At 40.8% G+C, this 72,089-nt stretch overlaps 1 pseudogene; it reads left to right on the plus strand.

Moving 5' to 3' along the window:
• The first annotated feature begins 17,351 nt into the window (after positions 1-17,351).
• LOC149251785 (protein LATERAL BRANCHING OXIDOREDUCTASE 1 pseudogene) lies at positions 17,352-47,482 on the plus strand (annotated as a pseudogene).
• The last annotated feature ends 24,607 nt before the right edge of the window (positions 47,483-72,089 follow it).

The raw sequence follows: 72,089 nt of genomic DNA on the forward strand, positions 1-72,089 counted from the left end.
ATCCTTCGGGTGTTTGCCTCTTTCTATTGATTTCACATTTTAGCCCTAGGGCATCTAGTGGCTTTGTGCATCAAGCCTTCCGTAGGAGTCTTGGGTTCTTTGATCGTCCAGTCGAATTTGTGATTACTTTTCGCACTTGCTCAGTAGTTGTCAAAGCCTTTTGTTGGTATTCAAGTGATTTGCTTCTTTTCCGCTTGGATTTCGCTTGGCTTCTTTTGGGCTTAGATTACATAGCTCATAGAGGTCTTTGTGTTTTCGTCTTGGTTTGAAGGACTATCTTGGTGTTTTGGGGATTCGATTGTGTTCTCATTAAGTGAAATTTGTCTTTTTACTCGGTGATATTATCTCTCAAAATTTGTTTAGTGCACTTTGCCATTGAAAGTAAACGAACAATCTCTTTTGCGTTGAATTAGCTAATTGAAATTAGAAGCTTTTCATTGATTAGTGATTTAAAACAAAAAAAAAAGTTTCATTTATTGCCATTAGCTGCATTAGAGTGGTTCTTGATTGTTTGTGGTAATTTTGTTTGTTTGAAAAATTCTTAAGTCTCTCGTAGTTAGTATTCATCGAACGAAATGATATTCTTTGGCATATAGCTTGCATGTAGGGAATTGTGAGAGATTACATATGGTAGGACCTGGAAATTGAAACTTAATCAAAGATCAACCATAAAATGAACCGAATGAAATTAAAAATGCATTGGAACATAACGCTCACTGATTAGAGGTCTAGGCTAGAGACGTGCTCCGACATCGTTAAACCTAGTCACTGTTGTTTCACATTACGGTTTTGTGATTCCTCCTTTTGTGACTCGATAGTGGTCTAGCACGGACTTGAGCTCCCACGTACCGTCGCGTATATAGGGGAGACCCCACTAGGTTATCATCCTTTATCCACAGGAAGCTGTATCTTCCGCCTTACAAGCCGTAACGCACCGAACACAACATTCGGGAAGATTGACTGCCGTATGGGAAGTCCTTGGTTTTCTTACGATTGCCAAGGTGTATATGTAGTTTTATGGATTTGTTTGGTAAACCCTTTTGCCTAGTTCTCCAGAGTAGTCACTTTTGATCCTTTTCAGACTCCTTAAAAGAAAAGGCTCACTTGAGCAGTTTGTCACTTCGGGCTCACAAAACATTCGAAGGCGACCAGAGTCACCTTTTTGTCCTTTTCTCGACTCTTAAAACATGAAAAGGTCAAGTTGTGTCCTTGCATCATAAAATTTATTTGGCCGCGATTAACATTACCTGGTTAGATATTGTGTGTGTTAGTTTGAGTAGGGTCCTTCATCGTTAGATTCCCTTAGGTCTTGTTTGAAGTTTGTCATCCTGGCTGAACCGTCGACTCCCGTTCCAAGTGATCAAGGGTCTCCGTCTTCCGTTGCTCCTAAGGTACCGGTTGTAAGTGATACTCTTCCTATCATCCCAAGCATCCAACCGATCAACTCTCGCGCCCCGGACGACAAAGGTTACGAAATTCATTGGAACCCCATCTGGGATCCTGAAGAGGACGATATTCCTTTTACCCCCCTGGTGTTTCGTCTCCAATGTCTACCTCTCACATGGATGAGACATCTCCTAGAGTGAGTGAGACACCTATTTTGTCAAATATCGACACTCCTATCCCAGCTACTTCTCCACTCCCCCCACGCTACAAGTCGTTGAGGGATAAAGTAAGTGCCAGGATCCCTGCTTCGAGTATGTGGGATCCCCACATCACTCCCACCTCGGGATCTTTTGTTTCACAAGTCCACACTACACCTGTCACTTCAGTTCCAATGAATCCAACTATTTGCATAGCACATTCAACTCCGGTTGTTAGTGCCGTTACAACGTCTTCAGCTTGAACACTAGTGCTCGTCCTCCTCACGGTCAAGTGAGTAGTGGCCAGTCGGCACACACACCTAAAGTTATCCATCCTGCACAAAGTGCACCACCCTCTTCTGGTCCCGTCCCAGGAGGGGGGCCATATGATGCCTATGGACAAGCTGTTCAGGATCCGAATGCGCAAGGTCCATTTTATTATTACGATTCTACTGGTCAATACCTTTAGCTTTCTCAACCCTTGCCTACTCAACCTATTGTTGAGGTTTCGGTACCATTATCTGTTGCTTGGAACGCCACCACTTTCCATGGGGGCCAAGTAAGGCTTGCACAGCTTCAAGGACCGCCTAACCAAGGCCAACCATCTTATGTGCAAACCCCCCAAGGGCAGCAATATTATGGCCAGTCTTACCTGGGGCAACCTGGGGGCCTACAAGGACAACCCTATCAGGGACAACCTTCGGCCGTTGGTGGTCCATCTTTTACTTATCTGACTCAACCTTCTGGTTATCCAAGGCAACCTGGTACCCAGCAAGGTTACCCGTCTGGACAACCAGGACAACCTTACATCCAACAATGTCAACCTGGTATCTAGCAGGGTTATCCCTCTGGACAAGCAGGACAAACTTATATTCCACAAGGTCAACCGGCAGTCCAACAGGGGTATCCTTCTGGGCAAGGGGGGCAGCCTTACGTACAGCAGGGCCAACCCACTGCCCAGCCTAGTCATCCTTCTAGGCAAGGGGGTCAGCCTTCTGCACAGCAGGGCCAACCCACTGCCCAGCCTAGTCATCCCTCTGGACAGGTTGGCCAACCTCAAGGTCAACCGGCTGTCCAGCTCGCTCAACCATCTATCCCGTAAGGACAACCCTCGGTTGCACAAGGACAACCTGTTACCCAACAAGCTCATCCTTCTGGACAAATGGGTCCATCCCAAACCCAACCAGGACAACCTTCCGGCCAGATGGTCCAAGCTCAACCTGCTTAAGGACATCCTTCTGGGCTCCAAACTCAAATTGGTTATCCAATGCAAGGTGGGTCACAATCCCAACCTTCTTACCAAGCGCGGCCTTCTTATCAGGCTCAGTATGGAGCCCAGCAATCGTATGGTTACCAGCAACCCCAGGGGCAAACTCAATTTACCCCTTATCAAAATTATCAACAAGTGCAGGTCACCCCCTATCAAAATTATCAGCAACAGTATGTTGCACCTGCAGGTCAAGTTGCTAATCCATGGGGTGCTGGGGGGCAGACCCAGGGTCAACTATCTGCTTATGGACAGAATCCTTATGGACAGAATCCTTATGGACAGAATCCATATGGACAAAATCCTTATGGACAGAACCCCTATGGGCAAAATCCCTATGGGCAGAACCCTTATGGGCCAGGCCCATCTGGACAAAGTCCATGGGGGCAACCACCACCTGGTTGGAACCCTGGTACTACCTCTCTTCCACAGCCATAAATGTCCTTTAATCCTCAGTTGCCTCTCTTAGTGACGTTGGAACTTCCAGATGTGTCCAAGTTGACAAATGATCCCATTCTCCATAACCCATATTGGCCACCAGTTCCGACTAAGATACCCGGTGATTGCCCAAAGTTCGATGGCAAAGCTGGTGAGGACCCTCAAGCCCATGTCATGACCTATCACCTTTGGTGCTCATCCAACTCATGGCTTGATGATTCCATCCGGCTCTGCCTCTTCCAAAGGACTCTCACTGGCTCGGCCGCTAAGTGGTATATTGAGTTGAATCGCGGAACATTTCAAGATTTCAACTCATTGGCTATGGCATTCCTAACTCATTTTCAGTTACCCATTCGGTATGAGACAGGGACACATCTCCTTACGTCTCTCAAATAGGACACGGCCACGCATATATCCGATCATATACATGAATGGAGACGGCGTCATCGCTTGATCAAGTTTTGGATTCCTGATCAACTCCTTACTGACTGGTTCACAACCTCCTTTGTCCCCGCAATTGTGCGAGACATCGCCATGGGAGCTTGTGTAACTTAAGAGCAAGCTATCGCGCATGCTCAGTACCTCAACTTATTCTCAATCAGGTACTTTATATGATTATTTGCCAGATGCCCCGAGACCCGGAACATCCAAAGCTCTGCCAAAACCATCTGTTGACAGTGTTATTGGCTCTGTAAACGCATCTTCAAAGAAATCATCTGCGAACCCTGGGAAGCAAAAATGGAATGCTTCTAATGGAAATACTTCTCAAGTTCAATCTAATTCTAGAAACACTTCTGAGGTTAATTCCGTTCAGTCCACCACGGCGGATAAATCGTCAAAAGGGAAAAAGAAAGGGAAAGCCAAAAATAAATCCAAACAGGACTCCCCTAAACCTCCACCCGAGGAAGGAACCAAACGTAAACCTAAGTATCCTTGTCTTATCTGTGATGAGGATCACTACACTAAAGACTGCCCCAGGCGATTCGAAGTTAGTCGATTGTTGAAAGGTGCTCCTGGGACTCCTGTTGTGCTTAAAGAACCTTTCCCTTCACAGCAAACTCAAATGGTGGCAGATCCATCGCAACCCTCTTCTTCATTCAGCTCTCAAGTATTTATGGCTGGGACAATTCCCATCCATGTCACTACTCGAGCAAAAGAATATCCATCTCATGCCGGGAAAGAGCCGGAGGTCCCCTCCAGCGCTCCTCCGTCCAGTTCTGGTCCACTCCACATCGAAAGACCTAGCGCTGAGACGACTATCCGACCCCCTCCAAAATGTGTACTCCGGAAGTCTTCTTACAACCCTAATTCTCATGCTTCCTAGCACTACAGCATTATTGAGGACTTAGCTTAGGCTCCGTCTGCTATGTCCGCTCTAGAAGTGCTCCAGAGCTACCCCTCCCAGAGGAAGTCCTTGCTATCAACCATCGGTGGCATAGACCCGGCTGACTCGGATCTGATTTCTTTTGATCTCGAGGGTCATACCCCGAGACTGCCTCACCAAATCGCTTTCCTTATACAGGTCATCATCAATGGTAAAATGATTCATCGTACGGTCATTGATGAGGGTGCCTCAACTTGCATCATGTTTGTCGCCTGCTGGAAAGCTATTGGTTCTCCAACACTGAGCCAGTCTCCTATGACATTAGAAGCCTTCAATGGAAGAGAGTCCCATCCTTATGGTATCCTCCAACAGTTGCCCATCTCCTTGGAAGGGAAGATGGTAGAAGTGGAGGTCGAAGTTGTCGACGCTATCTTACCTACAACCTCCTCCTCAGACGTAGCTGGACATACACCATGCAAGCCATGGCTTCCTCCCTTTTCTGTTTCATTCGTTTCCCTCATCAGGGGAAGATTGTCACGGTGGACCAGCTCTCCTTCTTCGCCTCCTCTTCCGAAGGCAATGTACCTTTCGTGGAGCATACCTCCAAATCATTCGAGAGTGTGGGAGCCGGACTCTTTAAGGATCCCGCCCTAATGGGTGTCTTTCCCCTTCCACCTCCAAATCTCGCCCCTATTAACATGATTTCCGTACGCTCTGATCCGTGGGTCCTTCCTCCGCCAATCAGATAGAATCTTAGGGCGATATGATGTCGTTGAGTCCCACCGAGCTCAACTACGTCGAAATCGTTGCTGCATCGGCTCCCCCCCCAAACCTGCTCCTCTGAGCGGTGTTCCCAACTCGTATGATCATTTCCCCTAGCTTGGAGATGATGCTACTTTGGATCCATTAAAGGAAATATTTCCTTCCAATGAAGCCATCATAGAGACCATGTTTCTTGAGGAACCTCCTTGGTCCGATCACCACCACCGTTCCTCGTTTCTCCCTGCCCATCAGGAAATGATCGCATGTCTCGAACGGTTTGCTTCGTGTATCCCATTTCAGCCCCTTCAAACACCTATTCAAATTTATCAAGTGTCTTCTGAAGGCAATATGGGAAACATTACGCAGACCCAACCCATCGACATCTCTGTAGTATCAGGGATTGTCGAGCACATTCATATTGGAGTCACTTGTACTCCAGAGGAAGTTCAACTCTACACCGATCTATTTCGCGAATTTCGTGATGTCTTCGCTTGGTCCTACGAAGAGATGCCCGACATTGACCCTAGCATAGTGGTGCACGACATACCTACGTATCCAGGTGCTAAGCCTGTTCGTCAACGCCTACGCCCTGTGCACCCCCAAAAGGCCGCAGCTATTAAAGCAGAAGTCGAAAAGCTTCTCACGGCTAGTTTCATTTACCCCATTCCACTCACAGATTGGGTTTCTAATATAGTCCCTGTGAACAAAAAGCAAGGTACTATTCGAGTCTGTGTTGATTATCGTGACATTAACTGCGCCTGTCCCAAGGATAACTTCCCCACACCTTTCATCGACCAGCTTATTGATGAGTGTGCAGGAAGTGAAATCTACTCGTTTATGGACGGCTTTTCTGGGTATAACCAGATCAATATCGCGCCCGCTAATCAGCATAAGACGGCCTTTATCTGTCCTTGGGGCACTTTTTCTTATAAGAAGCTCCCTTTCGGTTTAAAGAATGTCGGTGCTACCTTCCAACGTGCAATGTCCTATGCTTTTCATGACATCCGTCACATTGTACAGCCGTATCTGGATGATCTCCCAGCTCATTTAGTCAAACGTGAGGACCATCCTTCCCATCTTCATGAAATCTTTCTCCGCTGTCGACACTACCGTATCAGGCTTAATCCTCACAAATGTGTCTTCTGTGTTGAATCAGGCCGACTACTCGGGTTTATCATCTCCCGAGAGGGCATCCGTCTGGACCCCCTCAAAGTCGAGGCTATCCTGAATCTTCCTCCACCTGCTTCCTTGCAGCAATTGCAGATCTTGCAGGGCAAAGCAAATTTCTTAAGACGATTCGTTCTGAACTATGCCGAGGTGGCTAAGGGTTTTACACGGTTATTGAAGCGAGATACACCCTTTCATTGGGATGCTATCGCTCAGGAGTCTTTCGAGCGTCTCAAGGGTCTCCTTGTCTCTGCTCCATTATTGCGACCTCCGAACTACCACCGTGATTATACTCTGTATCTAGCCGCCGCCGATACCACTATCGGCATGGTTCTCGTGCAAGATGATGATGATGGCAATGAGCACGTCATATATTATCTCAGCCGCAACCTCTTGGATACGGAAACTCGATACGCTTACGTCAAGAAGTTGGCATTGGCCGCTGTTTGTGCCGTCCAACGCTTCCGGCATTATATCTTGTTGCGTACCATGATCGTGATTTCTGACTGCAACCCGATGACGTACATTTTGTCACGTCAGTTGCTGGGGGGCAAATACTCAAAATGGATCGTAATCCTCCAAGAGTTTGACTTGGAATTTACTGCTGCCAAGTCTAAGAAGTCATTGGTCTTTGCTGAGTTACTTTGTTCCTTACCATCTCCTTCTGCACCCTCTCTTTCAGAGGATCATATCCTAGACGAAACTCTTTTTCTGATCAGCACCCTCGATCCCTGGTACGGGGATATTATTGTTTATTTGCAAACGTCCTCTTTCCACCCCACTGTATCCAAAGATGCTCGGCGGCGGATCCGCCATCAGTCTCAACCCTATCGCATCATAGGGGACACCCTGTACCGTATCGGCGTTGACTCCGTTCTCCGCCGATGTCTTACCCTCAAGGAAGCTGAGAGAGTCCTGAATGACTGCCACTCTGGCGCCTGTGGTGGTCACATGTCCGGATATGCCACAGCTCAAAAAATCCTTCGCGCTGGTTATTTCTGGCCCTCCATTTTTAAGGATTGCATTCTTGTTGTCCGCTCGTGTCATGCATGCCAGATATACCAGCGGAAGATGCGTGCGCCACCGGCCCCGCTGCACCCTGTAGTGACCATAGGCCCTTTTGCAAAATGGGGCATTGATTATACCACCTGTAAGCCTCGCTCGGCCGGGGGGCATGGGTTTATCATCGTTGCCGTCGATTACTTTACAAAATGGGCCGAGGTGATGCCCACATTAACTAAAGACGGTCATACAGCGGCGCAGTTTTTGTTCAATCATGTTATTACGCGGTTCGGAGTTCCGCAGGCCATCGTCACGGATCACGGAAAGCATTTTCATAATCACATGATGACCGAACTGACAACCCAACTAGGCTTACGGCATGATAGTTCAACCCCGTACTATCCTCAATCTAATGGCCAGGTTGAAGCCGTTAACAAGATTTTGGTTATGATGCTTCAACGTACTGTGGACATGCATAAGTCTAACTGGCATCTGATGTTGTTTCCTGCCTTGTGGGCCTACCAAACCTCAGTGAAGGATGCCACCGGTTTCACTCCATTTCAACTAGTTTACGGACTGGAGGCTACCCTTCCTATAGAATGTGAAATTCCTTCGTTTAAAATAGCCGTCGAGTTGCTTCCCAACACTACTCCGGTAGAGGAACGGCTTCTTTATCTAGAACGGTTAGACGAGACCCATCGCTTAGCCTCTCTAGCCATCGAAGCTCAAAAGAAGAGAGTCAAAACCCATTTTGACAATACCATTCATCCTCTTTCCTTTGTAGAGGGAGATCTAGTCCTGCTATATGACCAAGCAAATGACAAGCTGGGGGCAGGCAAACTCGAGCCCATGTGGCTAGGCCCTTACATTGTAAAGAGAGTGTTGCAAAAAGGGGCGTATGAGCTAGTTGACTACGAAGGTAATCCTCTTGATAAGCCCCGTAATGGGCTGTACTTGAAAAAGTACTATGCATGATTCATGCGCTTCGATTTATACATGCGTGTGTGTGTGTGTGTGTGTGTTTTCATGTTTTTGGCTTGGTTTGAAAGCGTGATTGCCCCTTATTGTGTCTTTTTGCTTCTTGTGCAGATGTCGGGTGCACCTTACATTGGTTTCGCTGATGGTGCCTGCCGCAGCACTCGTAATTTGTCCTCTACGGCGTGGGTGATCTACGATCCTCACGGTGAGTTGATAGATCTTCAAGGTGTGTGTTTAGGCTGTACTACAAACAATGTTGCTGAATATAGCGATGTTATTGAATTATTAGCCGAGGCAATTAATCTCGGTATTCGTACATTGCTTGTTAACCTAGACTCTCAACTTGTCGTCCATCAGCTCAATGGGAAATATTCCGTCAGAGATTGTCACATTTTAAGGTTGTACTTACATGTTAAATTGTTAGAAAGGAATTTTGACTTTACCACATATCAGCATATTCCACGACGATTAAACACATTATCTGATGCATTAGCTAATCATGTATTAGATAGACATTCGCGTAATTTATAATCAAAACATCATACAAGCAAGCACATAAAATCACAATAATAAACCATAGGCATATGTATATATATGTGTGTCGCAAAGTTTTGCACCGCGTGCATTACATAGTCCAAAAAATAATACATGTTCATCCTGATACATCCTAGGACGACATATCCCTCAAAAAATATGCATGAAAGAAGCCTAGAAGTCTATTCGCGGTGGTGCTCATGATAGCACGTCACCGCGCGCACCAAGCGTCTCAACAGACGATGGATGCGAGTCGGCACCCCCACTGTGTGCCTCTGGTATGCAAAAGGCACGTCCGCCAATCTAGCATAACCCGGAATCCCTTGGGTGAGTCCCTCGAGATTCTGCACCAGCTCTTCCCCCACGGCACCCCTTGCCTGAGGGTCAGCTGCGGGTTGGCCCCTCCGCGCTATAGGAGACAAGCCGGCTGGTCGCTCTGGGCCTACATCTGCATATACATACGACTGTCATCAGAACATGCATGTATTAATAAAAAAATTGAAAATACATAAAACATCAAAAAACGAAGAGATCATACCTAGCTCCTCTTCCCATTCCTCTCCCTCTGGCAGTGGGAGGTCTGGATCCCCCATGAAATTGGTCCCCGCGTACGGCCAATCCTCTACCACGATCAGCTGATGGTGAAGCCATATGAAGAACTCAGGCCGCCAAGACATCTGCTGGCCCCCTCCTCCTCTGGGCATCAATGCTGCCCAGCGAGCCATCCTAGGCTCTCGTGGCAATGGATCCGCCACTACAGCTCCCTGGATCTGGAAGAGGGGTAATCGTTCCAAGAAGAACGACACCACAATCGAGCCATACCCGAACTGTTTCACTCCCCCGCACTTACATTTTGTAAGCTGCCTTTTGATATTTGTAGTCACCGCTGTAGCCCAGTCAAAAATGGTGGGGCTGAGGCATTCTGTCACTAGTAACAGATGATTCTTGCTCGCCTCATGGGGTGCCTGTACCCCAGTTGCACGCGTGATGGTGAATAATATCACCTTAAGAACCAAGTCATGGATGGTGGCGATATCCACCTTGGCACTGTTTTTCCCAAATTGTGCCTCTGGACACAATCGAGCCTTCACTTCACCTATTTTCTCTCCAGAAGGTCTGCTTCTGGTCAAAATAGGGCTTGCCCCTCTCCGTGATAGCCCAGTAATGAAGTACACATCAGATACATCCAGCTCTAAGGTTTGATCCTGTAAGCAAAATACTTGGTCATCAACATCCCAAGCATCCACTATGAACTGTAATAACTCAGGTTGAGCTCGCAGATAAGATGTGAGGAAGAACTTCTTGAGACCACAGTCTCTCAAAGCATTCATACATCCCTCATCCTCTATGGCCAAGGCATCTACGGCATCATGCTCTCGTTCTTTCCATTCCACCACCATTTTTGCTTGTTTCCTGCACCCACAAGGATGAATAAATCATTATTGGAACACTGGTAAGCTTACAAACCGGACGAATTTCAAAAATAATGAGAAAATTCAAGGTAAAAGTTAGGTCGCGCGGTTGGCGCGACTGTTTCTAAAACAGTCGCGCCAATGGCGCGGCACCTTTGGGCAAATCACCCCATTGGCACGGACCCGTGCCGGATACCCGCGCCAATGGGGCGCAACCCTAAATTTTAAAATCCTCCTTGCAGAGGCTCAATCAGGGAACAAAATGCATAAAAAGAGTATGAAAATGGAGCTAAGGGAAGCGCCTCTTACCTGGAACTGGCAGAATCTCAAATGGTTGCACGGATTGGCGGTAATCACTGCTCGAAGTTCGCTCCCCAAATGGACCACTACTACTATGCAAGAGGTAAAAAGTAAAAGTAATTCTATTTTTTACATTTTCACCATATTTATAGACTTTTCGACTTGTATTTAGGTTTAAAAAGTTGTTTTTTGAATATTTTAATATATTTTTGGTCGAAAATGGATTTTACGCTTGCTTCTGGTGCCATGACAGGTATTTTTTGCAACTTTGATGGTGAAACGAGTTGTATTTTATACTTTTTCGGACTCGGTAAATACACGAAAAAGTCACTGTGGAGTCATCTTTCAGCTCTTTTCTGACTCGCTAAAAATGAAAAGATCGCCGAGTTATCCCTCTTGACTCGTTAAACATAAATAAGAGGCAGTCTTCTTTAAACCCTTTTCCAACCGTGTAAAAATGAAAAGATCGTCGGACCCTTATCATTTCAAGTTCGTTAATGGTTACGAAACGACGTGATGTTGATCGCTTTTTTACTTTTTCAGGTCGATGTCACTATAAATGAAAAGTACTACTCGATCGTAATGGTCGGGCGGTTCTTTCGAGCATTGTTTTATACTTTTTCGGGCTCGGGAGACACAACTTTACGAAAAAGGAGCCCCCTGGAGTTTTCTTTTCTGTTGTCTTTTCAGACTCTCTAAATAGGAAAAGACGTCGAGTTTTTCCTTTGTCAGGCTCGTTAAAACTTAATGACATCGGATTCTGTCGTAACGACACCTTGCAAGCATATGCTATCCCCATCAAGCTTGTCATCAAAAATTACTGGGGTACTCGCCATAAATGGTGGGGAAATAGACCCATAATTATTGTCGTGTCGGCAGTATGTCACTCTTGAACATGGCACTAGTCTGCATTCGTGTCTGGGTGGGGACATCTCATCTTGTTTTACACTAGCCTCCGTGGGTTTGGGTTATCCTATTTGACCTCTCATCTGCTCGCTGCCTTGTCACCATGACCTCTGCTCAGTTGATGTAAAATACTACCAAGTCCACTGTTGTGCCGCCGATATGTTCCAGAGAAGTTGACCTCTGCAGGATTACAACCTCCCTCTGATACCTCACATACTTCTAATTCACCACAACATTCTTCCTCTGTCTCGTGTCGATGATGTGGGAAACACTATGGCCCACCTTCGATCAAGGTCACTTCCTGTCGAATTCAGCTCATTATCCAAGAAGCTGATCTAGAGACTCCCTTCCGGTGCCTTGGAGCCTGCATGCCTCAATGGCAGGTTCTTCGTGTTCGACGAGAGGTTTTCATCATTGGCCTCCGATCGAATGATTCTACGGGTGTTCGACGCCAGCTCATTGATTCGCACGCCGTAGATTGTACCTATAGTACCTTGAGGACCATTGTCATTATTGGTGGTACCTCTCGCGTCTGTTAATAGTTTTCATCATTGACTGGTAATCAGACGATGTTCAAGCATGTTCGACTTCAACCCATGTATTCACATGCTTGGACTTGTACTCCGTTCGGGTCGAGATGGAGCGCAAGACCCTGGATTTTGTCTATTGGAATCCAGGCTGCGATCTGTGGTTTATTATGATCACTACATGACTCATTCACTGGATGGCTGCGACCATGCCTGAGTCTATTTATCGATCCTCTCTAGATGGCTGCGCCCATACCTTGGATCTAGATTATTATGTACTCTGTTATGGATGGCTGCGCCCATACCACATATATCATGTATTTGAGCTATCAGTTGTACTTCTTTACGCAGGTTCTCTGGCGGCTGTGTTTTTAGTTACGCATGTTCTTGTAAAGCAATTCACCCCTCTCTCTCCCTCGGGCCTCATGCTTTAGGGGGCATCTGTTACACAACAATTTGTCACCGTCCTTGTTACCCCTCTCCCCACACACTGGAGGACTCATTCCAGGACCTGTGAGAAGTGACATGACCTGAAACCACTTGCATCATATTCCTCTAAGTATGAGCTTCATATGCCCTGAAGACATCTCCTGCAAAATACCCATGAAAACAGCTCTTTTTGCATTAGCGCGGGTCCATGATTCACTGCCCGCGCCAATGAGGGAAATCCTCTAAAGAGAGCGCGCTATTGGCGCTCTGTCTTAGAGTCGCACTCGCGCCAACCGAATTGAGTAAAGTTTTCAACGAACAAGCTTCTGAAGGTTCTCCTTAACCCATTCACCAACTGAATCTATGTTGAGCTAGGATGGTTTGGCTTCGAATCTCCCTAGAAGGGAAGTGGTTTGCCACCTTTCATGGAAGTTTCCAAATGATAAAGCCAATCCCATGAATAATTTGGTTGATCCTATCTCTTCCCTCTCTATCTATAAAAGCTTGCCTCTATGCCTTGAGCAAGCTAGTCAGTAGTTCCAGCATAGTGATAGAGAATACTAGGAGTTCAAGAGTTTGAAGCTGCAAGAGCCTTCTTTGCACCCATAAGGCCAAATCTAAGTGAGGAGATTCTTGTCACCCAAAGAGAGAGAGGCTTGTTTCCCATCCCAACAAGCTTTGCAAGACGTGTGTAGCTGACTACCTAGCCAAAGGAGGATTTGACGTCAGAACAATGGTTGTATTCTTCTTTGTTATTTATCAATAATAGATGACTATCATTATGGTTCCACTCTCATTGTCCTATGTTTGGTGTTGAGTTATATCTTTTCTGACTGATATATAATTGCATCTACTAGATTTTATGCGTGTATTCGTGTTGTTCTTTGCATGTGCAGGTGTCCAATCACGGAGATCGTGGGGATCGTGACCGGCCAAAGCAAAGGAACAAGAGTGACGTCTCTTCTACGAACATTAGCATTGGAATCCAAGTAGGTTCTCACCATCCACTTTTAATTTGCAATTAGGAACTTGCGTGGTAGCATTGTTTGATTGTTGCTAGACCTGGTCTGGGCTAGTAGGGATCATCTCTGTCCGCAGAGAGGATTTACCTCCACAACACTGCTCCTCTTGTATGACCTTGATTTGCACGAATATTTGAAGTTGCCAGTGAAGTTGCGCTATTAACCATTGAAATCCCCACTGTCGGTGCTCTAGGTACAACCCTGTTTCCATATGGAGGTGGCCTCAAACTTCCCCCCTGGGGAAGGTACGAGGGGCCTTCCCCATAAACCTTGGTTGTTGTGGAAAAATGGTTTTATTTCCACCCTTCAAGTCTAGGTGCTCTTCAACATAATGAGCATGTTCCACAGCCTCTGCAACTGAGGATGGCTTCCACATCCACACCGTTTCCCTAATTTTAGGGTTCAATCCATAAACGAAATGATCTAGTTCACGCTGATCAGTATCCATGTAGGAGACATACTTGACCAATTCCATGAATCTAATCTCATATTCTTCTACCGTACAATTTCCCAGTACCAAAGCATGGAAGGATCCTACCTGTGTTCTTCATAGTTTGTTGGTAGGTACTTTTTCCTGAATCTCTCCTCAAATAACTCCCAAGTAACTGTGTCTGGAGTGAGGTGTAGTTGACACTCTAAGCTTCCCCACCAATTCAAAGCACTATCTCTGAGTTGGAATATCACTATTTTAGCTTTTCAATTGGAATTACAATATCTTAGTGTGAAGCACCTTCTCATTCTTTCTAACCAGGCTTCTACACGTTCACTCGCACGACCTCCAGCAAACTCTGGGAGCTTAATCTTTTGGAGCTCCCTAGTAATGTCCTCGATTGGAGGTCCTCTATCAGAGTCTCTTAATCCCTTGAGATTTTCCAACCTTGATGGAGGGTGATCTACTTCCACTTCAATTGTTTGGTGCCCTCTTAAAGTCTCATTAATTTCTTCTAGGGAATGCAAAATGAGAGCCAAACCTAGTAAAGGTAATGGGTTATTTGTAGGAGGCCCTTGTGATGACCCTCCTTGACCTTGATTTCTTCGCGTCCTCACCATTTTGAATTTCTCAATATCTGTTCCATACACAAGACTTATTAGCACAACTTAGGGCCTTGTCAATTCTTACTCGGCTCACACATGCCTTGCATATTGATAGGTGTAAGTTTTCCTTTTGTTATGCTTGTAGACGAGTTTTCTAATATTGAGAAGTTAACCATGGATCTACTAAATTCTCTCCCATTATTATCTAAGAAAGTGCTACGATGCACTGTTACACACTGTCAAATATATTTAGATATCCCTAAACAATCATCCTAAATCCCTCTTATATATTTTGAGTATTCACATAAACATTAACTTACCATTTTAAATCACATTATTATAACTAAGTGTCCTCTTGAAATTCCATCAATAATGCTAGATTGTCATTTTTATTTCATATATATATATATATATATATATATATATATATCCTTGTGTTTTGAAAGTAGGTGTCTAATGGCTTCAATGAACTCAATCCTACCATTATTGTTAGGTATTTACTATCCCAAATGATATATATATATATATAATGGCTAGTGCTACATGTTTTAATATTTCAATATTATATATTGTCTTAAAGGAGGTTCTAATGTGCTAATCAATTGGTTTTCACCTTTGACACTTTAATCTGAATATGTTGGATTTCCGTTTTGTAAACATATGGATATTAATACTATGACTTCTAAAAACAAAAGTAAGAAGTGTCACATGATTGGTTAACATTTTATCCGTTTACTGATTGACCATTTTGTAACCAAATCTCAATTCTCCACTAACTCTTCACATCTTCTAGGGGTAGGTTCTCACCACTGGCCCATCCTACTACAATAATATACTCATTCCTTTTGGTCTCTGGCCTTTAAAATTGACATGAACAAATTTCAGACTTAACTTGGTTTTGTTATCATAATGATGGAGTTTAAAGTTGAATGATTATAAATTTCAACTTGAACCATTATCATAGTAATAGACTTCAAGGGTACATGCTTTTATGTATCTATGGCCATTAATTTTTATTTTTATTTTTTCACTGCATTTTGATGAGAATTGTTTAGACTACTTTTAATCAACTTCCAGAATTAAAGCAAATTATATAGACAAAGTCTAAAATATCCTACTGTAGATCATTTCATTCAGATTAATGGACATGTGATTGGAAGTCACATACAAATGTGGCATATGTTTTCCTAAGGTCTCTAACCTGTATAAAATAAACTTACTCTGACTAAACTGTATAGTTTAAGTATATTCCCAGAGGATTGAAGAATCTTAATTTAACTTATTATGTCCCAGACATTGCTAATGGAGATAATTTTCTACACTCTTGTTGCTTCCAATGGGATTCTGTCAAACTGGTTCACTTAAAATAAGCCAGAATTTTAATAAATTCAACCAAGTTCACAGTATGAATTTACTTAATTTAGGGTCATTTTGCACCACAAATTAAAGAAATTCTTCTTGCATAAGTTTCCATATGTCTCTAGCTGGGGAACTAATTTAAAAATGAACATAATCAAATTCATTGTACCAAAAGACATAATCATGAAATTCAACAAACCGATTAGCAAGGATGCATATACCAAGCTACCTGAATCTACAAATTGACGCTTACTCTATCTAAAAAAATTCAAAAATTTAAATGCAAAGGTCATGAGATCGATTCCTATAGATCCATGCAACATAATTAAATCCTACAGCTAGTCTCATTCTTAGAAAAACGTGGCACTTACCAAGGATGAGGTGGAGCTCCATGCAGTAACATCAGATTTTGTTGGGAACAATACCACCTCTTGAGCATCCACAATTGATATGTGATCATTGCAATCCCAACCAAGGTAAAATATGGAACCTGTGATCTTCAGGCCCACTTTTATGCAAGTCCTGCACTTATTCCTTCCCATTTCTCCAAGATACTTGATTCCCACAATGCCTGATATTGCCTCTATTGGTCCATGTGGTATGGGTTTACCTCGGATGTGAGCATACATAAATCCTTTGTATTCGTGGCACCTTTGGTTATCCTAAATGATGTCCAGTAATCTCAAAGCATAAGATAGATCCACGTAAGATAATCTTTGCCAAATGTGCTAATAATGCACTTGATGAAGAATGAGTTTAGTTTGGATAAGAAAAACAGAAGCAGAGGCTGTCCAGGATGAAGAAAGAATAGTGAAATGAAAATACTTCAAATAGGAAACCTGGTGTGGGAGGAACATTTGAGAGAGATTTGTCTCAATAGGAATCCATTCATATTTAATAATAGGAAGATGAATAGAAGGCCGACATTATTGAAGGGGAAAGACAATCAATGTCCAACATCTCAAGAGAAACTTGTGGATAAATTGGCTGAGGTGGTCCCTATTACCTATATCACAATTAGTAGTACACACAAAATAAATAGAATGTGTACCAATGTCAGTCTGTGGGTGGGTTTACATATTTGGTCCATCGTGAAATGTGTTCTTGAAAAGGGAGAATGTTGGGAAGTGCGAGAAGTGGGCCATGGAAATAGCTAGTTGGGCATAACTGCACATTCACAAAGAGTCAGACCCATGCAACTTGAGAGGCACTTCGAGTGGAGTCTATCTCATTTTAATCAGTTACTACACGCTACCATCAAATCAAATCAAGTTCCAATCACATCGGTTTGAATTTGAATACAGAGATGCTAAAGGAAAATCCTCTGAACTTCATGGATATTCGCAATGCATTGACAAAGCAAATGATATGTCCGCTTCTGAGTAATGTTCTCGACGCGGTTTCAATACTACTCCACAGTGGGCACTGACGCAGTAAAATGATTCCCTTGTATCGAGGCCAGTATAGCTTGGATATTTTTTTTTGCAAGTGCTCTTATAGTTGAAAAAATTTCACCGTGGCGATGTTTTGATATAAGTTTGGTATATAGGTGGTGAATCATGGGATTCTCGATTCGCTGATAGAGCGAACCAGGGAAATTGCGAGAGAATTCTTTCAACTTCCATTGGAGGAAAAGCTGAAGTACGCGGTGCAAGAACGCGAAGGCTATGGGCAGGCCTTTGTAGTCTCTGACGATCAGTAGCTGGACTGGACAGATCTTCTGTATCTAACTCTCATGCCTCCAGAAAAGCGAAACATGAAATTCTGGCCTACAACACTTGCAAATTTTATGAAAATGGTAGAGGAGTATGCCGTGGAGCTTCAAAAGCTTGGCAATAAAATTTTGCATATGTTGGCGAAAAATCTTGGTTTACAATCTCCAGACTGCTTTGTCAATAAGTTTGCAGAAATCTCAGAGGCAATGCATTACTACCCGCCCTGTCCACAACCCGATCTCGTTTTAGGGTTGAGCGCTCACTCAGACGGAGGAGGTATTGCCATATTGCTGCAGGATGATGACATTATCGGGCTGCATGTTCGTAAAGATGGTGAATGGATTCCAGCTGAACCTATCCCTGGTGGCCTCGTTGTGAATATCGGGGACATGATACAGGTAAGTAGGTATCTAGTGAGGCGCACTAACATATTTTAGTCTCCCAACTTGTGAGAAACCCTATGTATTAGATGAGCAAGGTTCGAGATTTATTGGCATTCCTTATGTTTCCAAGAGGTTGAGAGGTTGCTCCTAATAACTTTGCTTATTTCATTCAAGGCCTATTGGTACTATTTTATTGCCATTCTTTTCTTCTAAAAATCCATCATTTATCTATCATTTTCTCCCATAAACCCCTCATAGTCCATTGAAATTGATTAATGAAGAATTATAATTGTTATTTTACATTAAATTTAATTTGTGGAATTTTATGTAAAAAATTGGAAATTTTCAACAAAATTACGGGATGTCATGACTTCCTGTAATTGGTTTATGTTGTGACACATGGCATTGTAGGAAAATCGAAATAGAGGATAAGGACGTGATCTAGGATGTACATACATGGTGAAAGATCTATTCAGCATCGAATCTGGAGCTCTTGAATACATGGTCAATGCTGGTCAAACCTAGCCTTTTTGGTTGTAAAAGCAGAAAAAATCTGAAGTGACCTAAACTGATTTTGTTTTGTTTTAGAAATTAGTTAGGATTAGAAAAAAACGAACCTAGCCTTTTTGATTGTAAAAGCAGAAACATCTGAAACGATAATGCATGTACGTTGGGATGTAAATGGTAATAACTAGGAGGAGAGAAGAGCAGGCTTAAGACTACGTATTCTAGAACTTTGTTCTAGTATGTAATTGATTTTCCAGAACTTAATCACAGGCAGCATTTCATCAATTGTAGTGTTTATGTGTTAACATTTTCATCACCTGAAGTTTTCTAAGTGTGCCATTGAAGCGTGGAAGGGCCTACGAGAAGATTGGTACACTGTCGTTTCATTTTCATAGGATTTAGCCTTCAGATCTGAATAGCGTTTGATGTTATTTCCTTGCTTGTGAGTTTATTAATTTAATTAGAAGTTCTGGCAATAGCTTGAAAAATCAATTGCTAAATTATTGAACAAGATCTTGTAAAAGGTTTAATTGAACATTAAATTTCAAACTATCTCTATGGACTCTGTTTTCATGAATTTGAGTTTTAGTATGCTTAAAAGAGTTTTTGGTTTTCATGAATGCTTAGTGTGTTAGCTGGAAAAAGTTTTTGTGAACTATATCCTTGTAAGATGATTGAAGACTCAGACTAGTAACACTCTATTTTAGAATAGCTAATTAAATTAGAGGATATAGGTGTTTAAATTGTGAAAGGAAACATATTCCAATCTCTTGTAAAAGAGTCTTGTAGCCTGTCACAGTAGACACTTATCTAGGTAGATGAGATCCTTTTAGGTCTATAAATTTTAGACACGTGCCTCTAAGTTTACTTACCTTGGTTGACATTAAATTTAGTCTAATCTAGACCCCTGGATTGGTCACTACATTTTGGCGCCATTGCTGGGGAGGCGCACCTAGAGGATTTCTAAAAAAAATAAACAAAAACATAGATTGAATTTTGATTCATCATTTTAGAAGTCATGTTTACTTATGTCTAGATCTAGAGATGATAAAGGTAGATTCATAAAAACCCCCCATCCAAAAACTAATTCACCACTAGGAGCAGACCCTTTAGGAAAAGTTGAACACACAACACTAGCTGGGAAAGTCACCATACAAAAATTAGAGGATAAACAGAAATCAGGGCAAAAACTCACACTCATTGAGAGACAAATTCTATTGGCACACGAATCACAAAAGAAACATCTCCCTAAATCCTCTATAAAAAGAGAAAGTAGTAAAATAACTCAACAATCTCTCCTTGAACCTACTGATTTTGAAAAATCTCAAGAAGGAGAAAAATCACTAGAACAACTTCTCTTTGAAACAAGTGACACTGAACAAGAAATTAAATCAACAGAGGAACCTATCAAAATGGTTGAGGAAGGAGGAGGATCAGTAAGAGGACCACCAAATCAAGATATAAGAGAGGAGGAAGAGTCAACCTTTAAATTTCCTATTCAAGAACCAGGAGAAAATTATGATGAGGAAATAAAAATGAAAAACATACCTCCATCTGTGTCACCAAACTTTTATGGCATGGCTTCAGAAGATCCAGATTCATTCTTGTTTGAATTTGACATAGTATGCCAAACATATGGTTACACAGGTGATACCCATAGGCATAGACTCTTCCCAGCAACATTAAAAGCATTAGAATTAAGATGGTTCATGGGACTTGGTGAGCATGCAATAACTAATTGGGATGGCATGAGAAGAATATTCCTAAAGAAATACCAACCTTATTTTAGATCGAAAGATTCTAAAGATGATATCTTTAGAATGAACCAACAAGAGGATGAAGGTTTAGAGGAGTATTTGGAATGATTTGTTTACATTTTACAAAAATCAAAACATAGAACCATGTCTCTTGATCTGATTCGAACAATATTTTTGAAGGGCATTTGAGAGGAATACTTAGATGATCTTAATTTGATGGGCAAAGGTGATATTTCCACTTTACCTTTCGAAGAAATTGTTGATTTATGTGAAAAGTATTCTAGGAGCAAAGCCAGAAATGGAAAAAGAGCTATATCATCTGAAGTCACAAAATCTGCTTCAGCAAGTGTCACAAGGGCTGAAATAGGAAACCTGTTAGAAGAATTCAAAACAAATCTATTAAGTACCTTAGGAACTCAAATTGACACTCTGAAAGACAAGGAAAGACAAGAAGAGGAAGATCAATTAATGGATGTCTTTTGTCCAAAATGCCAGAAGAGACATGCTCTGAAAGACTGCCCATTAGAAAAAATTCAAGTTTGTGCCTTTTGTACTGAAAATCATGATATATTTCATTGCTCTAAAGTCAAGATTTTGCAGAATTGTAATGTGGAAGCTAACACAGATATGGAGAATGTGTATTTCATGGGTGCTAAGAGACCGTGGCAACCAAGACCTCCACCTCCAGGTATGTTTCCAAACCAAAATTTGCAATTTCCTGCACAAGATCAGATGTATGCTCAGAATTCTTGGAATGTACCCATGCCATGGCAACACCAAAATTACCCACAGCAACAATGGAGACCATTTCAGCAATACTCTCAACAATATCAACCATATCCTCAACCATACCAACAGTATTCTCAGCCATATCAACAATATCATCAGCCACATTCGCCATATCCTCAAACATATCAACAATATCCTCAGCAACAAGTTGTTTATCAACCCCAACACACTCAAAAAGCATTGCCTGCTCCTCCACCAATAAATCCACCTCACTTACAACTCCCATCTAACCAACAACCTCCTAGACCCACTCAGGTTCCTGCTCAACCTGTACCAAATCCAAATAATAGAGCAGAGAGACCAGCTTACAATGTAGATGAGGGACCATCATATCCCACATTACCTTTACAAAATATCACGCTGAGGTCTGGTAAGGTACTTCAAAAAGAACCTCCAATAGCTGAAAAACAAGAAGAAAATGAGGAAAATGAAAATGAAACTCCAACTCAAAGGAAACAAAATGATGACATAAAAAATAAACAAATGCAATCGTTGCATCCACCACCTTTTCTAGAACGATTGGTCCAAGCAAAATTCCCATGTCTATACCACAGTTTGATGTTTTAGATGAGATAAAAAATGTCAATATAAAAATTCCACTATTACAAGCCATAAAAGACATTCCAATATATACTAAAGCAATCAAAGAACTATGCCTCAAGAAGCCTAATAGGAAACGAGTTGATCCACAAACTATTCATGTTATTGGACATTTAGCTGGCCTTATGACAAACACCATTTCAATGGAAAAGTATGTTGATCCTGGTATTCCCAGAGTCACTACAATCATTAACAACATACATATTCCAAACACCTTAATTGACCTTGGGGCCGCAATAAATGTGATGACTCTTGAAACAATGAAAACATTGCAGCTCACAAACTTGCAACACACAACAATTGTTTTAGAACTAGCTGATAGGTCTAAAGTGATTCTTGAAGGGATTTTGGAGGACATAATTGTTTCACTGGACCCTTGGGAGTATCCAGTAGACTTTTTAGTTCTTCAGCCAAAATCTAATTTAGGAGGACACCCTATCATCCTTGGTAGACCATGGTAAGCAACTGTTGATGCATTCATAGGATTTAAATCAGGTAATATGATTATTTCACGAGGAACTGAAAGAAAACAACTCACTCTTTACCCATCAGCACAATCACCAGTAGTAGCACACAATTTATGGCTTGACGATAAATACAATGACAAGGAAGAAGTTCAATCTATTTTCAGCATCAATCAAATCTATGATTTTCAAGAACATAATAATGATGATTTGGTAGAATTGTTCCTTTCTCAACCTGATATTTCTGAAGAATTAAGAAATGACCAATACCATGCTGCAGATGAACTTTTGGCACAGAATTTTCAGGAAACATGTACCATTCATTCTTTGCAAACAACATTTCAGAACATTTTCCCCATTCAATCTATCACAAACACATAGAGCAAGACCATAGAGATTAGTCCAGGAAAAACTTTGAATATTAGCACTCACCTAGACTCATCTCAGGAGGAAAAATTGATTCAATTATTGAGAAAATATCAGAAAGAATTTGCTTGGGATTACACCGATATGCATGGAATTCACCTTGAAACATGCACTCACCATATTTATACGGATAGTAATATCAAACCAGTGAGGCAACCATAGAGAAGAATGAATCCCATGCTTCAGGATATTGTTAGAGATGAATTACAAAAACTATTGAAATTCAAATTTATTTATCCTATCTCTGACAGTTAGTGGGTATCGCCATTGGTAGTAGTGCCGAAGAAAAATGGCAAGTGGAGAATTTGTGTTGATTACAGACAATTGAACAAGGCAACACTCAAAGATTATTTCCCACTACCATTTACTGACCAAGTGCTAGACACGTTAGCTGGGAAATCATCGTTCTCTTTTCTTGATGGTTTCAGTGGCTATAACCAAATCAGGATAGCCTTAGAGGACCAGGACAAAACCACTTTTACTTGTCCCTGGGGCACTTATGCCTATAATGTTTTACCATTTGGACTTTGCAATGCTCCAGCTACATTTTAGAGAGCCGTATTAGCTATTTTTGGTGATTTAGTTCATGAATGTGTTGAAGTTTATATGGACGATTTTTCATTGTATGGTAATTCATTTGAGCATTCATTAGAAAATATTGAAAAAGTTTTGAAGAGATGTATTGAAGCTAATCTATCCCTGAGCAATGAAAAGTGTTTTATGATGTTAAATGAAGGGATAGTATTAGGTCACTATAATTCTTCTCAAGGCATTAAAGTTGATCCATCAAAAATCCAAATCATTATCAATTTGCCAATTCCGAAGACTCAAAAAGAGGTAAGAAGTTTTCTTGGGTATGCAAGCTATTACAGAAGGTTTATTGAACATTTTAGTAAAATAGCTTCACCTTTGTTTAAGCTTCTAGCAAAAGATACACCTTTTAACTGGAATGAGAATTGTCAGAAAGCTTTTGAAACACTCAAAGAAAAATTATCAACCACACGAGTCTTAAAAGGAACTAACTGGACCCTATCATTTCACATCTTTACGGATGCATCTGATACTGCAGTAGGTGCCTCATTAGGCCTAAAAGAAGAGTCTTTCAATTATGCCATCTATTTCATTAGCAAAAATCTAACACCTGCAGAATTAAACTACACAGTCACTGAAAAAGAAATGCTTGCAATCATACATGTTGTGAATAAATTCCGACATTATATAACTGGTTATGAGGTTTTCGTACATACTGACCATTATGCCATTACGTATTTAATGAATAAACCAATCACTAATGGCAGAGTTACCAGATGGCTGTTATTATTACAGGAATTTAATATTACAGTGTTAGATAGACCAGGTAAGGAGAATCAGGTGGCAGATTTTCTTTCTAGACTGCAAAATTCAGGTGAGGTTGTTCCAGTTGAAGATTCTTTTCCAGATGAAAATTTATTTGCAATTTCAATAGTCAATTCTTGGTATGCTGACTTAGACAACTATTTTTTCACAGGAAAAAAACCTCCATATTTTACTCCAAAGGAAAAGAAGAGGCTGATCAAACAAAGTGCTAGATATTCATGGGTTAATGGAGATTTATTTTACACCGGTTATGATATGATTATTAGACGATGTGTAAGAAATGATGAAATAATTGATATTTTAAAATCTTGCCATGATGAACTGTGTGGTGGGAATTTTGCAGCCAAAAGAACATCATTCAAGATTCTCAGTCTTGGATACTATTGGCCATCTATTTTTAAGGATTCCCAAGAAGTATGTGAAAGGTTGTGATAGCTGTCAAAGAATGGGCAAACCAACAGCTACAAATGAAATTCCACTTCAGCCTCAAGTACATTTAGAGCCATTTGAAAAATGGGCTCTAGATTTTATAGGACCCATCAATCCAACTTCCAAAGGCAAAAAGTACATCCTAGTATGTATTGATTACGTGACAAAATGGGCTGAAGCAAAAGCACTAGTCCAGGCAACTGAACAAACAGTGGTAAACTTCCTTTTTGAAGAAATTTTTGTAAGGTATGGAGTACCAAGGGAGATAGTGACAGATCAAGGTACTCAATTTACTTCAAAGATGGTCAAAGACATCACAGAAAAATATAAAATCAAGCACAGGAAAAGTACACCTTACCATCCACAGGCCAATGGCCAGGTGGAATCTACAAATAAAACATTGGAAGGAATTCTCACTAAGACAGTAGCAATGAACAGAAAGAATTGGGAAGAGAAGCTCAAAGATGCACTCTGGGCTTACAGAATCACGTGGAAAAATACTACAGGATTTACACCATATCAGTTGGTGTATGGAAAAGAGGTAATTCTTTCTATTGAATTTCAAATACATACTTATAAGATGGTTGCTGATTTAGGAATTGATCTCAATGAAGCACCAAAAGAGAGAATTATGCAATTGAACCAGATAGATTAAATGAGGCAGCAAGCAGAGGAGACAACAATCCTAATGCAGAATCAAAGGAAGCAGTGGCATGATGCACACATTAAAAGGAAACAGTTCAAAGAAGGAGACTGGGCTTTACGCTTTGACTCTAAATTCAAAGATCATAAAGCCAAATTTACCACACATTGGATGGGCCCATATCAAATAGTTCAAGTATATGAAAATGGATCAATCAAGCTTACTACCATTGATGGATAAGGCAACACCTTTCTTGTCAATGGCCATCGGTTGAAACTCTATCATAAGCCCATCATCAAGGAGGATTTTATTTACACTCTATATCAGCAGAGGGAGGTTGAGATATTGCAGCCTTCAGCTATGATATCTCTACCTTAGTTCATTCAATTTCATTTAAAAAAATAAATAAATAAATATAAAAATAAAAAATAAAAACCACAAAAACAAAAACAATAATAATGGTTTAGATGTGAAAACCAGACTTTGGCACACTCTAACCCCGAATTCTTACTAGAAAACCAATCATTTGGCTGGTAAGAATTCCTTGTTCTACTTGTTTCCTGTTTTTCATCCATTAAATAATGACTTGAGGAAAAGTCAAAGCTTTAGTGGGGGAGAAGAATCAACAAGAATTAGCATTTTGTTTTCCCTATCTCATCTCCTCATTTTTATATCTTCAAGGAATTTGTTTCAGTAATTTAGTATTTCAATAAAAGAGTTGTTTTTGTTCTAATCAGAGGGACCTGTTCAGGCCATATGCAATGGGACCTGTTCAAAAGACTATATCAACATTACCAATGTCAGAGGGACCTGTTCAGAAGGCTATGATAACATCACCAATATCAGAGGGACCTATTAAAGATTGCATTCAAGATACATCAGGCTACTTCAACAAAGTTTTCAAAGGTTGCTTATCATCAGAATTATAATCAAGGCTACATCAACACCAAGGATAAAAGAAGCTTCACAAACATGGTTCTTCAGAGTTCTTCAAAGTTCTTCAGATTTTAAAGGGACCTGTTATATTCAATTTCATTTCAAAGGGACCTGTTCTGGATAGTGAAGATCAGTCATACCTGTACAAACAGATCAGTCCTACCTGTGCACGCCAAATAAACATTCTGTCAACCAACAAGTATAATGTATTTTTGAAATTTTATTTTTAAAATTTAAAATTCTTAAATTATTTTAGTGTTAAAAATGATAATTACTATTGCTTGTTATCAATTTCAAAAACCCCTATACCCATCACCCTAGCAATATTCCTAACTACTCATCTCATTATCACTCTGCTATCATTTCCTATCACACCTTAGCCTATTGCCATATTCCTACTACGATTTTCAAACCTTTTCCTACACCGCTCTTCAAACCTTGTCATCAACTCATCATTTTTAAATCGGCCTTCTGGAAATCAAGTACCAACAATTGGGATACTCAATGTACAAGTCCGTGCAATGGAAAGACAAGTGTTAAACCGTCTATCCTCAAATGAGTTCATTCATTTAGACTACTGGAGTTATAAAACAATCTTTTGACCCAAGTCTGCTCATGAAATATATATATCCGTTACCATCATACAATTTGTATATGGTGTTCTCATGATTATACCTCTGCAAATTAGTACTGCTCCTCTGTCTTCATGATTTGAATGCGCCTTCCAACTCTGCATTGTCATCATAGCAATTGGATGAAGGTCGGCTGTTGAGTTTTCATTTTATAAAACTTTGAGTTCATAAAGTGCGTTACCGTGTTAGTGTTCAGACTCTGAGTTTCTCAAAGAGGGCTGAGATAGTAGGTGCTACAAAGGGAGAGAATAGCAGACAGGCTTACCCCGAGTTTTTACTTCCGCCCATAAATCGAGAACGTTAACCAGGTCGCTCGCTCAAGCAATTGAAGAAGTAAACTCAGAGAATCGAAGATGTTACCAAGTCAGCTCGGTGGAACACAGGAAAAGAGGTAACAAATTGAAAAACCCTGATCAAATTTTTGAGCATTAACAAAAGGGTTAGAACAGAGATTTTTAATAAAATGACCAATAGGGCAAAGCCCGAAAAATTTGATAGTTCACAATATCATGAAGACTGTGTCACGATTTTAAGGGAAAAACAATGGTTGTCTTTTCTAGAGAAATTCAATGGAAATAATGAAGAGGTTACAAAGCAATTTGCATTTTCCTTCAATGGAGAGAAAGCTTTAATAGGAAATTTCTCTTTTAGAATTTCAGAGGATACCATAGCACAAACATTGGGAATCAGTCCAGAAGGGGAAAAATATTTCAAAACCAAACAATTTAAGCAAAAATCATGGACTCAGTTTATGTCTAGGTCAAGGGTTTCCTCTGTCAATTGGAAAAAGGGTGTTCCTAGAAGCTAGCTAATTCACCCATGGGATGAAATGGTGTACATTATTCAAAAATTTGTTACATGTGAAGGACGTTACAGTATAGTATACCTATATCACATCAAAATTCTGTTGCACTTAAAAGGTCAATGCACCATCAGTCTGCCCTATTTTCTCTTACAGATTTTGACTAAAATGTCAAATACCATTCAGAAACAAAAGGGTAATGAAGATAAGAGTTTGTATCATTTTGGGTTGATCAAAATTCTAATTGAATTTGAGTTGAAAAGGAGAGGAAAAACATGGAAAGAATTTTTAATTAGCAATCAAATTAAAGAAGATGAACAGGAACAGCAAGAACACACAGAGTTTATGCTTGATATTGATGAAGAAATCCTTGAGCGTAAGTCAAGCAATGTTCCCCAACCCAGCAGTAGTGTAAGGACAAGAAGGATGAGGCAGGAAACTGCCAAGAAAATTGAAAAAGATAAAATCTTCACTACTTATAAGCGAAGATCAAGGAGAATAAAAAGGAATCAAACACAAGATGATCAACCAGACCCGAATGTAGATGCACCAATGGACATTGAAAGCAATACTAATTCACAGCCAGAACATGAAGCAGAAATGGAAATTGAGAGTAACAAGGAAGAAAGGAAAGTTCCAGTACCTACAAACAAGAAACAAAGAAGGTTAGAGAAACAAATTGAAGAGCTAAAAGAGGAATTGATGGAAGCAAACATGTTGGAGAAGGTCATAAAGAAGGAAAATTAAATCTTGAGAGCTCAGAGCAAGAACATTCAGCAAAAAACTGAGAAACTAAAGAAGCAAATCAAAGAACTTAAGACTGATCAAACTGAAACGTGCAAATGGCGACAAAATGGTACACTCAAAAAAAAGCTCTCAAAGAAACATATAAGAATCTGAAACATGAGTTCCAAGTTCAGAAGAATGCCCAAGTTTAGAAGAGTATAGATGTCTTGCTACAAGCAGTAGAGGCACAAGCAGGAACAGAATATAAAGGGAGCACATTAGGATTAGCATGAGGACATGCTAAATCATTGAGCTTGGGGGAGATGTTGGTACTATTTTATTGCCATTCTTTTCTTCTAAAAATCCATCATTTATCTATCATTTTCTCCCATAAACCCCTTATAGTCCATTGAAATTGATTAGTGAAGAATTATAATTGTTATTTTACATTAAATTTAATTTGTGGATTTTTATGTTAAAAATTGGAAATTTTCAACAAAATTACGGGATGTCATGACTTCCTGTAATTGGTTTATGCTGTGACACGTGGCATGGCAGGAAAATCAAAACAGAGGATAAGGACGTGATCTAGGATGTACATACATGGTGAAATATCTATTCAGCATCGAATCTGGAGCTCCTGAATACATGGTCAATGCTGGTCAAACCCATCCTTTTTGGTTGTAAAAGCAGCAAAAATATGAAGTTACCTAAACTCATTTCGTTTTGTTTTAGAAATCAGTTAGCATTAGAAAAAAATGAACCTAGAATTTTTTATTGTAAAAGCAGAAACATCTGAAACGATAATGCATGTACGTTGGGATGTAAATGGTAATAACTAGGAGGAGAGAAGAGAAGGCTTAAGACTGCGTATTCCAGAACTCTGTTCTAGTATGTAATTAATTTTCCAGAACTTAATCATAGGAAGTGTTTCATAAATTGTAGTGTTTATGTGTTAACGTTTTCAACACCTGAAGTTTTCTAAGTGTGCCATCAAAGCATGGAAGGGCCCTATGTGAAGATTGGTACACTGTCGTTTCATTTTCATAGGATTTAGCCTTCAGATCTGAATAGCATTTGATATTATTTCCTTGCTTGTGAGTTTATTAATTCAATTAGAAGTTCTGGCGAGTGTTATTGTATGAGTCATGGCGATAGCTTGAAAATTCAATTACTAAATTATTGAACAAGATCTTGTAAAAGGTTTAATTGAACATTGAATTTCAAAGTATCTCTATGGACTCTGTTTTCATGAATTTGAGTTTTAGTATGCTTAAAAGAGTTTTTGGTTTTCATGAATGCTTAGTGTGTTAGCTAGAAAGAGTTTTTGTGAACCATATCCTTGTAAGAGGATTGAAGACTCAGACTAGTAACACTCTGTTTTAGAACAGCTAATTAAATTAGAGGATATAGGTGTTTAAATTGTGAAAGGAAACATATTCCAATCTCTTGTAAAAGAGTGATGTAGCCTGTAACAGTAGACACTTATCTAGGTAGATGAGATCCTTTTAGGTCTATAAATTTTAGACACGTGCCTCTAAGTTTACTTACCTTGGTTGACATTAAATTTAGTCTAATCTAGACCCCTGGATTGGTCACTACAAGGCCTCTAACATTACAACTTGTAGCATTTCACCTTTGGATATTAATTTGGACAGGCAAAATAAGAGAATTAAAATCAAGTGATATTTGGAAAGCCAAAATTGCAAGATTCCAAAAAGGTGTAAAACATAGAATTAAAACAAATGATTTTTGGCTAGGATTCATGCATCTTGACCAAGAGTCATACATGACACACAACCAAATAAGCCATTACAATGTTGCCTTGTTTTTACAAAAGCTTGATAAGCATAGAGTAATAGCACTGTCAATATGTAAAATATTCAATATAGGGAAATCATTATACAATGTACAGGCACAAGGATGTCTGGAGGCTTGTATTTCTAGAATGCATTCATCTTGGTTTCAATTATTCAAGGAGCTAGGTCAACTGAGGTGGTTAAAATTGAAATCTTCCTCACGTTAACGCTCACTTTTATGAAGCATTATTTACAGATTTCTTTGAATTTCTTTTGAAGTCTCATGCTGGTATGAATTTCATTTTAGTTCAATAAGTTGGGGGAAAATACCTTTCATGCTTGCTCAGCAGGTGGTAATCTTTAATTCCTTTTTCATTCTTTCTAGATGGAAATCTTTAAAGAGTTCTTCATTCTATGTACAACCAATTTGAATGTAAAGAAAAGAGGTTTGCGTTAAGCTGGTTGGAACCAAATAAAAATTCTATTTCTAAGTCCTCTTCAACACAGTGGAGCAATGATGAGAAATAAGGGCTCTCTCATCAATTAGGTATGTTGAAGCAGACAAATGGGATGATGTAGCGAAGGTCAGAACATTGATGAAAGGCAGGGGCTTGATGAAAAGGCCAGGATGCAGCTAGATCGAAGTCAATACTAGGAACCATGTGTTCTTTGGAGGAGACTGATCGCATCCACAATCAGAGAACATATCTGCCATGTTGACAATCTCCATGTAGATGAATAATTCAAGGTATGTTTCTGATGCTTTGAGATATTAAATGGTTGGGCTTCTCTATTATGGGTTGCATAATTTTAATTGATTCAACTACTTCCCTGTGGATCTCAAGAAAAATCATCTTCTTTTAACTTATTTTCAAAGAGCTTTTATGTTAGGTCTCCTAAAATTTCACTCTATTCCCAGAGTAATCTTTTTAGCTTCAGATGGATAGAATGAAAATAAATTTAAATGATGCCAGAGACCCCGAAAATAAAAACAATAAAAATGTGGAATGAATATTCAAAGTCTATATTTTCAAAAACAATAGATTTATCAGATAGATGGCAATATGGATATTGGATTTCCACAACTAAAAAGCTGAATTTTAGGCAGGAATCCCTTGCAATCAGTATAATAACATTAATCAAGAATGGTCTCAAAATATTATGATGGTAAGAGGAGATGAATACATAGGATTTACAGTAGCTGTAATATTTTCCATCTATATCACAGTTTTTTTTCTTTTTTTTATTAATTCCAAACTTGCGTAGTATTTTTGATTTCCTATTTTCTTTAATCCTGGTTCAATATGCTACTTAAAAGTTAACACTGAAATGGATCACTTATACACTATGTTTGTTGATGTTGCAGGAATTGTAGTAATTGACTGCCAAGTGCCAGGGTTTTCTTGCAACCATAATTTACCTAGCCCCAGTTTGTAATCTATTTGGTAAAACTATGTTATACTATTGAAGATTCCGAAGGCAATTTTTTCTTTTGAATTGGTGGGGTAAGGTGAAGGTCCTAAGAAACTTTGGAAAAATATATACCCCCTACTCACGGCTGCTTAGATGAAGGAGAGTCGTTGTTATGCCTCAGATTTTGAAACTTGGCTCTGATACCATGTGTGAGGATCCCTCCTTGGGTCCTCTAACTAAGAACTAAATTTATCTAATTTTAAACACAATAAGAAAGGAAATAACTTATTTATATGTAAACATTTATTTGATAACAATATACCATTAAAATTTATTTACCACAAATTAAATAAGAATTTCATTACAACCATTTACATAATTAATCAATAAATGGAGAAATACATGTTCCAATAGGTAAGTTGAGATGCTCCTGAGATCCTGATTCTGTTTGGATGCTCCTCTTGACTACGTGACTAGATTTTACTCCCAGCCAACTAGGAAGTATTTCCTAGTCCAGGGAACCTCCACAAATTCCCTAGCCCTTCGAGCCCAAGTCCAACGAGATGTAGTGTGTCCAAGTTTAACAAACACTCTCCAAATCCAAGTTTGTATTCCCTCATTTATCTCTCCATTCTCTCCCTTCTCCTTCTCCACATTCCCCTCCCCCTCGCCTCCCCTCCCCAAAACAAAAGCCAAGACCAAGGATCCTCCCCCCTCTCCTCTCATCCTCCTTCCCCTTTTATGTATCTTTCTCCCATCCACCTCAACCACCTATCATTAATGTCATGACTACCCCCTCATCCTTTCATTTAGTATCCTTGACTTTTCCTACCATATCTTGTTCAAAGTAGATTTGAGAAGGCATTTTGGGGATAACATATGGATATTTAATTTGGAAATTAATTGGAGAAGACCATATCTTCTCAAAACTAGATTTGAAAAGACACCTTGGGATATGGATATTTAATTTGGAATAAATGGAATGAGACCATATCCCATCCAAAATTAAATTTGAGAAGACAAGTTGGGAATTGAATAATAACAATAATAAAATTTATATCAGTAAATAAAATTACAGTTTCACAAATGTAGGTATATACCGATATTTCTTGATAATTATAAGTCTATATTTTCAGGTAATTTAAACACTAATAAAATTTGCATGATAATATTAAGTAGGGCATTACAATTAAGGTCCATATAATCTACCCAATTATGAGCCTCATCATCATCCCCCTACTGAAAGTGTTTCTCATCCTCTGAGCAACTCAATCTATGTCCATGTCTTTCATTTCTCTAGTGGCTTCTATGACATTCCATGATTTTGTTGTTGTATCCTCCTATTGTGGATAAAATCTTACATTCTTCTCTATTTCCTCCCACTGCTTTCTTTCTTCTTCTTCGTTTCTTCCTTCTAACATACCCAAGAGAAATTGTGGACTAAGTTTCAAGCCAATCCAATTGATTTTGAGTCTTTGCATTACCTTCTTATATAGTGGGGTCCTCTCTAGTGCATCCCTCATTATTTCAAGGGAATGATACTCCCTGATCTTTAGGCTTTCTGGTAAGGTGCCCCATCTCCTTGGCATTCTCGCTAGCTTTCCTCCCCTAGCAATCTCAAAGTGTCCTAAAAATGAGTGACTGCTTGCTCTTGTGTAGCTAGGTATCTTGGTGAAAGTTAGGGATCATTTGCCATGAGGATGTGGGTGCAAATGGCAGCCATGGAATTGATCTGTTCTAATCTAATGTAAAGGGGATTTGTTTCTTCTCTTTCCAACACTCTTTTTACTTCCTTATCCCTGGACTCCTCATGACTCATCCATGATGCCAAGGCCATTAGTTGTAAGTCCCCCAGCTTTAAATTGGGGTCCCACACATTAGAGTCTGTTAAGGCCAAGTTATGTCAGTAGAATTCAGATATCTTGGCCCTATCCTCCAAGTTTCTTTGGTCACAGAGCTCAATGAACTGCCTATAGTCTTGGAAAGGCATAGTCCCTCGTTGTGCTAGGGTTTTTATCTGGAACTGTAACCATTGTTCTTTTACATACAAGGCATATGATTTTGATGGCATCCTTCACTGGAGTTCCTCCATAGAGATACTTGCCATAATGGCCAATTGGCTCTCTTTTTCCTGTACTTTCCTTCTCAAGCATATGTTCTCATCCTCTAGTTTAGATTTCATCACTCTTTCCTTGTCTATTATCTCACTTAAATCATTTCCCATCTCTAGCAGCTTCTCTTCCACGTGACCCACATCCTCTACATTTTTTGATTTAGAAATTAGCATCGAGTGATGTGTCCTTTCTCTCTCCTTCTCAAGCTCTAAGAATAGAGGGATGGAAAAATTTTGTGGTATTACTCTACTTCCCTCAACGAATCTATAATAGGAGCTGAGATTTGGTTGTGGGCTAGGTTCCTGCAGCTCTTTGGATTATCCCTTTACTGTCTTTGGAGTATATGTCTCCCCCTGTACTTGTGTTGTTCCTTCCTTTCCTTCCAATTGTCCCTGATGTCCTTCCTTCTCCTTTTTATGTGTTCCCATAGTTTTGGCATAATTTCCTGTAGCACTATTTATGTTTCCTGTAGGAGGCCTTTCCATTTTTGAATGGGTGTGAAAGTTTCTTTAATTTTCTTTGCTAAGGTTTACCTAGTGACAGAGCTCCTAACAAAGGTGATTGGTGACCTTGGGGAAGCCTGTTTTGATGTTCCCTCTTCACCTCTCATTCCTTGGGAGACTAGATTTTCTTGTTCTCTTGGTGAGTCTTCAATGATTATAGGAGTCTTATTAGGTGTTTGAGGTCTCCCTTGTTTTATCCTGGTGCTCCTCCTTGTTTTTAAGTATAGGAGAGTTTTCCTCTACCTCTTTCATGTTGATTTAATGGGTGTACTTAGAGCAGTAAAGGTAGCTTATGCCTACTTCTCTATGGGTTTAGGAGACACTCTTGGGGATTCCTCTCCTTCCTTGCTTTGTATTTCAAGACTTGATTCATCCTTTTATGCTTCTTACCTACTGTCTTTTTCTTCCTCTAGTTCATTTATCTTTGCCTCCTCTTCTTCCTCTGGTTCTTCTTCTTCTTATCCATGTTCCTCTTCTCTAGGCTCTTCTTTCTCCTCTTCTTCTGGTTCTTCTTCCTCTTCATCAGGCTCTTCTTCCTCCTCTTCTTCTGGTTCTTCTTCCTCTTCATCAGGCTCTTCATCCTCCTCTTCTTCTGGTTCTTCTTCCACTTGTTCATTTGGTTCTTCTTCCTCTTCCTAACCACTAGAATTTGGGTCTCTTTCATACTCAATTTCTTGAATTACATCTCCTCTATTCATGTCTACAAATCTCAACCACATAATAGGGATTCTTAATTGGCTTAGGGCATCTTCTAGTATGAGCTTGATGATGGGCCTCTAAATTAAACCTAAATTAAGGCCCATGCCTATAATTAAACATAAATTAAGGCCTATGACCATCCTTCAACACATTAAACCTCTCTTTTGTATAAGATAATGTATTTTTAACTTTAATATATTCATTAGGAAGGTTTATGAATAATTGCATATTTGTGCCTAATACTATTTTTTTGTGGAATATTATGAGAATATTGGGCAGATTATGAAGATTTGGAGGAGAGGATAATTGAGGGAATTGCTCCCTACTACAGGAGGATCAATATTAAACAATAAATCAATAAGATATTATGGAATTATGGCACAGATTGTGGAACTCCAATGATTGAGAAAATCTAGGAATGTGTTCCCTGCCATTTAATGCAAATTCCTAGTATTGGGAACTAGATCGACTAATGAAGGGGTTTTGGTGGGGAAAAATTCCTCCTTTCATGAGGAATGATTCCTAATCATTTTTTATAAGTACCAAGTCGAATTTTCCTCTAGGGATAGATTTTTATTAGTCTTCTTGTGGAAAGAACTCGTATTTTTGCAGCTCCATTGTATTTTCTAGCAGGGATGTAATTGTATTGATGAAAATAATGAATATTGGTGTCATGTTTAGTTTCTAAATCTTGTTCTCCTCCATAGGAATATGATTTTCCTTTCGCTTTCCCATCCCAAGAGCCTGAGAGCCCTTTTGCATCATTTTCTTTACTTTTTTTCACTTCTTATTCACATGTATCTCTTGCTTTTGTTTCTTTCCTTTTCTACATTTAGTATTAATGATTTCTTGTTGTAGGATTGGGTAAATTGGTTGATGTAAGTTATTTTTATGGATAAAAAGCATCATTTCATCCTTAGAAAATATTTGGAAGTTCACAATAATCATTGAGCTACTTGGATTAGTCTTCTTATTCCCAAATCTAGATTTTTGGAACTCCTTTGTAGCTAAGAACAATAAATTTCTTCTATTTTTTAGAGCATGCTAATGAGATTCAATCAAGTTGGTTCCACTTGCATTAGATCATAAAAACATTCTGTTTAATAAAAAAAATCACCCCATTGCATTTTCACTTAATTACGTTAAGCATTTGATAGATTTACTAGCCCACTAGTTCTCGAATTTCTGATTTTTAGACTAGTAATTTTCCGTTATTTAATAAATGTTTCCCATGTATAGAGAAATTTATGGATATATGTAGACAATAATGTGTTTTTTTGTGGCCATAACTCACCTCGTTCCCCTCATCCAAGCCTCATCCACCCATGTCGCAAAAATCCACTAAAATCCCAATCCGAATTCTTGTTTTATAAGAAAAAGTTGCCATTTCCATTGAACAAATCTACCCACCTTGAAGCCCTTGCTTGGGTTATGGGTAATATCCATCACCTCCATGCCTTATTCTTCCATTATCCACCTTTCCCAAGCTCCATTCCACCTTCTACACCACTTCCTAATCTTTCGGCCTACTTTTTGTAATAAAACAAGTGATCTTGTAGACATCCTGTAGGAACTAGTACTTCCTGTAGACATCCTGTAGGAAAACCTGTAGTGGCATGTTTTGAGACCGAATTGGGAAAAATCATCACTAGAAGCCAGGATTATGCCCCTACTTCCCCTACAAGCCAAAGAACCAAGCAAGATTAGCATTTACATTTTTCAAGCAAAAAGATAAAAAGGAAAAGGTTATTTTATATTTATTCACACACACAGCAGTTAACACTCTCTAGATTAGATTCCATTCTTAGTTAGTTTAAATCATCACATGTGATAAATAGGTTTAAGTTAGGTTTCTTTTACATTTATTTCATGATCTTTATTCAATTAGAATATGTTTCTTTCCTTGTACTTTATTTCTTGCAATAGGTTAGGGTTTCCATTTCAGTTCATTTTCTGCAATTAGTTTAGGGTTTGATTTTAGTACATGCACTCCATTACATCATGACTGTTGGAAATAATACTGAGAGGGGGGTGAATCAGTATTATTAGATCAATAATTTAATTTCCCAAACAGATTTATATACGCTACTTCAGCTAAGTAAACTAGCGTGTACACACGATTGTACTTAAAGAAACTAGCGTATATGCAGAGAACTTTTGATTTAGACAGTTTATCATGTATTGAACTTTAACCAGTATATCATAGATTTATCAAATAGTGCAGTAAAAGTAGAATAAAGCATCACACATAAGCAACACACATTAACACCAAGATATAAGGTGGAAACCCAATGTGGGTAAAAACCACCTGATGTTGTCGTCTCTGTCTTCTTTTAATAATAAGAAAATATGTTTACAATCTTGTACTGGTGCAGACTCATAATAGTACGCAGGCACCCACCTGCAAAAGGCTACAACTTTCTCTCGTTCTCCAGCTACTACTGGAAGGGACCTACAACCCCCTAGCTCTTGTACTAGCCAATATGTATACTAGTACGTAGGTACTAGCCTACATAAAACTCCACTCTTCTACCAGGGACCACGTTTCATGAATTTTTAGACTAGGTACTCCTGGAACACAACACCACAATATGAATGCCATGTTTCATTCAATTTTCATATTGGACCCATCAAAAACATCATAACTGCAATACTATCATCATGTACATCTGCATCAACCAATCACCGAAACTCAATCATCATAACCTGATCTGATCATTCAGAACACTGTCACCAGAATACAATCACCAGAACCCAAAACAGAACCCAGAACTCTACAACAGGAGACTGAAACATACTTCATAAGGTGTACGCTACTTCCATGGGTCACCAGCGTGTATATACGCTTTTATGAAAACCAACCAGTGTACACATCTGTAAATATTAATTCATAATTTTGCAGCTATTCCAGACTTCAGTTATACCCAGATCATAACATTTACAGAATAACACATGCGTCAGTGTTCAGATCTATATTATACATGACCAAACCATATAATGATAATTCATTTCAAGCCTTAAGATCCTGATCCATCATTAGATCTTATCCCTCATCAACCGCTAAGGTTCATCCTTGGTTCAGATCAAGCAAAGCACCATAAGCCAATAACCTACATACTAGATCTCACACTTCATCAGATATTTGATACTTGCACACTTGGCCTAATGATCTTCTCTTCCTTATATAGTTTTAGGCCTTTCTTAATACGATGGATCAAAACCACTTAGGACCAATACCTTGGACCAAATACCTAGGGTCAATACCTTGGACCAAATAACTTGGATCAATACCATGGATCACAATACCTTGGACCAAATACCTCGAACCAAAAACTTAGTTTTCCAACATATACACACTTTTCCCTCTGTGAAAGTGCGTGTGTACATATACGCTACTTGTGTTTAGTGAACCTGTGTGTATACGCAACTTGGTCAAGGTGAACCTGTGTATACCTCTCTTTCTTAATTCTTTGTATTCTGATATGTAATTCTTTGTTGTTGACATGTTGCACTGTGATCTTTCATCTGAGAGAGTTTCCATCAAGGACAACACATGTATCATAATGCCAACAATCTCCCCCTTTGGACTTGATGGCAACAACAACACCAAGTCACTCTCCCCCTTTGACATCAAGGGAAAAGGGTGGACCAAGATAATTTCTCCCTTTGACATACATTATGTTGGTCATGCTACCCCTCAGTACATACTAAAATATTTGATTCAGCTTCCCTTTTGTACATGCTGAGATGCACTGAAACCGTCCATGCTTTTCTTGAGTACAAGCAGATACCGCAAAAAAATATTTTCTAATAGAATAACATGACTCTATAACTCAACTATGTGAGGATGACTTTCCTATCACCAATGACTCATACATACATCCATCTCCCAACTAAGTGGGGATATACCAAATTTGACTCATCCACCCAACCAATTGGGGATATACCAATTGTTTATACATGACAGAAACAAGAAATATTACATCATCCATCCCACGTAAAGTGGGGATACAAATTACATCATTTGTCCAAGAGGACTCATATCACTTCCTAGACTTTTACATGACTCGAGTAACAAATGGTATAAATATCTGAAATCATAAATGAACTTAGTAACCATAATGCCAACAATGCTAAATGAACGTGAAGGTTAATGCTCCCCCTGAACCTGTGCTACCTGTGCATTGTTAACAAGTTAATGATCAAGACATCTTTGTCAGTCAGATAAAATTAATGAACATAGCATATAGACATTAATCATCAATATCAGCTAGATCACCCATATCAGATCCTACCCCACTATTTTTCTTGTCTAAAACACATAGACATTACTTTACCCATAGAAACCTACATATGTATGCGATGATACTTCATGAAACATGCGTATAATAGCCTTTCTCTGAAAAAAGTTGGATTTAACAGTAGGATGATGCAGCAACTATTCCCAGCGTTTGTCTGAGATATTCAAATGTCTCTCTGGACAGTGGTTTAGTGAATATCAGCAACCTGTTCTTTGGAGAGAACATACTCCAATTTGACCTTTTGTTCAAGCACTTGTTCACGTACAAAATGGTATTTGATGGGTATGTGCTTGGTCTTGGAGTGCATGACTAGATCCTTTGAAATACTGATGGCACTTGTATTATCACATAGAATGGAGATGGGTGGAGTACATGTGATCTGAATGTCTTGCAAGGTTTGCATCATCCAAAGTAGTTGTGTGCAGCAAGATGCAGCAGCCACATATTCTACTTCAGTTGTAGATACTGCAATTGAACTTTGTTTCTTGTTGAACCAAGACACTAACCTGGAACCCATATAGAATGAACTACCACTAGTGCTTTTTCTGTCATCAACACTTCCTACCCAATCTGCATGTATATATGCATGGAGAGTGAGATCTGTATCTTTAGGATACCATAAACCAAAGTTTTGTGTTCCTTGAAGATATTTGAAAATTCTTTTGACCACCTGAAGGGGTGATTCCTTTGGATTTGCTTGGAATCTTCCAACTATTCCTACTGCATGCATGATGTCAAGTCGGGTAGATGTTAGATAAATCAGACTGCCAATCATGGATCTATAAGTTGGTTGATGTACTGTTGTTGATTCATCATTTGAGCTGATACTGCATCCTGTTACCATTGGAGTACATACATGTTTAGAATCTTCCATGTTGTACCTTTTCAAGATCTATTTGAGATATTTGGTTTCTGAAACAAAAAATACCATATTTATTTTGTTGAACTTGTAGACCAAGAAAATAGGTAAGTTCACCAATCAAGGAAATTTCAAATTCTTGCTGGATTATTGAAGCAAAATTCTGACTCATGGATTCTTCATTGCTACCAAAAATGATATCATCAACATAAAAAACAATAATTAGCAATTTATCAGTGTCAATCTTTGTATATAGATTATTATCTGCTGAACCTTTTAAAAAACCTTGTTGGCATAGATATTTGTCAAGATGGTAATACCAGACCGTTGGAGCCTTTTTCAGACCATACAGGGCCTTTTTGAGTCTGCATACAAGTTTTGCATCATTTCCAAGAATGAATCCTTCTGGTTGTTCAATATAAACCTCTTCTTCTAAATCTCCATTTAGGAAAGTAGATTTTACATCCATTTGGTATACTTTGAATTTCTGAAAGCTAGAAAGAGCAAGAAACATCCTTATGGCTTCAAGTCTAGCAACAAGTGCAAAAGTTTCTTCAAAATCTATACCTTCTTGTTGAGCATTCCCTTTACAAACAAGTCTACCCTTGTTTCTAATGACTTCTCTATTTTCATTCAACTTGTTTTTGAATATCCATTTAGTTCCTATAGTATTTTTATCATGAGGTCTAGGAACTAATTCCCAAGTATTATTCTTTTCAATTTGCTCAAGTTCTTCATTCATGGCCTTGACCCAACATTCATCTTTGCATGCTTCATTTACATTTTGAGGTTCGGTGGAGGATAGTAATGCTAGATAGCTTGAGCTTTCTGTAATGGTTCTTCTTGTCTATACACCTGCCTCTTTTTCCCCTAAAATTTGAGTTTTTTGATGATTTTTCTGAACATGCCTGGATGGAGTCTTTTCTTCTACCGTTATCTCTTCTTCTGGTGCTTCATTGGTTTCTTCTTCAATGTCATCATGATTTGATGTGGGAAAATACTCCCCATCTTCTTCATTGTCATAATATTTTGTTTTTGTTTGTTTTGGATTTTTTCATGCTTCATCAACTACAACATCAATACTTTCAACAATTTTTCCAAGTCTTTTATTATAACATTTATATCCTTTACTTCGGGAAGATTAACCAAGAAGAATACCTTCATCTGCTCTGGGCTCAAACTTACCAAGTTTTTTCATCAATCCTTTTGATATAACATTTGCTTCCAAAAACTTTAAAGTATTTTACAGTAGGGGTCTTACCATAGCAAAGTTCATGTGGAGTTTGAGTGATATTTACCTGAACATTTGCTTGGTTGAGAATAGTTACAGCAGCGAATGCAGCTTCACCCCAGAAGGTTGCATGAGTTCCAGATTCATCTAGCATAGCTTGAGCCCTTTGTTGAGCAGTTGTGTTCATTCTTTCTACCACTCCATTTTGGAGTCCTTGTGCTGGAGAATTTCCTTTTTATTCCATGTTGTTCACAAAATTCAAATAATTCATCCGAGGTAAATTCCCCTCCTCGATCAAATCTGAGGCATTTGATTTTTTGATCTGATTCATTTTTAACCAAAGCTTTGAAGGCTTGGAACTTTTCAAATGCTTCATCTTTATGCTTTAGCAGACCTATCCAACACATTTTGGAAAAATCATCAATAGACAAACTAAAGTATTCTTCTCCACGAGGTGAATTTTTCCTTGATGATCCACATAAATCAGTATGAACAAGTTTAAGAGGCTTACTAGCTGACCCTTCTTTTTCAATGAAGTGATCTCTGGTTTGCTTACATAATTGACATGGTTTGAAAATTGTGTTTTCTGGGATGCTGATATCTGGAAGATCACGAACAACCTTGAATCTGCATGCTTTTCTTATTTTAGAAAAGCTTAGATGTCCCAATCTTCTATGCCATAGCCATTTTTCATCATTTTTTATTAGATAAAACTGTTTTTGTCCTCCCTTGAGTATGTATAAGTTGTTTGGAGTTCTTGTACCTTTGATCACGGTCTCCCCTGTATCAAGTTCACAAACAACACATCCATTTGATCAAAACACCACTTCATTTCCTTGATCACACATTTGACTGACACTCAACAGGTTATGCTTTAAACCGTCTACATACATAACATTTCCATCTTTAACCTTTTCTTTCAAGAAAACAAATCCTTTACCTTTTATGACAGCAGGAGTGTTGTTTCCAAATGAGACATTCTTTTCCTTTTCTAAGGCATTATATGAGTGAAGTTTTTCTTTGTCACCTGTCATGTGTTTTGAGCATCCACTGTCGATGTACCACTGATTTTCTTGTCCTTCTGCATACAAGGCTATACCACATCTTTCTGTTTGATATTATTTCCTTCTCCATATCTTGGGATTTAATGGAGTTTGCTCATTCTGAGATGATTGTCGAACTTTGCTCCTGCATTCAAATTCTTCACGACCAAAGTTGTTACAGATTGAGAATTCTATTTCATTTTCAAGAAGAGAAAAGTTATTATAGGAACTTTTCTTGACCCCTATTACATTCCTTTGATTTCATGCTTCTCTAGTCATGATGGTTTTTTAAGCAACACATTGAGCAGCTTTGTGTCCAAAATTATGACATGAAAAACATTGCCCATTAAAGAAGGTCCTGCGACTATCGAATATGTTGACATGGTGATTGTAGTTTCTATTGATATTCATCTTTGGAGAAAATTTAGTATGATTTACCTGAGATTGGTTGTGGCCTCTATTCATCCATGGAATAAATTGAGTCCAATTCACATGGTGATCTGCTTTATGCCTTTGCTAATGATTGTCATACTGTTCACTAGTCTTTGTTGCATCAAGATAGCTTTTAGTGGAGGTTGATGGCTTCTGAGATTGAGATGCTTCTTCAGTATATCCAAGACCTATCTTTATCAGAGGAGAATGTTGCACTTTCATAATTTCATCTAAGGTTTCTGATCCTTTAGCAAATCTAAGGTTGAGAGATTTCATTTTCTCAAGATCCTTTCTTATACCCACAATTCCACATTCTAGTTTTTCATTGTGTTTTTCTTTTTCAGCAAGTTGGTATGTCGAGGTATCTATAATCATATTCTTTTCTTATAAACAGATTTTGAGTTTAGAAATTTCTTCATGAAGGTCATCTTCTTCTAAAGCATCCCAAAAATTATCATCGTCATAAGCCATTAGAATTCTATAGTCATTACTATTTTCATCTTCATCACTATTTGATAAACCATCACTATCTTCATGAGTATAGTAACTTCTTTTATTTACAACTTGTTTTCTATTCCATTTTGCATATTCCTTCCCTTTTTCATTTTTATCTTTATGAGGACATTTGGCAGCATAATGACTGACTCTGCCACAGGCAAACCAATTGAAAGGTAGCTTACATCTAAATCTTCTGGAACCCCGTTGAAGCTTCTTAACAAAGTTTACCACATCTTCTTCTTCTGAAATATGTCCTAATTCATTGTGTTCTTCCTTTCTTTTTACTGAAGCTTTAAATGCAGATTCTCTCATATCAAATGGACCTCCTTTTCTCATCTCAAAGGCAGTTAAGATTTTGTGAAACTGTGTCATAGTGATAGTTTGCAGGTCTTGTTTTTCTTCTATGGAAGACACTTTTGATTCAAATTTAGCAAACAAGGATCTAAAATCTTTCTCAACTAACATAACTTCCTTTATATCTTCACCTATATTCTTTATACAATTAACAAACTCATCTATATGTAAGAAGTAACTAGCTATACTTTCATCACTGTGCATCTTAAGAGTTTCATACTGAATTCTGAGAGTTTGAAGTTTAGCACGTTTTACCTGAGAGTCTCCTTTGTAGCTCAGAACGATTTTGTCCCATATTTCTTTGGTTGATTTGAGCTGCATGACTTTGACAATCTTTGATTGTGATAGACTTCCCAATAAGGTATTAACAATTCTGGCATTCGTTTCATATTGCTTGTTACTTGTCGTATTTGTAGGAATTGACGTTGGAAATGTATATCCTCCTTCCACAATTTCCCAGACATCCGTTCCAAGTGATTTTAGATAGGCTGTGGTTCTTATTTTCCAATAAACAAAGTTGCTCCCATCAAATATTGGTAGCCTGATAAATCCCAAACTTTCTTGATTACTCATGATGATGGATCTCCCTTCAAGTAATCAAGCTTCTTCTGAAGGACCTGCTCTGATACCAATTGTTGGAAATAATACTGAGAGGGGGGTGAATCAGTATTATTAGATCAATAATTTAATTTCCCAAACAGATTTATATGTGCTACTTCAGCGAAGTGGACTAGCATGTACACACGACTGTACTTAAAGCAACCAGCGTATATGCAGAGAATTTTTTATTTAGACAGTTTATCATGTATTGAAATTTAACCAATATATCAAAGATTTATCAGATAGTGCAGTAAAAGCAGAATAAAGAATCACACATAAGAAACACACATGAACACCAAGATATAAGGTGGAAACCCAATGTGAGTTAAAACCACCTGCTGTTGTCATCTCTATCTTCTTTTAATAATAAGAAAATCTGTTTACAGTCTTGTACTAGTGCAGACTCATACCAATATGAAAGAACCCACCTGAAGAAGGCTACAACCTTCTCTCGTTCTCTAGATACTACTGGAAGGGAGCTACAACCCCCTAGCTCTTGTACTAGCCAATATGTATACTAGTATGTAGGTGCCAACCTACAGAAAACTCCACTCTTCTACCAAGGATCGCATTTCATGAATTTTTAGACTGGATACTCCTGAAACACAACACCACAATCTGAAGGCCACGTTTCATTCAATTTTCATACTGGACCCATCAACAACATCATAACTGCAATGCAATCATCAAGTACATCTGCATCAACAAATCACTAAAACTCAATCATCATAACCTGAATCTGATCATTTAGAATATTGTCACTAGAATACAGTCACCAGAACCCAAAATAGAACCTAGAACTCTGCAACAGTAAACAGAAACAACTGAAACATACTTCATAAGGTATACACTACTTCCATGAGTCAAACTAGCATGCATATGTGCTTTTATCAAAGCCAACCAGTGTACACATCTGTAAATATTAATTCATAATTTTGCAGCTATTCCAGACTTCAGTTATACCCAGATCATAACATTTATAGAATAACACATGCGTCAGTATTCAAATCTAGATTATACATGATCAAACCATATAATGATAATTTATTTCAAGCCTTAAGATCCCGATCCATCATTAGATCTTATCCCTCACCAACCGCTAAGGTTCATCCTTGGTTCAGATCAAGAAAAGCACCATAAGCCAATAACTTGCATATTATATCTCACACTTCATCAGATATTTGATACTTGCACACTTGGCCTAATGATCTTCTCCTCCTTATATAGTTTTAGGCCTTTCTTAATACCATGGATCAAAACCACTTAGGAGAAATACCTTGGACCAAATACCTAGGGTCAATACCTCGAACCAAATACCACGGATCAATACCATGGATCAAAATACCTTGGACCAAATACCTTAGACCAAAAACATAGTTTTCCAACATATACGCGCTTTTCCTTCTGTGAAAGTGTGTGTGTGTACATATACGCTACTTGTGTTCAGTGAACCTGCGTGTATACGCAGCTTGGTCAAGGTGAACCTACGTATACCTCTCTTTCTTCATTCTTTATAGTTTGATCTGTAATTCTTTGTTGTTGACATGCTACACTATGATCTTTCATCTGAGAGAGTTTCCATCAAGGACAACACCTGTATCATAATGCCAACAATGAAAGCAATGGAAGAACACATTATATGCTGCACATATAGTTTTCATACCTCTTAAGTTTGTACAAACCCCGGGTTTATAATTAAAGTCAGTAGCCTTCGGAGTTGTAGCATTCTTGTTGCAAATCCGAGGTTCATCACTTGTTCAGTCCATGATGTGCCAACTTCTGATGCTTTCCTTCCTATACCTTGATCCTCATGTATATCATTGATTGCAACACAAATTATGACACACTAAGTCTTCTATGAGGTGGTAACTCTTCTCCAAATCTCAGCTCATGGAGGAGTCTAAACTGGTAACCATAGACTATATTGAGCCTTCCCTCACAAGAAATATACTTAAGAATGTGATATCTTACTTCATCCCAAGGATATGGAATGCTCTCCCTTCTAATCCCATTTTTTTCCTAAATTGGTTCCTCATCCTCCAAGAAAACGTTCTTCTTGTCATAAGTGTTTCCAGTGTTATCCACTTTTCTCCATTGTAAACCTAGAGGAAGTGTAGTGATTATGCTAATGCTTTTAAGGGTAATTATTACTGAAAATCCTCTCACTACAGTAGTGGCACTGACTATAGCTTGGAGTGTTAGTGAAATTTCAAATTCCCTAGCTACATCATCATCATATCCTCTTATTAGCTCAAAGAACCCCAACCATTAATGCCTTCTAAATATCTCTACCACGGGAGGATGGAGATGTATTTTAGTTGTTCTTGTAGGCTCCGTTCTGTTGAAGCCCCTTATCATCTTCTCTCTGTCAATCTGATTATATGAAGTTTGGTGCCTATAGCTTAAGATCTTTCAAAGTTGACTGAGGGTTTAGATTTTAGGAGGGCTATGACTACAATTCTCCCTTTACTCCACACAATTTTGTCTATCTCTATGCACACTATAATTACTAGAAAGAAATGACAATTTATTTTCTTTTCCTCTTTAAAAATGAAAATAGAGTGGATATGGGCACCTACCTTTCACTGCAAATCCTTTTTTGAGGATAATTCTTGAATAGATGGGCCCTAGGCACCCCCTTGTAGAATTTTTTCCAATTCTCACTGTTTCCTATAGGTGCTCACTGTAGGATGGCCGAGACTAGCTTTCCTCACTATTTCTTGTAGTTTTCCTATGTTTCATGTAGGTTCTTACTGTAGGATGACCAAGACTAACTGTCTCCTTTGATGGCTCCTCCAAGTGGTCCTAGCTCTCAAAATATCAAAATGAGCGATGGCTTGCATGAAATTTAGGGAATATTTCTATTTATGGTCGATTTCATTGAGCGGTGTGCTGGATGGTTGGGTACGTAATTTCTCCTTTTGGACCATTGGCCCGCTATTATTTATCATACATCCCTTTCTCGTAATCATCACCCACTCCTGTATAACGTAACTCAACCACCTTTCTAATTTCTTTCCTTTGATGTGACCTTGCCACATGTTCAGTTGACGAGTACTTAACTTTTTGTTATCGAGCTGAGGGTGGCCAAGTTAACTGGCTACCTTCAGCGTATAAAACCAACTTTTTAATTGTCCTACAGTTTTAATCATATTCATAATTAGGAGAGAGTGTGGATGAGGTGACTGACCTCTAACTTCCTTTGCTTTGTGGATTCATGCTGAAGGGTGGCTCTGCTCTGCTTCTTCTAGTTCAAGTACATCTTCTCTTCTGCTCTTCTTTTGTTGATTTGATTCTGCTGATAGGTTGTCCTCTTGTTGTGATGTGTAGGTGTTGGCCTCTTATGTTGCTGGTGAGAATTGGATAGGTGCCATAGTGCCTGCTGGTGTTCTGCTAGTCCTCCTATGCATGGGTGTTGAAGGATGAGCCTAGAGATTGTTGTTGTTTCAATATAGGCTGCTACAAGGTTTCCTGTAGTACTACAAGAAATCCTGTCGCTGCCTCTTTTTCAATTTTTTGTCTTTCTTTTGCTTGGAGAGTGAATAGATGTTGAAGTAGGAGTGGAAGGGGTGGTAATGTAGTCGTAGGTGAGGTAGGCTACTAGTGGCATGGCCGTTTGATATTTCTTTGTTTCCTATCTTTTTTCTTTTTGTTTTTATATATATTTTTTTATATTTTTTCTTCTTCTAAGTGGAATTTTTTATTGACACAAAGCGTGACATGGTCATGAAATGGTGTTGGTTGAGATGTGGTGAAGTCAATGGCCTCCTTTTTTAACCCAAAATAGGCCCGCATCATGAATTTTCAATCGTAATTTCATTCCTATATATTTTAGGGACTTCCTGTAGTACTATAGGAAACGACTATAGTAACTATTGGAAATCCTGTAGAAGTCACAAAATTGCTTGAAAAGTGGATTTTTGATGGTTGGAGATCAGTATGGATGAATGATACATGGTGGTCATGGAGGGGATGAAATGAATGAAGGAAAAATGGGGTTTTTCATGGTTTTCTTCCCTCTGAACTTGGTGTCCATTATTTTCTTGAAAACGTGCAAAAACCAGAAATGTTATGAGTGGGCAGGTTTGAGGTCCTTGCCATTACATTTTTGTGTTTTTTTCTCCTTTTTTTTTTCTTGACAAAACCAGGTTGCCTCAAAGGAGTTTTTCATCCTGGTTTACTACCCTAAGCACCTCAAAGGAGGTTTTCACAGAGGGTTCTTTTATTTTTCTCTTTATTCTTTTTCACTCTTGGGATGCCTCAAAGAGGTTTTCAACCCAAAAGTGGGCCTCATGTGCCTCATGGATGTTTTCACCTAGGTCTCTCATTTTTTTTTTCAAAGATTCTAGAGTCTTCAATAATTTTGTGAGGTGGAAGTCGAGAATCCTTCAATCACCATCACTTCCTTACTCACACTAGTGACGAACTCCTCCTTTGACAGATTATTTTTGTAGGATTTCAATCTATACCCATTGACAAGAAAGGGGATACATTTTTCATCAATGGTTCTTATTTGAATAGCCCCATTGTCATCGAAATTTTCTATCACATATGGGCCCAGCCATCTAGTCATCAATTTTCCTTTGAAATCATTGAAGCTAGAGTCATACAAGATATCCCAATCACCTTCTTGAAACAGTTTGTCTCTAATATTTTGTCATGCCAGACCTTTCTTTGTACTTGAGTCACATCTGTGTGCAGGAGGGCCTGCATCCTAAATTCATCTAACCCATTGAGTTGGATCAACCTCTCTTGTTGTGCCCTTGTAACATTTAGATCCAATTTTGTTTCCATTCTTAAAGTGTTGTAATCAAATTCAATGGAGAGAAGAGCCTTCTTCCCATAGACCAAATCATAAGGGGTGTATCAAATGGTTGTCTTCCAAGTAGTATTAGGCCCAAGTGGCCTCCACTAGTCTATCAACACAATCCTTCCTGCTGATGCTCACCAGCTTTGTCAGAATGCTTTCCAATGCTCTGTTGGTAACTTCTACTTGTCCATTGGCCTGAGGGTGGTAAGGTGTGGACTTCTTGTGCTTGATCTTATGTTGGCTTAACATATTCTCAATCATGTGTGAGGTGAATTGAGTGCCCTAATCAATGACTAGCTCTCTAGGGTATCCAAACTTGTAACACACATTCTCCCTCAAGAAATCAACCACTTTCTTTTCTATGGCTACCTTGACAGCTTTGGTTTCAACCCACATTGTTAAGTAGTCAGTGCACACAATGATGTACTTTTTTCTGTCATGATGGTGGATCAATGGGCCCAACTAAATCCAAGCCCCACTTGTCAAATGGCTCAAAAGTCACTTGAGGTTGCAAAGGTATTTCATCCCTGGGAGTAGGTTTCCCCATTCCTTGGTGCCGGTCACATTCGTTGGTATATCTTCTTGCATCTTGGTGGAGAGTTGGCCAATAGTAGCCAACTTGTAGTACCTTGAAGGTTGTTCTTTTGACTATAAAGTGACCTCCACAAGGCCCATCATGACAGGCCATAAGGATGTCAAAAAATTCCTCCTCCTTGAGACATCTTCTCATAATTTGATATGGGCCCAACTTGAAGAGATTTCCCCTAAGCCAAGTGAATGGGGTGATTTTCCTTATAATTTTACTCTTTTCCTTGGAGGACAGATTTGGAGGGAATTGTGAAGCTACTAAGTAGTTAACTATGTAATAAAAACATGGAGAGAGAACTGAAATGGTCAATAAATTCTCATCTCGCAGTTAGTCGTCAACCATTCCTTCCTCACGTGCAAGCAAAACTAATTTGGACAAAAAATCTGCAACTACATTTTCTCTACCAGGGTTATCAATGATAGTTAGATCAAAATATTGTAACAAAAGCAACCATCTAATAATTCGGGCATTCACATCAGGTGTGTTCATCTAATATTTAATAGCAGCATAGTTAGTTTATGCAAAGGTCTAGTAACCAGTGATGTAATGTCTAAATTTATTCATGGAATGGACAACATCTAGGAGTTCTTTTCCAGTCACAGTGTAGCTCAATTCAGCTTTGGACAGATTTTTGTTGATGAAGTAAATGACATAAGGTATATTTTCATCTATCTGGCCCAGAGCTTCTCATATAGCTTTGTCAGAGGCAACAACATGGATGTGGAAAAGAAGAGCCAAATTTGGGCCTCGGAGTACAAGTGCAGTAGTCAACTTGTCCTTTAGGGATTCTAGGGCCTATTGGCATCTTTCTGACCATAAAAATTCAAATTCCCTGGCCAATAGTCCAAACAAAGGTGAGTTTACCTTGTTGAAATCTTCTATGAGTCTCCTATAGTATTCAGCTAAACCTAAGAAACTTTTGACATCCCTCTACTTCTAAGGAGTAGGGACCCTCTTTATGATAGTTATCTTATTTGGGTCCACTTGCAGTCCTTCCTAGGATATTTAGTGACCTAGAACAGACCTTGCAGTCATCAAGAATTCACACTTCTCAGGACTAAGGGATAAGTTCATATCAATGCATTTGTTTAATACTTTTCCCAAGTTAGAGAGAGCCTCCAGGAAATCACACCCATAGGGGGTGAAATTATCCATATAAATTTCCACAAAGTCATGGACTAGCTCTGTAAAGATGCTCAAGACTTCCCTCTGAAAAGTGGCAAGGGTATTGCATAACCCAAAGGGAAGGACTCTATAAGAAAAGGTACCCCAAGCACATGTGAAGGTGGTTTTATCCTAGTCCTATGGGCTGATCTAGATCTAATTATAACCATCGAATCCATCTAAGAAAGAGAAGAACTTCTTTCTTGCCAGATAATCTAATACTTGGTCAATGAAAGGTAGAGGGAAATGGTCCTTTTTTGTGGCTTTGTTTAGCTCTCTATAGCGCACATAGATCCTCCACTTCCCATTTTTATTTGGAATGAAAACCAGAGGAGACACCCAACACTATCTGAGATGAGGTAAATGAACCCTGCATCCAACAACTTCTGCAATTCTTCTTTGACTATATCCTTGAGGGTTGGGTTCATTCTCCTCTGAGCTTGGCACACTGGCTTGCAACCTTCCTTGATGTAATATTGGTGAGTACACACTGAAGGGTGAACTCCCTTTATTTTCTTGTAACTCTAGGCAAAGGAATCCAAATGCTTTCATAGCATGTCACATAACTCCTCTTCCTGATGTTCAGAGAGAGAGGGGTTGATTTTCAATGTTCTTTCTGGGCCAAATTCTATCATCTTGACATGAGTAGGACTTGAGTCAGATAAGCACAAATCATTCCAAGGGTTATCTTCAGCTTTCTACACTAACTCCTTAAGAGCCATAGTGTTGGGGGGTTGATTCTAGAGGATTTTCTCAATCAGGTCATTTTTATCAGGTTTCCCCCCTCCTAAAGTATCATCTAGGGTATAGATTAGAGAAGATTATACTTCATATTCCTCCTCCTCTTATAACCATAAAGGTAAGTCATGCTCCAAATATGGTTGAACAGGAGGGTACAAGACCAATTTTTTCGATAAATGCCCATTTTTAATGGTCATATTCCTAGCCCTTCAACTTATGTAAGCATCAGTATTGGCTAACCATGGCTTTCCAAGGATGAGAGGATAACCATTGAACTTGGTCTTAGGTTGGAGAACTAAGAAGTCAGCAGGGTATTCCTAGGAATAAATGGAGACCATCACATCCTCAACAACTCCCTCATGAGCTATTTTGGACCTATCTGCAAGATGCAAGATTGTTGTGGTCTTTCTTAATGATCCTTGGAAATTAAATTTAGGCATAGTCTCCTTAGTCATCACATTGATTGTAGCCCCAATATCGATCAAGGTATGGGGGACAATGATTTCATCAATGTGTACATCTACCACAGGACTTCCAGGATCTAGATACTTTGGGAAAATCACCCGCCCCAACATTAAGTCAAATAGGTTTCCAGTGATTGCTGGGTAGCAAATCCCCCCATAGCATGTTTTCGGGGCTTAAAGCCCGAGTGTTGGTTAATATAATGTAAAGACTCCGCAAAATGTGGGCGTGGAGCGCGAGAGTCTAGGATGAGTCATAAGGTTGTCCACCCTAAAATAATGTAATTTAATGTAAATTCGTGTCAGCTTACCCATGGTCTGTGGACCATGGGATTGTATAAATAGAGTGAGGCTCTAAGTGTAAAGATATCTTTTGGGCAAGGAAGTAGTAGATAGATTTGAAGGCATTGTTAGAGGATAGAAGTGGATCTAAAGGTATTGGGTCATACTAGTAGGTAAAGGCTCTATAGCTGAGTGCGCAGAGGCCTAGTACAGTCCGTAGCTAAGTGCGCGGACCTCTGTAGCTAAGTGCGCAGGATGGAGTCAGGTCTGTATTGAACTGAACTTGAGAAGGATCCTTAATAAAGCTAAGTTGATTCGACATACTATGCATCTGTTTTGTAGACCTATATTTTAATGTTGGGCATTAATGGTATCTGTTTATCTATCGTGCCCTTGTATGAATCTTTATGTATGAAAACTCTCTAAGTAATTAACAAACAGGACCTAACTAAGGAAGACATGGGTAATTAATACTAATCACACTGCCGCTGGACCTGCGGGAAGGCAGTCCCATAGGATGCAAGGAGCTTGCTAGTGCGCGTAATCTAGTAAGCGTGAAGGTTGAATCGCATACCTATCCCCCATATCAGACATCCCCAGGGTGCAGAAACCTACTTCCAGCACCCTCCCATACTACTTCGAGTGAGACCTCAGTCCGCGCCCTGCAGACTATTGCCGAAAGGGCCAGCAGTACCGAGATTTTCTTGGCTAAACTCACTCTTGAACCTGGGGCAGGCCCCACATAGCCAACAAATGGTTCCGTTGCCAGGACTGGGATCTACCTAAGGGATGTTTGATGTCATGTCACTGGAACCCAGCAAAGAAGGAAATTGAAGGGTGGTTGGACAAGAAGATTCACAAGTTCGCGACACAGGAAAATAGAACTCCGCAGGTATCTGAGAAAAGGTGGCTGGATCATTACGTGCATACGAAAATCCATGAGATTTTCTTTGCATCCTTTCCCTCTGAATTGTATGAGTGGATCGCGAGATTAGCCGACAGCCAGGAAAGGTGTAAGCTCGACCAACCGAAAATGTGGACTCTGGAATTAGTGCTCAAACTAGAGGCATCAGAAGACAAGATCACGCGAGTTGTGGACCATTGGCTCGACCGGATAATAGGGGGATTTATCACTGAGTTTGTGATGGACACGACCGTGAGCTACAGCAAGGCAGAACGACATTTTCTCAAGGGACCGTGAGGTAAGTATATTAAATCTTTGAATACATGGATTAAGATGTTGTTATGTGAAAAACAGGTTATGTGAATACATTAATATTTGGGATTATGCAAAGCGGAAAGATATACAAAGGTAGCGGGGAATTAGAAAACAGCCTATTAATTTCACCATCGCGAGAAAGCGAGGAAGAACTCACTTGGGTCTCTCCGAGAAGTGCAGTTAGCTTGATAAGGCAGCGCATTCCGTAGTTACCACCACCTGCTTCACCTCCCTCACCTCCATCACCACCCACTCCACCTCCATCAACCCCACAGTTCAACATGGCGAGTGAGATCAAGCTACCCGTATTCAGAGTAGTAGGGAATGAGGATCCGGACCAATTTTGGTTCGCCGTAAGAGTAGTGTGGGAAGCACAAGGGGTCATGGATGAAAACATTAAGAAGGCTACATTGGTGAGTGCACTGCAGGATCGTTCGTTGACATGGTATATCAAGCACTCTAATGACCACCCAAACGCAGGGATAGCAAAGATCCAGAGCGTGTTGAACAGAGAATTTAGCCGACCAAAGTCAGAGAGAAAGTCGATCATCAAGTTTAAAGAGATCGCGATGCTTCCAGGTGAGAACCCCTGCGATCTATATCAGCGGCCGAAGAGTACGATCCGCGAGGCCAATATGATGCTCAAGGATGCACAGCATTGTGCATGGTTTGTGGCATCCCTGACACTACACTTGAGGATGGCACTGTCACAACAAAAAATTTCCACCTAGGCCGAAGCATTGGAAATGGCGATGAGGTTGCATGAGACCCTGATACAAGATCCTAGGTTGGGAGTTCAACAAATCCACGCATAACTATAAAATCTCTGCCTAGAAATGCAGATCTTGAAGCAGGATAGGGCAGTGTGGTGAGAGGCATGCGAGGAAGTATGGTGCATAAAATGTAAAGGACAGGGCCATGACAAGGACCACTGTCCAGTATTCGCGAACTACTTGACAAGAGGGGGGCCAATGCCATTGAGACCGGAGGCATAAGCAGGGCCAAGTGCAACACCCACATTATGGTGCGCAATATGTCAAATAGGAGAAAATCACATGACAAATAATTTCCATTCTTTGCAGAAGTATACACCGACTCCTCAGCAGTTGTTTTGTAATTTCTGCAGGTCGGTAGGCCACGATGAGCGCACTTGTCGCAGCTACAAGTTAATGATGGATTGGACCCCAACCTATAGAATGCAGACACAAACGCGAGCCCTCGACCCAGCTGCGGGGATGGCGTGCACTAGATTTTGGGGACGAGGTCAGGGACGAGGAGGAATGGGAACAAGAAGGGGTTGTGGACAGTTAATTTGTTACAATTATGGAGGACCAGGGCATTATGCCCGCGATTGTGCCAACCCGAAGAGGATATCCTATTCATATAGTGCTCAGTTTGATCATGAAATGATAGATTGTCCTACGTTGATCACACAGATGCGCAAAAAAGGGGTACTCCAGCCTCCTCTAACTCAAAATATCCAAATGATGAGGTCTAAACCACGCGAAGAAGACCCAAATTTGAACATGGTGCTCAGAAGCGGTGTGACCACAGGGGAGGATAAGGGGTAGCAACTTGACGAAGATACATGGGTTCGCAAGGCTCCTACAAAGGAACCTAAGTTTGACTTAGAACACGCAAAGGAGATGTTCATGGAAGCTAAGAAGAGCTTCGTGGAGGTCTCCACTTCAAGTAGTAAGGATCAACCAGAGCCAGGGATGGATCCTTCTATGCTTACTACCTTTCTGGATACATGCATGAAACTGCTGCACAACAACAAGGCAGTTAAGGGACTTCAGGAGCTGATCACCAGGTGCGCAGGGTCAAGGGAACCGCGCGTTGTCCAGAAACTGGGAAAGCATGCATTGTGCACCAGGAGGGAAATGAGATTGATGGCACAGATTGGTGAGTATAAAATGGATCAAGTCATCCTAGATCTGGGATCGGATGCGAATGTTTTACCGAAGAAAACATGGGAACACATGGGAATGTCTGCGTTGTAGTGATCCCCTATTCAATTATGAATGGTGAACCAACAAAAGATTTTTCCCATGGGGAGGTTGCAAGAGGTAACAATTGATATCGAAGGCGCAAGCACACGGATGGACTTTGAAGTAATAGAGATTGTCGATGATAACAATCCCTATCCCACTTTGCTAGGAATAGACTGGGCCAGTGATATAAATGGAGTCATGAACCAGAAGAAGCAAAAGATGATATTCAAGAAAAAGTCCCTACGCATAGTAATCCCACTAGACGCAGCCAAAGGAGCATGCTACACCGAACCAGTGTGTGATGATGAAAGCAACGATGAGCAGGATTGTATTTACCAGATAATTACATGAGACCAGGAGTGGGTGAACCCGACTGTAGATGGTAGAATCTCATGGGAGCATGATAGCTCCTGTACTTTAGATTCAGACGAAGAAGTAGAACTTTGGCAGAACAGGTTGCACGAAGTGACAACACTGAATTGCAACATGATGATTAGATCACTGCGTTGCGTGACAATAGAGGCAAGGGAACTACCAACATATGATGGAGTGACAGTGGTGGATGAATTCTTGGACAAATTTGAAAGCGCAATACCGAAACAGCAACGGTACGGTGCGATGGAATGGGCGCTGCGCACAACACCCACAAGATGGTGGAGTACACATCAGGAGACCATTGTAAAATGGTGCATATGTAGAAGCCGGATATGATTATGGTTTGGAAGCCCCCAGCATCGAACAAGAGCCAGGTAGCCAGGACGAAGGAGCTTGCCCGCCCACCTATGTCGATGGGTGTAGACGTGTGCTGTGCAAGCACACCCCAGACTAAGGATCAAAAATTAGAACCAGATGCAGTAGCAAGAAAATTGACGCACACCACAAATATTCCATGTAGAAGCATTAAAAAATCTATGTGGAATAATGAATAGATTTCACCAGTTAAGACGAACTGATTAGGACCTGCGCATACCAGCGGTTCGATGGGCCTTTAGGGCCATGAGCAAAAACCTGAGCACGGAAATGACTCCAACACTAAAGAGAAGAGACGAGACCATAAGAGCAGAGAAGAATCCCCATACAATAGCTCCCATAGTTGGGACAATACGTGAGGACCCAGGTAAAAGAATTATGCAGTTATAGGAAGCCATTTGGCGAGGGAACTTGAAACTTCACGAACTCAAAGAAGATCGGGTATGGCTGGGAAAGAAAAGCATGTTATTGGATGAAGAAATCAACAAACTAGAAACGAAAATTGCACAAGCATATGCACTGAGAAACTAAGCATGATAGGACAAGGTATATCCAACCATACTACTGCACTCGAAGAATTTGTGGCCCTACTACCATGGCTATGACCGCACCTTACTAGACAAAGTAAACAAGCAAGCGCACCATACAAGGAATAACGTGACGCACTGACTAGCATGGGGGTAACTAAGGAGGGCCCGTGGACCCAGTTGGAAGTTGAATTGAAGCCTCACACCAGTGGTGCGACCACTTGACTACCCATAGGAAGCATAGTCTCAACGCTCCAAGCAATTGAAAGGGAGCGTGAGACTATAAAAGAGTCTGTATGGGAGCTGAGGTTGCGCGCAGGATCAGTATGATACACGGGTCACGTCTGTGCACAGGGGGTTATGCTACCACATCTGTAGGCTGGGAAGTGACCGTTGGTGTCACTGTTCATGACAAGATGTCCAATTTAAGGCAATGAGGAGCGGGTGGTGGCCAATTAAGACACGAAGTCAGAACTAAATCTGGGACTATCTGCTGCTAATCTCACATTAATGAGCTGAATGAGGGGGGAACGGTCAAATTTGAATTCAAAAAGGCCTATAAATCACAAGTGCATCTCCACCGAACAACCCTTGGCATTTTGAGAATTCAGTTGTTTCGCTATCAATTGGGTATGCACCTAACAAATTTGGAAGCTTTGAGAGCAAGTTCAACGTTTGAGACATTGCCGAAGGATACATAGGATTTCCTAAACATAATGATGTCAACAACCAAGGGAGCCTCGCAGAGGCTTACGCTGCCAATGGGGGATGCACCGAAAATTCCTAAATCACCTCGAACGTCGAGGCCCAAAAAGGATCCACGAGTAGCAGGATCGGTCTGTATGTCTCCGTGAAATCTGTTGTTCGGTAAACTATCTATGGAAGACAAGGGAAATACTGTTAATCTTGAGACAGATGACGAGGAGGAGGATCTCCAAGCATTCGTAGAAGAAATCAAGGCGGATGAAGAAATGGAGGAAGACATTCAGCCAGTGTGCACTAAAGCAAAACTACCTGGGTATGTCCCTCCATGGAAAGGGAGAGTAAAAGCACCCAAAGATTTGGATGTCATTAAAAGCACACTCCAAACCCCATTTCTCCCAGATGGAATTATGTTTGAAGGATTGGTTCTAGGCCGTGTGCCCATGATGAAATTTGAAAATTGGGACCTCGCGGACAGCGAAAAGTCCCCACATTTTGAGAACAACCAACTCATGAAATAGAGAAAGGAGGGGTCAGTTATAGTGCTAAAGCCACAAAAATGGCTGCATGGTGTGGAGGAGGCTGGGCTACTCCACCTACTATGGATTCCACACTTTCACCAGGCACCAATCACGATCTTTGTCATTAGGCAAACTGCCTTGCCTAGTGCACGATGGGTACTTGTAGCTGGAGGAGCCTATTCCTATCATGACAGAGCTTATTCATAGTATTTCTCGACTTCCAGTCAAAGGAAACGACCCCATGGCCATAACAAGAAAAATCAATGAGTTGGCCCTCGCAAAACCTATGAAGGCCAAGTATAAACTATAAAAGAGAAAGTGAGGGTACACAATAGCAAGCATTAAAGACCAAGGGGTGCGCGTAGACACACAACTGCCGGTCGGTAAGCTAATGATGAATTGTCGCGCCGACAAAGTACCAATGTCTGTGATTGCGTTGGCAGAGCAATGCATAGAGGGGGTCCAATTCAACTGGGCGTAGTTCCTCTGCGACGAGTTCTTAACAAACTGCAGGGGGGCCCAGGAGTAGGGTAAGACCTTCCACTATGCATGGTTTCTCTTATCCATCCTGTTGGTTGCAGGGGAGCTACCAGAGGACAGTCAGTTTCCCACTATTGAGGGTGACCTGCCTGAATCTGCGAGGTACACCTCACTCTGGGCTACAAAAGATGCACAAAGGTTTCACGAGATAAAGGTGTTCTTAGTTTTCATGGAGGTGAGCATTTGAGCATGGATCAACCACAGGTCATGCTTGTCCCCTACAGTTCATAATAGCTTGCAAGCACGGCAGAATTCAAAGCAGATATGCATAACCTGTATATCTAGGCACACAAGGACCCAACACAAAAATGGGTGAAGCTTCCTTTCATCGCAATGGATCATGCGATCTTCATAGTAATGGAGTTATGGCCTTCGGAGTGGCATGCCCTAGACTTGCCGGAAATGGAGAAGGTCATAGCTCAGCAAAGAAAGAAGGACACCAAGCTCTGCATCGCACAGCTAGCTGAGTGGAGGCACCAAGAACAAAAAGCAGCCACATAGCAGAAGGCGACTGATGTAGCAGCAACAACGTAGATGGCAGAGACCACAACCGCACCAACTAGAGAGCCCGAGGAGGACCAGGAGATTTCGACGGGGTAGCAGACCTAGGAAGCAGATAGGACCGAGGAACGTGTGGACCTCAGTTCCGCATCAACCCAACTCAAGTGACCGTGCAGCCCTGAGAAAATAGCTCCCCGAAAGAAGGAAAAAGCCACAAAGATGTCTGTCAACCTGATCACGCTCACAGAAGGTGATCTATTGGATATCAGCGAAATGATTCATGAGGTTGCAAAGGACGTGCTCTAGGGATTGCGGATGGAGTAGAACACTGTGTTGGGGCCGCTCACCGTGCAGCTACAAGGTTTACAGGTACAACACCCCCAAATAGGCACAATGGCCCAGTATTTCGCAGCAGGAATTGTCAAGGCCACAAAGACGTTGCACGCCCATATGGGCAACACCTTTGTCTTACTCGAAGGTGCACTAGCAGCAGCAAGCGAGGGTGACCGTGCTGCGATGAGCAACATGAAAGGTGTTAGCTTGAATTTGGCTGCCCTGATGCATGAAATTGTGTACCAGCTGCAAGATGGGGTCATCACAGATCTTCGCACCGGGGAAGGTCTAGCAATCCGGGTCTTACATGAATAGAAAATCAACATGGACCAGCCCAGCATCTAGCGGGATGAGTTGGTTGCGCAGGCTCGTGGACTGGAATAGGCTATAGAGGATGCATGCAGGAGCGTTCTAGAATTGGTTGTGCCGGCAAAGCTCCCAGCAACAGAACGGGTATATAGGCTGGCGGCCAAAGTCCGCGAGGCCTAGGAGGAAATGGCAAAGGTTCAGTTGGAGCTGAACCTGCAGATCACCGAGCTACAATTGAAGGCGTAGCCCTCCTCACCCTCAAAAGTTAGAGAGCAGCGCACCCGCTCTATCCAAATGGGGTTGGAAAAAATTGACCAAGCAACAAAGGATTGCACCGGGCTATTGGAGCAAGCACTCATCATGCTTACGCACCTATAGGAAGACTTGAATCTGCAGCGCCTAGAGACTGAGGCGCGCGGGTTGCAACAGGAGTATGACAGTGTCCGAGGCACCGTGCAGATGGTTGTCCTTACTCAACAACTTGCCAGACTACAACAAGTAAGGGAAATGAAGGACCAATTAGACGTCGTGCACCAAAAAGAAGCCCTGCTCAAAGAACGCATCCAACCATGGATTGATGAAACGTTCACAATTACAGCTACCATTGAAGGGAAGCTAGCACAGATGTAAGAACTATATGTTTTTGGACAGGAAGGTGACCCTGCTCATGAAGCTTCAGAGATACGGGTATAGTAGATACAGCAGACAGTTGAACAGTGTATTGCAGACACTCTTGGATGGACTTCATGCCAAGATCGCCGCACTAGCAGAGTGACTCGGGACAAGTCATGATGATTGTGTTGGGGGCTTGTTGGGCAGCAGATCGCCCATAGCATGTTTTGGGGGCTTAAAGCCCGAGCGTTAGTTAATATAATGTAAAGACTCTGCAAAATGCAGGCGTGAGAGTCTAGGATGAGTCATAGGGTTGTCCACCCTAAAATAATGTAATTTAATGTAAAATTGTGTCGGCCTACCCATGGTCCGTGAACCATGGGATTGTATAAATAGAGCGAGGCTCTAAGTGTAAAGATAGCTTTTGGGCAAGGAAGTAGTAGATAGATGTGAAGGCATGGTTAGAGGATAGAAGTGGATCTAAAGGTACTAGGTCGTAGTAGTAGGTAAAGGCTCTGCAGCTGAGTCCGCAAAGGCCTAGTAGAGTCTGTAATTGAGTGCGCGAACCCCTATAGCTGAGTACGCAGGGCGGAGTTGGGTCTGTATTGAACTGAACTTGAGAAGGATCATTAATAAAGCTAAGATGATTCGGCATATTGTGCATCTGTTTCATAGATATATATTTTAATGTTCAGCGTTAATGGTACTTGTTTATCTATATGTGTGTCGTTGTATGAATGTTTATGTATGAAAACTCTCTAAGTAATTAACGAACAGGACCTAACTAAGGAAGACTTGGGTAATTAATACTGGTCACACTGTGGCTGGACCTACATGAAGGTATTCCCACAAGATGCAAGGAGCTCATTGGTGCGCGTAATATAGTAAGCGCGAAGGTTGAATTGCATACCTATCACCCATATTAGACATCCCCAGGGTGCAGAAACCTGGTTCTAGCACCCTCCCATACTACTTTGGGTGAGAACTCAGTCCACGCTCCGCGGATTATTACCGAAAGGGCCAGTAGTACTGGGATTTTCTTGGCTAAACTCATTGTTGAACCTGGGTCAGGCCCCACGTAACCAACAGTGACATTAATGGTAGGGGTGTCTTTCTTTCGCCTCCCAGGATGTTTGAAACATTTATCCTTAATTAACTTGTTGTAGATGGGGACATCCTTGATAGCTTGGAGAAGCGGGATTTTAACACATAGATTTTCAATTCACCCATAAGTTTAGTCTCTTCTGGGGTGTGCTAGACAGGATGGATTAATCTCTCAGGAAAAGGAGGTGGATTTTCTTGTGGGACACTCTCCTCATTTTCCTCTTCCATCTCCTCAAGTGGAGATGGAGGTTGATTATCTAGAACCACTCTTCCAGACCTCATATTTAGTTCTTGAATTTCCATAACATAAGCAGGGTAAGATGCTTCTCCACTATAGGCCTGTTGTGCATGTCTGTTGTTTGGGTTCGGATTTGGTTGAGAGGGCATCTAAGGTTTCTTAGGTGGAGCAGGGTGTAGGAGTTGTGGTTGAGATGGAGGTGGAGGCAGTAAAGTTGGAGCTTGGTTGTATGGGCGCCTCCACCCTTGAGATGATGCATTCCACTGAGGTTGTGGATGACAATATGGCTGAAATGGTTGGTTGGTAGGTTGGGAATGGTATTGAGGTGAAAAAGACCAAGGAGAAGGTGTGGACCATGAAGGATCAGTAGGAGGGCACCAAGGGGGAATTCTTTTATTTTGGTTAGAGTTCTAATATGAATAGGATGCCCCTGAAATGCCTTGATGGTATGGTTGAGGTCCTTGAGACCTCCTTTGGTTGATATAGCAGAGTTGTTCAGTCACCCCTTCAGTTCCCTAATACACAACTTTTAATCCAAGCAGAGAAGGGAAATTGTCTGTGGATTGGTTTTCTTCAAAGACAAAGTAGATTTCTATAAGATTCAATGGACATTTGTTCCTAAGGTGTCTCCTGGTGCATCTAGGGTAGAAAACAACTAATGTTCTTTCTGCTTCCTCCTGCTTCCTCTTGATCTATATGGTGTCCATTTGCAGAGCAAGGGTATGCAACATTTCACTCTTGAAGTCTTCCAACATGTTCCCAATTTCACTTTTTATGGATGTGTTGGAGGAGGATGAACTGGCCAAATCTTGACTAACCCTACCCTTCTTTCTAGTTTCCCTAGAATTATTTTTGAAAATTTTCTTGATATCATCATAGGGTAACTGATAGATGTCACCTCCTGATAGCAGGTTTAGGGTTTCTAGGAGATCTTCCCTAATCCCTCTAATAAGGACTAGCTTAAGTGATTTAGGATCAAGGGTGCACCTGGCCCTTTTGAGGCTAAGTTGGAACCTTTCCTCATAATATTCCAAAGATTCATCATGTCCCAAGGACATTCTAAAAATTTCCTTTTTGGTATATTTGGACCTATAATAGTCCCTATACTTATTGTTGAAGGCTTTTTGCATTTGAGGCGACTGAACGAACTTATGAAACATAACCAGAAGGACCATCGCCTTCTCCATTGAGCTATTATATCATCAATTAGGTATTTCATCCATCCATTAAACAATTACAAGTAAATACATGAAATAACCATGACATGAACCAATCATTTAACCATGCTTATAACCATCATAAATCCATATAAATATCAGAGATATGATAGCCATTAAATCCACATATAAACGAGTGCAAAAGTAAGAGAACTTAGCTTTTATTAATCATAGGAAAATCTGACCAGGTTTGGGACTTCCACATACTGCCCGACCATAGACATGGTTGAACCAAATGTCTCTTTCAGCCAATCACCCTAATGCCATATTCCAATCACGAATGTGGGATCTCATAGAATAACTAATTCAAGAACAACCAAGGGATATAGAGGTTAAACCAACTCCACCTTCACCAAACCTTGATCACACCAAAATTGGTGCTCCGATCACAACCGAACCAAACATGGAATGCCATCTTGAATCCATCATTATCCTTGAGGAATTTTTTGTCTCCTTCTCTCTCAGGTTTTACTGCAATCCAATCTCAGATCACTAGGCCCTAAACCAAGACCAGTCTCTCAGGCTTTACCACAATAGAAATCTGAATCACTAGGCCCTAAACTTAGACTTCTCCCTCGGGCTTTATCGTGTATCCCACCAAAATCGATCAAGGGATTCCTAGGCCTTTGGGAATGAACCTTCAGACCACCTCTGCTCTAGATTCTGAAATCTATTCAGCAAACAAAAGCTCAAAACTGAGATAAACATCCCAACATACCATGGCATTTAGAAAAAGGTAAGGCTAGGCTAAAAACCACTGTCATAACCTAGCAAATCTATCCCACGAACAACAAGAGAATCATGCACCAACATGCAAATCCATGCATGTCCAAACTAGCTAGGAAATCACACATGAAAAAGGTTGCCTGCAAGTATTCCCACTAAAGTTACCTGATCCTGATTTCCTTTCCTTGATCGTTGCTTTCCTTCATTTCCATTTTCTTTATTTTCCTTCCTTTCTCCAATCCTAGAGTGCTCCAAGAAAAATCTAAGTGACCAAGAGTGAGAGAGAGAGAATAATGAGAGAGCTCCAAACTTGAACTGGAAAAAGGTTAGAAAAATCTTTCCAAGTGATCCTTAGAATCCCTTTTATTAGTGAGGCCTCTAATTTCTTCATTTTTCATTATTTTCCTTCATTTTCCTCCTCACATGCAAACTGTGACCTTTCATCTTAAGTTTCTCCTAATTTCCTTTATTTTCATAACTAAATGTGCCAAAAATTCTTTTTCCTTTTAATTCCTTTACCTTAGCTATTGGCTTGAGGGGGCCTGACCTAGGTTTAATGTTAATTAACCAAACAAATCCCTACACTACTAGCCCTTTCGGAATCAGCCCACAGAGCACGAACTAAAGTCTCACCCGAAGCAGTATGGGTGGATGCTGGAACCAAGTTTCCGCACCCTGAAATGGTTGTGATGTCATTTGATTCCCTCTATCCCTACCTTCGTGCAGGTTTCTTCACTCTAGGGCTTGCAAGACGAGCCCTCTATTCCAGCCTTCAATACCTTCGTGAAAGGGTACGATCGAACTGCACGCCACCCTAGCCTGCTGCTCAAGTACTATCGCACTACTATGGCAGCATGTCATGCAGATTCCCCAATTAATATAAGTGACTTGCTTATCTTATCAAACAATTATAGTTAACACCGCGTAAATAGATATTCGTAAATGCGTTCAGTTATTCAATGTAATTGCATTCATTCGCACATCACATAAGCATAATAAAGGAAATTCATACATAACATATCAAGATGCATCAGCAGAACAAAGACACAGGAATTGCAGAATATTTCTCTTTATTGATATCTTCCAAGTGTTTACAAACTTTGTCCACACTACGCACACAGTTGTAGGGGTCCGCGCACTTAGCTACAGACTTCTACCCTAGGCCTCTGCACACTCAGCTGCAGAGCCTCTACCTAAGCTACGACCCAAGACTTAGACTTCTTACTTCAGAGCTACAACTCTCTTAAATGATTCATTATTGTCTGTCCTCCAAAACTACTTAGAGCTCAGTTCTTTTTATACAATCCCATGGTCCGCAGACCATGGGTAGATATCTGACAGCCAACTTTACTTTACAAAACTTAGGGCAGACTACCCTTTATGACACATGACACTTTCGTGCTTTGCGACCACAAAATGCAGAGTCTATAAAATTTTATTACAAAATTTTACTCAAACATGGGATTTTAGCCCAAAACAATCCTTGGGGGATCCCACAACCAACAAGACCCCAACACCAACATCGTGACTCGCCCCCAAGTCACTCAGTAGGTGCAAAGATCTTTGCACGAAGCCCATCTAGCTCGACCCGTATGACCACTACCCCAGCCGTGCACGGAGCTGCCACCTACTTCACGTCTTCCATTGTCTTCTCGATCACTGCTCTTGCACTATCAACTTGAAGCTTTTGTTGTGTCACTTGGAGAGTCGCAATCTTGCCTTCAATATTTCCTGTGACTTCGTAAGCTTCCTCCAGCCAGGGTTTTAGTCTCACCTTCAACACTTCTTCTTTGTGCAGTGCTATGTCCACCTGTTCCTTTAGTTGCTTGGCCTCCTGCAGCTTGGCTAGTCTCTATGTCAGTGCAACAGTTCAAGATGTGCCCTTAACCTCATCGTAGCATTGTTGTAGCTCATGCACTTCCGTCTCTAACCTCTATATATTGGGGTCCTCCTGCAAGCTTGTTAGGACCTCAAATTATTGCTCGAACAACTGCGTGCAGTTTGATACTGCACTCTCCACTGCCACTACTACGTCTGTGATAGTGGTCACCAGTTGTTCCTTTACTTCTGGTGGTGTTGAAGGATGGGCCCTCAACTGTAGCTCTGTAATTTGTAGGTTCAACTCCAACTAAACCCATGCCATCCACAGGGACTTCACTAGGGAAGAAATATCATACCACTTGGGTTCATATTGGGGGATATATATTGAGGAAAAAATGACATAATATATTGGGGGATATATATGGGGTAAAGGGTTTTTATATTGGCAAATATAAAAAATGGAGCTTTAATTTAATGAAAAAATATAAAGGGGCATAAAAAATGTTAATGAAAAAATGGATACCTAGAATATCTAGTGAAAGTAGGGGTTTTTTAAATTGGGAAGTTATATTGGGTTCATATTAGTAGGGGGTAAAATAATCTAATTTTTAGAGGGATTTTCCAATATGTATTCAAATTAAGGGTATTGTCTAATATGCCATGAATGCACGTGATATGTCAGAAGTTCACTACATGAATCCCCCGAGGCGCCATCTCAGCCCGAGTGACATGCACTCCTGTGGGCTACTTAGAGATGTGTACCTCGACTGGTGCCTCCTCTAGAATGGCAAACTCTGGGACCATTCGGCATGCCTCCTAAAAGACCTGCATAATCCTCTTTCTCTAATTGGTCGCCTCAGTCTCAACAGCGATGGCAGCATTTTGTTGTAGGGCCATTTGTTCATTGTTGATCCATTGTTTGCTAATCACCTGGAGGGCGCGGTGCTCTCGGGCCCTCAGTTTGGAAATTACTCCATCCTACAAGAGGTGGAGTGCTTCGCAGGAAGCGCTGCTAGGTGTAACCCAAATCCCTTCAAGGCACTATCAGTGGGCCTGTCAGCCATATTTTTTGTGGTTAGTGCTCCAACCGGTAGCACTATCGCACTAGAAGCCTTCGTGCATAGCATATCAACAGCCTCTGAAGTGCCGATAACCAAGCTGATAGACATTGTGCCAGTTTGCAACACGTAGGTCTGCAACTCCTGCAACCCGATCTGGATAGCCCCTAGGATTATCTGTTGTTGTTGTTCAAATTGTTGTAGGGCCTCCATGGTGACATCCCTGACTATGTCACTGATATCATGTAAATCACCCTCTGTCAATGTGATAGGGTCCAGCGAGGTCTTGGTCACCTTTGACTTCTTCCTAGACCCTGCCTTCTCCAGCTCTCTTGGGCACTTGATGTGGGTGGACATCTCCTAAAGGTCCGCACTGTGCTGTTCTATTTCTTCCTTTTCTATCTCAGGTGAAGGCGACCTCATGCCTTTGTTAGAGCCACGCTTTGTTCCACATGTGTGCTTTCCTACCTGCTCTGCCTGGGCCTTATCAGTGGCCTCCTTTTTCCTCTTCTTGACTAGTTGTGCCATCTTCAGCTTGCCCTCCTCCTTCTTCTTTTGCGCGGCAGACCTGCTCCCGCCGGCTGCCAAGTTCGTGGTAGTGTGCAACTCTGTCGGCCATTGATCAAACACTACATCAATGGCATCATCAATGGTCATATACGACAAGTCGTACCACTTCTGTGCAGGGTCCTTCTGCAACCTGATGGATACTTGATGGAAATCAGCTTTGAACTCAGCATAGCCCTACAAGTTGGCATACACCCTGGGAAAAAATCACAGATTGTGATTGATGGTAATCTTGATGTTCATCTCCATCAAGATCCAGAAAATCTTGCTATCCCAAACTTGCTATGCATCCTTTGTCACCCACATTGAAGCACACTTTGTTGCTTCAGGGAGGTTTGGTGTGACCGAAGGGAACTGGTTGTCCTCTGGTAGCTCCCATGCTACCAGCACAATCTATAGTAAGAGACATGCATAGTGCAATGTCTTGCTAAGCTCTCGTGCTTTGCGCAAGTTTGTCAAGAACTCTTCGCGAAGGTAGTCCGACCAGTTAAACTGGACTCCTTCAACGCACTACTGTGTGAGTGTGACGACAGTTGCCAACACCTCATCGGTGTGACACTTCCTCATTACTTTTCCTGCGAGGATCTACATGGCTACCTTCATAGCGGGATCGCAGATGCTAGATATGGCATACCTGCACGGCTTCTTCACTAGCTTAAATTTTTCCTTCATTGATTCTGCGAGAGCCTGCTCGCCACCCTTTCCGCCAAAGATCATTATTGGATTCTTACCTTTATATCGCAGGCGCATTATGTGGTGAATCAACCGGCCTGTGATGGGTATTGGCTCCTCCAGCCACAAACACCCATCATGCACCAAGCACAATAGCTGCTTGATGACCAAAACCGTCACCGCGGTGCAGTTATAGTGCAGCACCCAGAACAGGTTGAGAAACCCTGCCTTTTCTTCTCCCTTGAGCCACATTTGCAACTCTAATGCGGTCATTCCCATATTTCTGTCTATGATGTGGCGCATCAAGTGCTCGGTCGCTAGGTGTGTGAACTTCACATGGTCAGCCAAGTCCCAGTCTTCAAGTTTCGGTAGTGGCACTTGTGCCAAGCACGAACCATCAAAAGCAATTTCGTCCATTAGTAGAGGGGTTTGCAAGGGAGTCTTACTCTCATAGATGTCCTTTGGTACCTTGGACTTAGGCTTGCATGGAGGGAAATTCTCCAGCAACCGAGTAATAGGGTCCGTACTCTGGGCTTCAACCTCCTCTACTACAGCTCCCACATCCTCATCATCCATGGGATGTCTGCAATATCTTCCTCCTCTGGTTCTAAGTTTATGGCCTTGCCTTTCTCCTATCCAGTGGGCTTTGGTGGGTTTCTCCTTGGTGATGCATGCACCAATATGGCAAGTTGCTTTCCTTTCTGTCCTTCACGATTTCCTTGGTTCAAGTTGTCTTCGGTCTCGGCATTCTCGGTAATTTAGGGACCTCTGCCAATACTTCGGCTACTTGTGTCTCTCTCTTTCCATTTCCTATGCCAAACTCCTCTACTACTTGTTTGGTATTTATAATCTCCGTGGGTGTTGACATAACACTTTCTAACAGTGCTCGCGATGTCTCTGGCAAGTTTGCAAATGCGAGAGTCTCTTTGAAAGCCTCAAAGCTCTCGGTCCATAGGTGTCTGAGAGCTCAAAAACTCAATACTCAAAATGCCACGTGTTTCTTGTTGGACATCCACTTGTATTTTATAGGGCATTTTGAATTTAAATCCGATCGTTCCCCCAAATTTGGTTCATTAATGCCAGATTGGCCGCAGATTTTCAAGGATATGAGGCATAAATTTCGTCTTAAATGTCGATTGCCCACTCCATTTGGCCTCACTTCTACCGTCAAATCATGAACAATGACTTTAACGATCACTTTCTCGCCAACCTATGCGATTCCTCCCTAGGTAGCGCAACTCCCTCCACACTGCCATGGACCCTGTGACACTTCCTTGCTTCGCACCATCCTCCAATCCCACAGTTCCCCAACCCAGGCAGTGTAGTTTATAGTCCTGTGCCTCCTTTCAGCTGCCTGCAGTGCCAAGATTGTGCTACCTTCCTTTAGTCACATGGTCGGACCACCGGTGTATGGCTTCAAGTGACTGCCATTCACCTTTCCTGGGAAGGGTTCTCCATTCAATTTGACCAGCTGTACCACCCCTCCATCGGTAATTTCCTTAATGACATAAGGCCCTAACCAATGCATTCTAAATTTTCCTAGAAATTTATCAAACTTACTGTCATATAATAAAACTAGGTCATTTACCTTAAATATGCCCAGCTTAATGTGTCAATCATGCCATGCTTTTTCGCACTCTTTTGGACCTGTTGGTGAAATCCAGTTGAAAATCTTTCTTCCTCAAGCTCCTCCAGTTGTGCAAGCCCCTCCTCCAAGGCTCCATAATCCATCATACCTGTGAGCGCCACTATGCACAGAATAGGCACAATATATTCCATAGGCATTACCGTTTCAACCCCATAGACCAGCCTAAAGGGGGTTTGTCCAGTCAACTTCTTGCATGTCGTTCGATAAGCCCATAGTACTACAGGTATACGTAGGTCCCAATCACTTCGCTCAGCATTGAAAACCTTGGTCAGGGAATTTTCAAGCACCTTATTGAGTGCTTCCACCTTCCCATTAGCCCGCGGGTGATAAGGCGTGCTCTTCTAGTGATATGCCTGAAATTCCTCCATCAGTGCACTGATCGTCTCATTCGAGAAGTGTGTACCACGATCACTCATCAAGATCTTTGGACAGCTAAATCGTGTCAGTACGTGCTCAAAGAGGAACTTTGCAGTGGTCATGACTATGGAATCCTTCACAGGTTGTGCCTCCACCCAACGAGTCAAATACTCTGCCACGATGATAATGTACCTTGCTCTTGTCTTTTCTTGAGGCTGAATGGGTCCCACAAAATCTATCGCCCATTTCTCAAAGGGTTGCAATGTCATTTTTGGATTCAAATGAATCTCATCCCTCCGCAATGGCCTTCCAATCTTTTGACACACATCACATGCCTTGCAATACGCTTTTGAGTCCTGATGGAGGTTTGGCCACCACAACCCTGCACATAGAATCTTCTGCGCGGTTTCTCTTCCTGCATAATGTCCTCTCGCATCACCCCCATGAGCTTCTGTGAGTATGTTGCATCTTTCAAACTCAAGTACATACCGTCGCCATATCTCATCAGTTCCCATCTTGTACAAATTTCCAGCAATGACAGAAACATATGTCGCCGCACCACTAATTCCTTCTTTTGTTAGATAGTGTATCCTTTCAGAGTGGTTCCTATTGTTAGGAAGTGTATTATATCCTTTAATGACCATCCATGACATGCACTGAAAATAGTTGCGCGTCATTCAATTCCTCCTCCAAATTAGCGGGCTCTTCGCCCGTTTTGATGCGCGATAGATGGTCTAGTCCTGCGCTCAATTGTCCAGGCTTCACAATAACTTCAAAATCATACTCCTAGAACAATAACAGTGACCTGCAGATTCTCCCCCCCAACACAGGCTTATTGACCAGGTACTTCAAGGCAGAGTGATCCATATACATCTTAAAATGGCCTCCCAGCAAGTAGTGCCTAAACTTCTGGAGCGCATACACCATGGCTGACCCTTCGCGCTTGGTGGTGGAATAGTTCTTCTCCACTTTGGAAAATCTTCGGCTTGCGAACGCGATAGGATGTCCAAGCCTTCTCCACCAGCCTGTGTTAGTATTGCTCCTAGCGCTATACATGATGCATCGACATGTACATGAAACTCCTTCTTCCAATCCGGGAAGACTAGAATTAGCGCAGTGACCATATTTTCTTTTAATATATCCAAGCTCTTCTTACAGTCATCATTTTAGCAAAATGTGACATCCTTCTTCAACAATTTCTCCATAGGTGCGGTGATCTAGGCATAGCTTTTGATAAACTTTCTGTAATATCCCGTATGTCCCAGGGTAGCGCACTGTTGCTTCACACTCCTTGGCGCTCCCAAGTTAAATATCACCGCTATCTTTGCGGGATCTACCAGCAGTCCCTGTCTACAAACCACATCCCCCAATAGGTTCCCAAAAGGAACACAAAACAGACACTTCTTGAGATTGAATGCGATTTGGTATCTTCGATAGGTATCCAGCATCAGGTGTAAGCTTGCTACATGGAGTTTAACCAGCCCAAACACAGTCCAATCATCAAAATATACCTCCAGGAACTTATGAATAAATTCCTTTAACAGAACAACAACTACGCACGAGAAGATCTCAGGCACATTCTTCAATCCAAATGGCATTACAGTGTACTGAAAACAACCCCACTTAGTCGTGAAGGTTGTTTTGTTGCTATCCTCCAGTGCGATTTTGATCTAGTGGTACCCAGAGAACTCATCAGTGAAGGAATATGCTTCCTGGATGCCTACATTGTCCAACATTTCATCAGTGAACAGAGTCAGGAAAGGATCATGTATGCAAGCGTCATTTAGCTTTCTGAGATCCACGCATATCCTTATTTCATCATCCTGTTTTTTCTCTTGTACCACCATTGGGCTTACCCATTCAGATTCTTCCATAGGCTCAATGATGTCTGTCGTGGGCATCTTGTCTAGCTCTAAATGGACCTTCTCCTTATATTTCGGATTGAGATGGTAAGGTCTTTGCTTAACTGGTTTCACGTCGGGCTTCAATGTAATCTTCATCATTCCTAGGTCCTCGACTATCCCCTTCAGATCCATAAACTTGGTAGGGAATAAATCCTGGTATTCGGGGAGCAATTCAGTGACCTTATCCATTGTTGCGTCGTCCTAGTAGTCTCCAATCTTCGCAAATTTGGGTTCCGCCTCCATACCAATGTTTACTTCTTTCGTTTTCAATGGTGTAGTTATATCAAGGTTCTCAATCTGCAGTCCTTTCACCTCGTAGTGACCCTCGGTTTTCGAAAGCTAATCTTCTGCGGATCTTCATCTTCTTCTTCAGCAGTCATGTTATAGCATTCCAATGTGTGACTTAGCTGAGTAGCCCACTCAGGCTGAAGCAGGTCCAAAGGATCCTGTGGTATCCAAAATATAGTTGCTTTCACTTCTTGTAGCACCTCATCAATGTACTCAAACCCGTCTTCAAAACTGAATGTCATTACAAAGCCCTCGTGTGAAATATCCCATTCACCTGTACCATGGCAGAGCTCTATTTCTACGTACCAATTCATCCCGACAACATCCAGGGTGTGACATAATAAGTGCACCCATTCAGGTTGGGGCTTTTCTCCATAA

The sequence above is a fragment of the Pinus tabuliformis genome, chromosome 7, assembly GCF_031772625.1.
Source record: "Pinus tabuliformis cultivar Carrire ecotype Pingquan chromosome 7, CPIR1, whole genome shotgun sequence".
Lineage (NCBI taxonomy): Eukaryota > Viridiplantae > Streptophyta > Pinopsida > Pinales > Pinaceae > Pinus > Pinus tabuliformis.